The following is a 72,089-nucleotide window of genomic DNA, read 5'->3' on the forward strand; positions in this document are numbered from 1 at the left end:
TGTAGCTCCCCACAGGTGGAGCTGTGGTCCCAGGGCAGTGTAGGTGCAATGGATTAGTTGAGGCACGGGATGGGGTGGATGTTGATACCCAGATATAGCAGTGTTGAAGGTGTTAGCGGCGAATGACTGGAGGACACCAGGGCTTGCAGTTTCAAAGCTTTACTCACAGTTCATGGTACCCACTGGTGCCTGCCTCCATGCCGTGTCCTCCGGGGTAGAGACTCAAATCAACCTCCCGGGCAAGTCAGGGTTCTCCTCTCCAACACTCCGCCAACATGTGCCTCTCCTGAACGACTCCTCTATTGCGCCTATTAGTGTGAAGAGCTCCAGTACCTTGGTTCTCTGACGTTCCTCCTGTCAGATGTTCCTAACAAATCTACTTGTATGACAGACAGCTGTAGCCTGATCAGGGACCTCCTGGATCCCGGCTCTCTATCCGTGTTGCTGTTGTGTCCCAAGTCTTAGATGGGAGTAGTGCATTTACAGCCAACTACTCCACCGGTGTCTGCTGCAGAACCATAAGTGTCCATACAACCTCGGGGACCGGGCCCCGGCCTTGCGCTGAGAACCTATAGGCAGGGTTCCTCTTCCAACCCACAACTCATAGAATCATAGAGTTGGAAGGGACCTCCTGGGCCATCTGGTCCAACCCCCTGCTGAAAGCAGGATTCGCTAAATCATCCCAGTCAGATGTCTGTCCAGCCTCTGTTTGAAGACTTCCATTGAAGGAGAACTCCCCACTTCTCGTGGCAGCTTGTTCCACTCATTGATCACTCTGTCAAAAAGTTTTTTCTAATATCTAATCTGTGTCTCCTCCCATTTAGTTTCATCCCATTGCTTCTAGTCTTTTCCTTGTGCAAATGAGAATAAAGTTGATCCTTCTACAATGTGACAGCCGTTTAGATATTTGTAGACAGCTATTAAGTCTCCTCTCAGTCTTCTCTTTTGCAAACTAAACAATCCCAAATCCTGCAACCTTTCCTCATAAGACAGGGTTTGCAGACTGGTCACCATTCTAGTCGCTCTTTTCTGAACTTGCTCCAGTTTGTTGATGTCTTTTTTAATATGTGGTGCCCAAAACTCGACACAATATTCCAGATGAGGTCTGACCAAAGAGGAGTAGAGGGAAATAATGACTTCACGTGATCTAGACTGTATGCTTCTGTGAATACATCCTAGAATTGCATTTGCCTTTTTTGCTGCTGCATCACACTGTTGACTCATATTCAGTCTGTGATCTATTAGTATACCCAAGTCTTTTTCACATGTGCTGTTGCTTAGGCCTATTCCTCCCATTCTGTATATGCTTTTTTCATTTTTATTGCCCAGATGTAGTACTTTGCATTTTTCCCTGTTAAAAACCATTCTGTTAGTTGCTGCCCACTTCTCCAGTTTATTTATATCTTTTTGAATCCTCTCTCTCTCTTCTCTAGTATTAGCTATCCCTTCTGGCTTTGTGTCATCAGCAAATTTAAATCAGTTTACCCTCAATTCCTTCATCTAAATCGTTGATAAAGATGTTGAACAATACAGGGCCCAGGACAGAGCCCTGTGGTACCCCACTTGAGACATTCTTCCAACTGGATGTGCAGCCATTTATGACCACTCTTTGGGTCCGATCACTAAGCCAGTTATGAATCCACCTAACAGTTGCCTTGTCCATTCCATACTTAGTCATTTTTTCAATAAGGATTGTATGAGATATTTTGTCAAATGCTTTGCTGAAGTCAAGATATACTATATCTACAGCATTTCCTTGATCCACCCAGTGATTCCGTCATAGAAGGAAATTAAGGTAGTCTGACATGACTTATTAGTTACAAACCCATGCTGACTCCTCTGTTCTCCTACTCCTTTGTTCCACGCTGTTCCTTCTCTCTCTTATGGAAGCTTAGGTTGCAGGTCTACGTCTTTCTCCTTCTCTTCTCTTTCCCGTGCCAGCTGGCTCAGATCACTGAGGCAGCTGCAGCACTCTTTCCAAACTGAACTCAAACTGAACTTAACTGACTTCCTGACTGAACTCTCTGGGACTCACCCCAAACTAACCTATCATCCTAAACTTTCCCCTTCTTTTATACTAACTCCACCCACCTCCCAGCACATCTCGTGTTACGAAGCAGGGTTCCACGAAGGGTGCTCTGCTACCCCCAGTCTAGAGCTGCTAGGTGGCCCTACTGAACTATCCTGTGTGTGGGATGCAGGTGTTGGAGTGAGGAAAAGGAGTTCCCAACTTACCTAGGTGGTGGGGCACTACACATTAGGAGAAGGTGCAGTACCTCTGTGGCGACTGAGCTTCAGGGGCGCCACATATGCACATGGGAAGGAGAAACACATGCTACAATTACTTACTAAATGGGAAACTGCTGGGGAAATCAGACATGGAAAAAGACTTAGGCATCTTAGTCAATAAGAAGCTAAATTGGAGTGCCCAGTGTCAGGCAGCTGCCACCAAAGCAAATAGGGTCATGGGATGCATTAGAAGAGGTCTGGGGACACGAGATGAAAACATAATTCTCCCTCTGTACAAATCACTCGTCAGACCACACTTGGAGGATTGTGTGCAGTTTTGGACGCTGGTGCTCAAGAAAGACATTACTGAACTTGAAAGGGTTCAAAGGTGGGCTACTAAAATGATAAATGGAGTTGGTTCACTACAATACCCAGAAAGGTTATCAAAATTAGGTCTATTTACTCTAGAAAAGAGAAGACTTAGGGGAGACCTAATATATATGTACAAGTATATCAGAGGGCAATACAGAGATCTCTCCAATGAACTGTTTGTACCAAGGACTGTGACAAGAACAAGGGGGCATTCTCTTCGTTTGGCGGAAAGACAATTTCTGCACCAGCATAGAAGAGGGTTCTTCACGGTAAGAGCAGTGAGGCTCCGGAATTCTCTTCCTGAGGAAGTGGTGATGGCCAACTCACTGAATGAATGTAAGAAAGGAATGGAGGCTTTTCTTGTGAGTAACAGTATAGAAGGTTACGAATAACAGAATATTATAGGTAGATGGTTGACCCAGCTTAGGGGAAGGAATTTTTTTCCCTATGGAGAAAATTGGCTTCTACTCTGTGGGTTGCCTTCCCCAGGATCAACAATGCAGAACAGCTGCACTAAAAATAGGCTGAACTAGATGGACATAAGGTCTTCCTTCAGCCTTCAAAACTATGTTACTATGACTGCAACTGGTACTGGGGGACTACAACGGCCATTAGCTTTTGGAAACCATCCTTATCTACCAAGCGGAAAGGCAGCATTTCCATGGCCAACAGATCGGAGATGGTGGACTTCAACCTCTTAGGTTTGTCATGTGTAAGAGGAAAAAAATCTTTTACATGACCACAACAGCAGGAACGTGGGGTGGCTGCAGTGCTGAGAGAGCGCGGAATACGGTGAACTAAACAAACTTCTGGTTCGTGAGGGATGTTATGGTGGATTAATAAAGTTGTGGTGTGCTAGTTCTCTCAGATAGGTCAAAAACATCAGGTATGTCCGCTTCCATTACAGCTGACGAACTCTCACTCAGACTGATTGGCATGAGTAAAGAACCCAAGGTTCTGCGGTCGGAGACCTGCGTCATAATACAAGGCACGGTAACAGGAGGAGGACGAAATAGCAGATTTAATTATGGGATGTCTGATGGTTGTTGAGGTCTGCTGGTCAGCATTTTAGCACAGTGGGAGTCCCAGACTAACGCATGTTGATTGCGCATGTGAAGGTTCATGCATGTAGTAGTCAAATTATTGCACTTTTTCCCCCTACTCATTTTTTTTGCAAAGATGGCAGATTACGTGAGTTGGCACATCATGTGTGGTGTCAAGAAAGGCCCAGGCTAGGCAACCCTTGCATAATTACCAGTACAATCATGTTAATTGAGATCACAAAATAATGTTACTACTAAATCAGAATCAGTACAATTACATGTTTCCACATTTTTTAGGGAAAACAGAACCCAAACCAATATGCTATTAACCCAATTCTAGCAATCCACACTCACTGTCCCTGGCTTCACCTAATGCATTCAACCAGAAAGCAGGAAAGATTCTCATTTACACATAAACAAACACGACCTTTGGGGAACCACACATTTGTATTGCATGCTAACACTGTTCTCAGGTGTAGGTGAATAAAGCTATTCCAAGAACAAAAGACTGACATCAATAAACAAACATTCACTGAAATCATTTCTTTAACGTATACCTTCTTCAAAACCCAATATGCATGAGAGCTGCCAAAAAAAATGTGAAAAAAAAATCAAAAGTAAAATTCAAATAAAATATCCTCTAAATTTAGGTAGAAATATTCAGTAGTGTAAAAACAAACTATTCACTGTGCACTGTAAATCATATGTTAATTAAATGGCCAAGGTTTCTTCTTTCACTCCTGCAAACAGAAGGTTAATTACATATCCCACCCCCCAATCCAACATTTAGTGGACTGAAAAGAGAAAATAGTTCCTTTAAAATCCAAGAATACTAAACACAGCACAAACAAATTTGAAAGAATGAGCCTATAAAAAATAAAAATGAAATACCATGTGGATTTTTCTTTGGCTGTGAACCAAATTAACAAAGGATATCCATGACAAATACAGGGTATGCACAAACACATACAGTGACAAAAACAACATGTAGAACAAATAAGTCATCTATTTCTTTAGTCAACCCTGTTGTGAGTTCATTTTTCCCTTCACCAGTGAGGTCTGATGAACTCCCTCTTCTGGCGAAGGAAGGTAGTGAGGATGATTACCAAACAGCTGAGCAGGTAGATGATGACTGGGTCACAGGAACTGATGACTGGATATAAGGCAGCCGACGCCCTGCTGCCTTGCCGGTGATTTTCCTGCTAGATTCTTGGAGACCAGTCTGATTTCTGCTTCTCAAAGCTAAGTTTTGCTCTGCCTTTTGTACACTTTAGTTCTGGTTTTGTTTGCCTTGTTTTTTTGGAGTTCAGCCATCCCTGGCCGGGGGTGAGCTGAATTCCATTTTTGTCTCTGATCTGTTGATCTCTGGCTCTGTCTTCAGAATATATCTGAGTGCTGATATAGTCTTTTGAAGCCTAGCTACTTCAGGGCCTGTTTCTCCTATCAGTCTGTTGGTACATTTTTGGATAGGGTTTTTTGCGGATTGCAGACAGCAGCTTTTCTATCCTGTCCTATTTAGTTAGCTTGGGCCCCATCATTTGCTCAACCTATCTGTGTTAGTGTTTTTCATCTTGCTTCACAGTCATTATATGTTGGGGGCTGCCTATTGCTTTGGGGTCTGCTCTGGGGCAGTTTAGATTTCCCCTTTCTTTCTTTAGGCTAATTTAGTTCTCCGGCTATGATCGAGGGGTCTAGGGCACCGTAGGAACCCCCCACGGCTACTGCTAGTTGTTGTGGATAGGTTCAGGGGTCTGCAATCCGATAGCTGCCAACTTCTCTGGTTTTCTGGACTTAGCTATTATTTTTGTTTTTTCCTCCTTTGGTGACTCATCCATAACACAACCCCCAGTATATCATCAGTCATCTCACACTAGTCTTAAATTCATTGTCTGTCCTGTCACTCCCTCTTTTCCTTGTATGTTTCTCTCATGTGACTGCCACATACAGAATCATCTTACATCTGTTGTGGTCTTTCGCCTTTTAAAAAACAACAAGGTCTATTACAAACCCTTAAGTGAGAAATGCACATTTATGCATCACCAAGACCAAGCCCAATTCATCATATATCTCAGCCAGCGCATACGTCATAGTATGCACACAGGAATATTTCTCTTCTTAAAAACTCTAGAAACAAACATCATTAGACATCAAAAATGGCAAAACTGTTCAAACAACAATTCTCAGGGAATGTTCCACAACTTTTATCTAAAGTCTGCAATTAGATTAGTCCATGAGGGAATCAGGGCAGTGGGTGCAGTATGCCCTGGTACTGGAGGAGTGGAAGGGGTGGTTACAGTAGGGCCTTTGCATGCCTCCATCAGGTGTCCCACCTCTATCTATCCAACCCCCTATCTCGCTTGTCGCCACCTTCCTGGGCCTAGCGATTTGCGATTTACTTCTCAGATCTTGCCATCTCAACACTTCACTTGTAGAGATCCCATCTATCTCCTGGAATGGAACCCCACTAGCTATCAGGTCACAAAACAACTCCTTCCTGCTCGTTCTAATTTGGGTATTATCTTTTCTCCTTTCTTGATCTATCTTGAGCAGATAGCTGGGAGACTAGATTGCATGCTGTGTAGACAGTAGTGGAATTTCCCCTAAGGGCACTGAACATAGTGAATAATGGGGCTTTGTAAGCAGCTGGGGCACCTTTTATGAACTTATTCTTCATCATTACTGTCTAATATTGAAGCATCTGGTCCCTTCCAATCCTCAACAGCAGCAAAGTGATCACTCAAATCTGGCAAAGGATTGCGAGTTATACCACAGTATTATATACATTTTTATGACATAAGCTTCAGAATTACTTTGCACATTGTCATGCTGTTTCATTTGGTCTCTCAAGATTGATTGCAAGCTAATCCTTTGCTCTATAGCTACATGCAGCTCCAAACACAAGTTATCAATCTCCTCCTGCAAACTTTGAAGTGCCTGAATGCATACCCATCCAACAGCTGCAGCTGTTTTCTGCTCCTTTGCGTCATACCTTGAGATCAAATTTGGTAGCTACATCCTGGGGATTTGATAAGCACTGTCCCTCCATATACTTATTACACTCCTGTGCCATTGGATGCCATTTTCCTGATAACACCCATTCTGGCAAGGGTCTGACACTGCTGCTCTCAACTGCTTTTCTATTCTTAACAAACTTATCCAATTTTGCAAACATTTTTATTTAAAACAATCCCACTTCTGACACCACTTTGCTTTGTAACGGATTCAAAGGATTGTAATGAATAAGAAAATGCTCACACAAGAATTGAGTAAACTAAATTGGATTTACTTAATAAATTACAGTATAAGATTAAATAAACAGTATAAACAATAAATACATGTGAATTAAAAGCAAGCATTACATACATTACATTATTAAGGTAGAAATCCATCAAACTCTGTGTCTCTGTAGGTCACATCTCCAAGCTCTGTGTGTCCTGTATGTCCTTCACTCCCAAGAGTTTGGTCTTTTATATCCTAAAACATCCAATGTATCTCAGTTAAAAAGTTTGATCTTCATTGGAGTGCCAGGGAGAAACCTTCTTAAACTGGTCAATTACTAATAACAAATCGCTGGTCAGTTACATTCCTTTGTTAGGTGGGTCATCTGTTTGGACATTTAAACTTCAATGATCTGCGAACTCCATGGAAGTAATGATATAAAAATATGTATAACTGATTGATCAATAATTAGTATTATTAATTGGAGTGTTTAAACCATTAAAAATAGCTCTTACTACACCTTGCCCTGAGAGTAAACCTCTTCCTGCCCTGACAGCACAGTACAGTTTGTGTGAACCTCAGCTATCTAAGTCTCATTAAGATCACCCCCGGGGGTTAATGTCTGGTGATGAGGGTCAGGATGCTGCTCGGACTCTACTTCTTCCTGCCCCGAGACCAAGCTAAAAATATTTTTGGCATCAGTTTTCTCCTCTTGACTCTACGAATCTTTGGAGTAGAATTCTGATGCCCATGGCATAGAATGTGTGAACAGCTTCACAGACTCATCCATCTGTGGTTCCCTACAGTCAGTTGGATGGTTTGAGAGTTGTGACACAGGGGGAAGCAAGGGTAATTGGGGTCTCACCTCTGTGGACTGTACTGGATGTGATGTGGAGATGGAGGAAGAAGAGGAGAGGCCACTAGAAGCTGCGCTTGCCATCCATTCAAACATATGGTCTTTCTGGGCCCCATCAACAAGGCGTACTGCTGTGCATCTGCCAAAGAAAGGTAGTGGAGTAGCCCATTCTGTAACAGAAGTTGTCAGTTGTCTTTGCATAGGAAGTGATGTTGTTGATTCACTAATCGAGTGTCACGGTCACGTGTGTCTGGACGCAGCGAGTACCGCAAGGCGAACTCATGACACGCGTGACCTTGAATAAACCGCCTCCAGTAGGGCGAATTTAAATAAAATGTGCAGCTGGATACACCGCCTCCAACTGGCGAATTTAGGTAATACACGTTATATATACAGTAGTCTGGAAACCCCGCCTCCAGTAAGGCGAATTTAAATAATAAAGGTGAAACCTGGGTAACAATAACAATGGTGGGCCCTGCGATAGGGAATAGGGACGTGGAGACCTACTGGACTCCCCTGAGCCAGTGTCCCTGCACTCCTAACGTTCCCTATGCCGATTCCGCACCGGGCGACGCACGCGTACTCAAACCCTGACTTGCCCTGCACCTAAACCCTCACTAGGGAATTGGTCGGTGCGGAAACTAATCCCACCACTGCACTAAACATACATAAGGGAAAATGACAATACAGGGGGAACACCACTTAGCTTTGCTCAGTTGCATACGCTCCTAGCAACAGAGCCCACCACCTGCGTGCATCTTCTCCAACCGGATCCATCACCATAACCGGATCCATCACCCTAGTGCAGCCTTGGAGCAGAGTCCACCACCAGTTGCAGCTGCCCAGTAAACAGAGTCCCAAAGCTGAGTCCAGCTTCTGCCAAAAAATCCAGCATGCTCGAGTCCAACTTTTCTGCCAGGAAGTCAAGCATGCTTGAGTCCAGCTTTCAGCAACCAAGTCCAGCATGCTGAGTGCAACTCTCACCATAGTCGCCACTCCACCAAGCCATGCAAGCACTTCCTGCTGACACCATAAACTGTGACCACCACGCCATGCCAGCCCTTCTTGCAGACACCAACGTTGAACTCCACCAATCCATGCCAGCACTCCTTGCAGACTCCATAGCTGACTCAACCCCTCTGGCTGGGCTGCCCAGGACTCTCATTCAGCTCCTTCATCACCCAGGCTTGCTTCCCAAATGACGAAATTTCAATATCACCAACGATCATCAAACACACCTGAAACTCTTTTATAGAGCCTCCCACCTGATTTGTAATACGTGCACATTAAAACTAAAGTGTAATACCACTCACCACCACCGGGGCAACTTAGAACAAACGACACCACGTGTAATAATTCTAATGGCCACCGGGGGCAATCAAAACACTTTGGCACCAAGCCAAAGGAAAAAAAGTTCACTTTGTCCATTTACTTGTCAGACCCACCTTGGATCATGACATCGAGAAGATGGGCGGACTCCTGGATGTTCGGGTCCAGCCGAACAGTTACAAAAATGTTCGGGTATAGAATAATACCCAGACACGAACACGGACCCCATTCACTTGAATGGGGGTCCCGAACATCCAGTATTTGTCATGCTGTCATGTGCATAACAGTGTGGCAAACACCGCTTCTGATCGGCGGTGAAATCATCCCCGCCAGTTAGAGAGCCACAGTTCTCACGCTGTCAAACGACAGCGTGAGCACTCAGCTGTGATCGGAGGTATAACGTTTACCTCCAGTCACTACTGATCCCATCATCCGACACCTCCTGCCGCTAATAACAGTGAGAGCAGGAGCGGCACATGGGAGTATTAATCAGCAGCTCCAGTACTGTAAATAATTAATAAAAAATGGCGTGGGTTCTCCTGTATTTTTGATAACCAGCTGGCAAAACTCACAGCTGGAGACTGCAACCCTCAGTTGTCAGCTTCAACAAGGCTGGTTATCAAGAATAGAGGTGTCCCCATGCTGTTTTTTTTAATTATTTAAGTAAATAACTTTAAAACGTGCCGCGCCAATTCTTTGGAATGCACTTCCCAGGTCAATACGATTAGTCCCCAATCCCCACAATTTTAAGCGTGCCCTGAAAACGCATTTATTCAGACTGGCCTATCACCTCAACACATTAACCTAATCTATCCCTGTGTGGCACAGCCAAAAGTTTTACCATAACCAGGTTCCCGCATCATTCTCCCACATGCTTTATGCATCCATTAGCCCTCTGTGTCTGTACTGTTACACACTTAACATTATGGCTGGTCCATACAATCAGGGCAACTGTTACCACCCACCTTTCGTGTCTCCCTCTTTCCTCATAGACTGTAAGCTTGTGAGCAGGGCCCTCATTCCTCTTGGTATTTGCTATAATCTACTGTATGTGATTATTGTTATTTTGTAATGTCTATTGTCTGTACAAGTCCCCTCTGAAATGTAAAGTGCTGCAGAATATGTCGGCGCTATAAAAATAAAATTTATTATTATTATTATTATTATTAAAAAAATGGTGTGGGGTTCCCCCCTTTTTTGAAAACCAGCCTTGCTAAAAGCAGACAGCTGGGGACTGGCATTCTAAGGCTGGTAAGGGGCCATGGATATTGCCCCCCCAACCAAAAAATAGCAGCCCGCAGCTGCCCAGAAAAGGCACATCTATTACATGCGCTAATTCTGGCACTTTGCCTGGCTCTACCGACTTGCCCTGTAGTGGTGGCAAGTGGGGTTCATATTTTTGGGGTTGATGTCACCTTTGTATTGTCAGGTGACATCAAGCTCACTGCATAGTAATGGAGAGGCGTCTATAAGACACCCATCCATTACTAATCCTATAGTTGTATGGTAAATAAAGACACAGCCAGAATGAAGTCTTTTATTAGAAATAAAACAACACACTTTTACTTTTTTATTTAAAAATAACAAACACGGTTATACTCAAACACCTATTCCACCAAACCCCTTGTTCTTCTGTAATAATAAAATTAAAAAAAACAAGAAGATACCATACCTGTCTGTCCCGCGCTGTAATCCATGTCTAGAGGATGAACAGTTTTCAACCTGGACGGTGTCAAGATACGACCGTCCAGGCTGAGAACCAGTGGTGCCTGAGCGGCTTTGTGCGTAGCCTCAGTGACCGATGGTGACGTGATTGAGGTTACTGAGGTCACTGAGGGTATGTGCACACAGTGCGGATTCTCCCCCGGATTTTTCCGCACAACAACTGCAACTCTTGGCAGAAAACGAAGGTGCATTTTTGCCACAGATTTGATGCGGTTTTTCAGTGCAGTTTTGCCTGCGGATTTGTATGCGTTTTTGTACGCTAAATAAAGATACGTTATTCAACAAAAAAAAAAAGATTTGTGATGTCATTTCTGTCCAAAAATAGATATGTAGCAACTCGTTGTATAGCGGCTCATAAACAAAAAACTAATTTATTAAAAGATACTTTATTACCAATTTACTTAAAAAATCTTAGAAAAAACAGGCACCAAAATTGCTGATCACACTCTATCAGTATCCAGCCTACTCAAAAATATGATAATCCCAGCGCCAGGTAGGGGATAGAAGGTCTAATTATCCCTATAGCTCACCCCTGCCTGGCAGCAGAGGTTGGCACCCTCTTGGAACGCAAGTGGCGCCCCCGCTCCACGGCAGCTGTCCCTACTCACCCTGTTAAATCCTAAATGCAGGATGACCGATAAAAGGGACAAAAAATAGCCGGGTTGCCTTGATTCATAAATTCAAAAGGCACCCAGCACCACAAACCAGTATAGCCAATAAAAAAGGAGAGGGTTGTCGGGATCCCTCAGATTACTCTTTCATCTGAAGGACCGATGTTCTTAGGTGTGAAGCATCATATGTCTCTAATTAAATCAGCTCCGTCGAGAAGAACTACACAGACACCAGCTGTATAATACCACTCGGGATGCCTCTCAAGACGCCTCTGGCTTATCAGTTAGGCTTCCGTCTTTTATAGTAAAGAATTTAAACATTTTACAGACATGCGCAGTACAGATGATTTTACAACTTGTTTTCGACAAAGAAAGTCATTTAGGCGAAAAAGCAGAGGTATTTGACCTTGGTTCACAAGGGAGATGTCTGAGACATCTCCTCGAAGAACAGATAAGGTTTTAAACAAGAGAATGCAACATAGACAGAACTCAATTTAACTCCTTCAGTTCCTATCATTCCCCCCTTTGACATCTTCATTTTCCACAATCTGGAACACTGGATCCTGCAACAACAGCGGATAGTGGCTCGTTCACCAGGTACTATCCCAGGCCGACGGGTTGCCCAAGGGAGACAGGTCTTCTACCTTCTCCATCCCCCAGATACTGAAGCCACGTCCATCATTGCAAGAGTACGCTCCTTCATGCCAGAAATGAGATGTCAATCTAGGACTCAAAGGAATAATAGTTAAATTCTTGTTGTTTACAGTCAAACTTCCTTATCTATTTCTACATCTTTTCTTGCATACAGAGATACACCAAAAAACAAGTTTCAATAGCACATATATTACGAAGATACAGACAACAATACGTAATAGACTTAGTATAATCCCAGTTATCCAGCCTCCAATACCCTTAAACCAATTAGCTGGATTAAGAAAGGAGAATGTATCTGACCACCAACTATCCTTAGTACGATCATTGTCTTTATCGTACTGATCTCTAAGTCTTTGAACATCCTCTATTTTTGATCTTAACTTTAAACTACTGTTGGGATCTATATAATGACAGCAAGCGGGTCCGATGACTTGACACATACCTCCTTGCGCTGCAGTTAAATAATCTAATACTATGGTATGCTGATTAGTGGCTATGATGAGCTGATTTTGGACAGCAACGGTGGTGTTCAATATATCCAATATATCCCATATTTGGTCATCTAAGTAATCTGTAGCCCTGACTAATTAGTCCCACATTTGAGTAATCATAGGATAAATAAAAATAGAGCTGACAATTTTATTAGCCACACTCATCTGCACTATATGTGGTCTCCCAGAGAGGCGAGGTGTATTGTCAGCAGCTCTTTTGTACAACGTGTGTTTAGGTATGCTCTGAGTATTCAACTGGTCATTCGGAATAACAAAGGTAGCTGGAGTCAAACGACCCAGAGTACAAGCACCTTTTACCCCTACTGGCAACCATTTATATGCATTGTCTCCACATACCCAGTACATGTCACTAGGTAGGTCCCATAGGGCTGAATGTTGTAATACCAGTCTATGAACTAAATCTATGAACGCAGATACATTCTGAAGCATACACCAATTTGGAAGTTGTCCTAGAGGGCTACAATACCCTACATCGGGATTTCCACAGGTGGGAGTTCCTTTCTCATATCCAGATGACTCGTTGCAAGGTATATTACCTGAAATATTAAAACAAGTTTCATTATTGCCCTGGGGAAATAAATTGGAATACTCCCAGGACGTGTTATGCAACCTTCTTTCTAGCAGTATTGGTTTGAAGGCATCAGTAGAGTGGGAAGTTACATTAAAACTAACTTGTAGGCCATACATTGGAATTTGCCCCAGGTAGGTTAACCGAGTTCTATTCCTGGGTACCCAAGCCCCCCTTTATATGCCAGATATTGAAGGTATGTGTTACTTCCTGAAAGATTACCCTGCCACCAAGGGTATCCTACCCATCCCACAATAGGTATTCCAACAGTTGTGTTCCATAACTTCACATTATTTGTGGCATTATTAGCAAGTGTATCAGAACAACTGGTCCAGGCAAATAATTCCTCGGGTGGCACAGGAATAACAAGGAATGGAATACTAGTGGCTGATACTGGTGAATGTGTGCAGATCCAGCAAATGATTTGACCAATCATTCAGTAATTTTTCATGATGTTGTATAAACTTATTATTCAAGGACATTGGAGAATTTAGATTGTCCCACGCAGCTACCATTATTACAGAAAATGCAACAAAACCAAAACATTATGCACTCTTATGCTTTGTTAACTCCTGTGGCTAGTTTGCAATGCGATGCGTGGATCCGGGTTGGTCGTCCTTCCAACTTAACAGAAGTAGGCGTTGTTAGGAGTACTTGGTAAGGTCCTTGATATCGGGGTTCAAGGGTCTTTCTGGACTGTTTCTTGACATATACGTAATCACCAGGTTGTAGACAGTGATTCCTTCCACACTATCTGGATCTGGAATGGAAGAGAAAACTAGAGAATGCATTTGAGTTAAATGCTTTTGCAACTGGATTACATAACTTGTCAAATTATCCACATTGAGTGTTAAGACCTGTGGGTAGTACAACCCTGTGTTCGGTGGTCTTCCAAACAGTATCTCGAAGGGTGACAGTTTAGTTTTCCCCGTGGGTGTGTACCTTACTGAGAATAATGTTAATGGGAGACACTCTGGCCATGGTCTGTGGGTCTGTTCCATGGTTTTCTGTATTTTCAATTTCAGTGTCCCGTTCATTCTTTCTACCTTCCCTGAACTCTGTGGGTGGTAGGGTGTATGAAATGCCTGTTCTACACCTATCATTTGCATGACATTTTGCATTACCTCAGCAGTAAAGTGTGTACCTCTGTCTGATTCAATTGTTTCAGGGACACCGAATCGTGGTACTAGTTCCATCACCAGTTTCTTTGCAGTGGCTCGAGCTGTAGCCGTTTTCACCGGGTAGGCCTCTGGCCATCCAGAGAAGGGGATCTACACATACTAGGATATTTGCATACACTCCTACCTTGGTAGCTGTATGTCGTCAATCTGCTGTCTCTGAAACGGGTAGAGAGGCCTAGGTGTCGCTTTCTTAGGGACTTTTACTGTTTTACCTGGGTTGTGCTGTGCACAGATGAGGCATGATTGTACAAGTTTCGCGGCTGCGCAACTGAAGCCAGGAGCGATCCAGAAGGCATCTACCATGGCACACATGTGACTTTTTGAGGTGTGATTGGGGCCATGTGCTGCTTGCGCCATGATTGGGAACAGGGACTTTGGTGGGCACATTTTATCCTTATTCTCCCATACTCCATTTGAGTTCAGCTCAGCTCCCAGTCTCCCCCGGTGTACCTTCTCTGTTTGGGCAGCCTTTTGCTGGAGGGATTTCAGGACATCTAGACCCAATGTGGCTGGAATACGCTGACTCCCCGCCACCGTCCACTGCTCTCTCTAGGCCGCCTTGTTCTATTTTAGCAGCCTCGTTCGCCCTTCTATTGCCCTCTACCTCCACGGAGTCACCTTTGTGTGTGCTTTTACCTTGACAATGCCAACCTGGACTGGTAACATCAATGCCTCCATCAATTGTTTCACCAGCTCTGCATTTTTAATGGGCTTCGAATCTGTGAAAATATTAGCGACTTTACCTGCAGCGGCTCTACACGCCTCAGTGAGTGCCTTCAACTCTGCCTCCTGCGCCGACATGTGAGGAGAGAGTGGTTCCGCTCGGATTACCTCATGTGAGGATACTACTGCATATCCAGTGTAGAATCGTCCATCCTGGTGGTATCTGGGGCCATCTACAAAAAAGAAACTCAAAGTCTGCATTAGGAACAGGTTTTTCATGAATGTGTGCAAACCCAACTGTCTCCTGACTCATCAGTTCTATGCAGACATGTTCATGCGTCATGTCAAAGTATCCTTCCTCACTTGCCAATACGGTCACCAATTCCCCCTTTTCTGAATCCACAGGCAGGAGGGTGGCTGGATTCAGAACGTTACATCTTTTGAGGAGTGACATACTCAGGAATTAGTAGAGCACACTCAAGTCAGAGCTGTCTGGCCATAGACAGATGTTTTGGTTGAACTTGTAGGAGTATGGCATGGATGTCATGTGGGGAATAGATTGTCAAAAGAAATGTCAGTGTCATCTCACATGCCTTCCCTATTACGTCTCCACTTTTTTCCTTGTGCTCCAGCATACATGACAGGTCGTTTTATTGTCCTTGTTTGCTCAATTTCTTTAGCTACCTTAAGGAGGTCTTTCGGATCTACATGTCTCCATTCAGGTCTGGCTGTCTGTACTGCGTCTCGTAAGTCTTTGTTCATACCGTCAATGAATGCATTCACCAGTATTCTAACATCAAGTGGGTTTATGCAAATGTACCCCATGTCTGCCCATTTCAGCTGTAACCGTCCAAGGTATATCTCTACTCTCTCTCATCTTTGCTGTGTCACATTAGTCAGGAGTACAGACTGCTCTGATTGTTCCACTGCAGCCCATTGTCTTAGTGACTCACAGTACGTCTCCCCAGATCGTGCAGATTTATCATCCATGCCCCAAGCCTGATTCTTTGTCACATCTGTGTGTGTCTTAATTATATGATCTAGTGCGTCACCTGCCTTTAAACTCACCAACCTCTCTAGGTCTGCCCAGGTACACTTATATGTCTGCTGTACTTCCTTTATGTGTCTGTAAAACGGGAATGGTTGGTCTTCAGGGGCAGGCAGCTGCTTCAGCAAAGCTAGCTGGTCAGAGGGGCTCCAGGGATAATACACCTGCATCTTTCTTATTCTAGTCACACTTCTAGGTCCTGCTGGGGTTGGCCGTCTGATGTCTACTTCAGCTTACTCCTCAAGGGCCAATGTCCCTACTACCCACTATCCACACTATTATTATGTCAGCTTCTTATGATCTAGTCTGGATAGGATTTAGTGCAATTCTCTTAGGTCAGTAGCACAGGTCACACAAGTAGCTATTCAGTCTGGGTTTGTCTGAGTCTGACCACAGTGTTTACAAGTCCATCTGTTTTGTCTGGGTCTCTGGTTACACTTTGTCAATCAAACATTCATAATACACCTTCCACACTGCTGCACATTCTCAAGCATCATTTATTCACTTGCTCTTTTCTTCCCTTGTCTGTGCCTTTTTGTACATCCAAACATTCACACTCTGGTATTTTTGCCTTTTTCAATATTTGTCCCACTTGTTTTACTGCTTCCTTCCTTCTCTGTCTTTTGTAATTTGACACAATTTGCTATACAAATCAATCACACAACTAGAAGCAGGTTCAAACACATTAATGACCAAGCAATCACTTACAATTCCCTTCTAAATTAGGCACCATATCTTACTTTTAACTTCCAATCTTCAATTAAGTACTGTTGCTTTAAAATGCACAAATCTTTCAGCGCGTACCTTATGGATAGAATTACAGAGAATTTTGAGCACAGCTCACACTCAGCAGAGATAAGAGCGAAGGGAGAAGAAAAACTACGCAGCGCCATCCTTCACCCCTCCCGTCAGAATGCAGCGTCGTCCTTCACAGAATTCTGTAGTTCTTTAGACTTATCAAAATCAATTTCTACAAAGAAACTCAAAATCACGGGATTTCACTGTAAGAGCAGATAACTGTATAATGAGATTAACCATGCCTTGCCCTTTTTCTGGCCAAATGCATTCAGGAAACTTTACAATGTAATGCCACATATAACACGAACTATATCATTACTCAATTCATTCAGTCTCAGATGTAGATTTGAAATATCTATAACGCATCTGTCCGGGATTCCACCACAACTAGAAAGGTCACAAATCTCTTGACACAAAAATGATGTGTGATGATTCATTCATACGTGCTCATTCACTGATTTTTTTTTTTTTTTTTTTACTCAATTACTCATCTCTCATCTTATTCAGAGGTTCTCATAGACATATATACAAGGATTCACACAGCCTGCCTATCTTGCACTTTGGATTTGATTAATACTTTTTCCAGGTTCTTTGCTGCACTACTTCCATATCTATCCTCAATTATATCACATAACCGATTTCCTTCTTCAGGTATCTTTCCCTGACTGTTCCCCATCTTATCTTTTATTCTTATCCTGTCTCTCTTGTTGTCTTCCTGTTAGTCCCCTGCCTTAGGTGGTGTATTGGGTAAGCTCAAGACTAGGCTCTACTATACCTCGTTACCTTCTTCCTAAGGTGCTAACAGGCTAAATGGAGTGTCTGTTCCTCGGTGTACTACGTGTTTCGTGTACTTATATGCTATGTAGCATCCGAACAGAAATACTCCCACAACACACAGGATTGTAAACAAAGTATCCATCTATCGGGGTTTTTCAGTCATATCTTGTCACAGGCTCATTTCACAGTCCTGTGCTCATTCGGTCACACTCTTATCTGTCACAAGGTTTATTTGTAAAGGGTGTTGATTTAAGCTTAGGCGGTGACCTCCCCGAAAGGACGCTGTCACATGACCCAGTTAGGCAATATCACCACTCTTTGAACGAATACCTACTGTGCAGCTTATTTGTCTACTTTCCACAACCTTTCAAATCAAAGTAGCCATTCAACAACCTCCTCTATTCCTAGTGCGGAATCGTCTATTGTGAAAAACTTGTCCGTCCGGGCTGCGCAGTATGAACTGTTCACCCAGCCTTATATTCCATAATGTCAGACCTCTCCCATTTTGATTTGCATCAGCTCTTTTTCTAAAAATAGCTGTGCACACACAGAACCTACAGTAACCTCTCATTCGAGCAGAAATTACATATGCGTGTCACACCCGATTTCCTCAGAGTTCTTATATGGACCTGATTTTACGGCCCCCTCCTCTACTAGATTCCCCTTTATACGGACCTTAGTTATAATGATAGATTATGAAGAGCAGAGAAGAGAAAAATTGATCTCTTACCTGGCCAGGTGTTTAGGTCTGCTGTTCACAATTTCATCAGTAACTGGAGTGGTCTGTAGATCGGGTAGTCTTGGAGAGGTGCCTATATCAGGTCCCTGTTTCGGGCGCCAGGAAACTGTCGGGATCCCTCAGATTACTCTTTCATCTGAAGGACCGATGTTCTTAGGTGTGAAGCATCATATGTCTCTAATTAAATCAGCTCCCTCGAGAAGAACTACACAGACACCAGCTGTATAATACCACTCGGGATGCCTCTCAAGACGCCTCTGGCTTATCAGTTAGGCTTCCGTCTTTTATAGTAAAGAATTTAAACATTTTACAGACATGCGCAGTACAGATGATTTTACAACTTGTTTTCGACAAAGAAAGTCATTTAGGCGAAAAAGCAGAGGTATTTGACCTTGGTTCACAAGGGAGATGTCTGAGACATCTCCTCGAAGAACAGATAAGGTTTTAAACAAGAGAATGCAACATAGACAGAACTCAATTTAACTCCTTCAGTTCCTATCATTGTGCAACCAGTAGCCGAATAACAGTTACTTTATGGGATATAAGGAGGGAAATACTAAAAAGTCCCTATTTAGGAGTGTCCCTGCCTATCAGCGGAGCTTTTCACCCTAAATTGTACTGGTGCCCCCGCTTCCACGTAGGCTGTCCCTTACTAGCCCTTACAAAACCACCCTAATTCAAATATCACACTAAAGGGGGATAAAGGGCCCAGGAACAAAAATGATTCAAGATAAAGAATCACAAAAACCTCCACAAACCCAGAAAGCAATCAAATCACAACTAAAATCAGGGTTAAGGCAAATAATAATTAATAGGTGAGCCGGACATTTGTCAATGATCACTGACAGACAAATGCTATGATAATAGATGCAGACGTTAACAATTTCTAAGGTCTCCATTTGATTATTATCACATCCGCTCCCATAAAGATAAGCCGATATCAACACAGCTCTTATTGCTGGCATTCCTCATAGTGCACTATACCCCAAAAAACAACAAGATCAGCCTATATATAACAGATTCAAGAAAAGCTCATTGCTGATTAGATCTCATCTCGCCTCGACGCGTTTCCCTCCTGTGACAGGAGTTCCTCAGGAGGCCCATCCCTCAGAGCATCAGATGCAGCGCCTGATTGCAGGTGTCGTTAGGAGTGTAGTAACTAGCGGTCATTTACAGTTACCATCCTCAATACCATCCTCAGTTAGCATCCTCAATAGTCAGAACCTCCCACTCCCATCTTCAAGACTTTACACGCGCCGCGCCAATTCTTTGGAATGTACTTCCCAGGTCAATACGATTAGTCCCCAATCCCCAAAATTTTAAGCGTGCCCTGAAAACGCATTTATTCAGACTGGCCTATCGCCTCAACACATTAACCTAATCTATTCCTGTGTGGCAGAGCCAAAAGTTTTACCATAACCAGATTTCCCGCATCATGTTCCCACATGCTTTATGCATCCATTAGCCCTCTGTGTCCGTACTGTTACACACTTAACATTATGGCTGGTCCATACAATCAGGGCAACTGTTACCACCCACCTTTCGTGTCTCCCTCTTTCCTCATAGACTGTAAGCTTGCGAGCAGGGCCCTCACTCCTCTTGGTATCTGTTATGATCTATGTGATTATTGTTATGCTGTAATGTCTATTGTCTGTACAAATCCCCTCTGAAATGTAAAGTGCTGCGGAATATGTCGGCGCTATAAAAATAAAATTTATTATTATTATTAGTTACCCTGCAAACTTGGCCCAAACAGCAGGGTAAAGGGTAACATCATTATCACAAAATACATGTCTCCACAATCACTATTGCGCCTGCGCTATATTGTAGACCCTAGAGGTACCTCATCCAGGTTTTTCTGTTTTCTGTTGAACGTCACCATTAGCTATGGGAGCCGTCTCTACTGCGCCTGCGCCGGTTCTCAGGCGCTTCTTACATTTCCTGTTCATGTTAAACATCAATAATAGCTGGATGAGCCGTCTCTACTGCGCCTGCGTCGATTCTCGGGCGCTTCTTACATTTCCTGTTCATGTTAAATGTCACTAATAGCTGGAGGAGCCGTCTCTACTGCGCCTGCGCCGGTTCCCGGGCGCTCATTGCATAATAAAGTGCACATGTCCGAACTCGAGCAGATAACCCCCCATACCACGGATATACCGCTATAGAAAAAAAAAAAAAAGGTATTCAGCTCACCATTAGAAGAATTCCTCTGGCTTTGGGTGTGGACTCCAGGATGGCGCTCGGAAAAAGCAGCTGTGGTAATCAAACAAAAAAGTTCCAGCAACAAACATCCAAATCAGATTGTTGAATAGACGTTAAAACTTCATCTTTATTGCAATACCTTTAAAAACATGCTGTTAAAATTGAATCCAGGGGATTACGCGTTTTGAACAAAAATGTTCTTAGTCAGCCATTTTTCCCTGTTAAATACCATTCTGTTAGTTGCTGCCCACTTCTCCAGTTTATTTATATCTTCTTGAATCCTCTCTCTCTCTTCTCTAGTATCAGCTATCCCTCCTAGCTTTGTGTCATCAGCAAATTTAATCAGTTTACCCTCAATTCCTTCATCTAAATCGTTGATAAAGATGTTGAACAATACAGGGCCCAGGACAGAGCCCTGTGGTACCCCACTTGAGACATTCTTCCAACTGGATGTGCAGCCATTTACAACCACTCTTTGGGTCCGATCACTAAGCCAGTTATGAATCCACCTAACAGTTGCCTTGTCCATTCCATACTTAGTCATTTTTTCAATAAGGATTGTATGAGATACTTTGTCAAATGCTTTGCTGAAGTCAAGATATACTATACTATACTATACTATATCTACAGCATTTCCCTGATCCACCCAATCAGTGATTCCGTCATAGAAGGAAATTAAGTTAGTCTGACATGACTTATTAGTTACAAACCCATGCTGACTCTGTTTAATAACTTCATTCTTGTCTAGGTACTGACATACATGTTGTTTAACCCCTTTCCTACAATGGATGTATATTCCGTCCATGTGACCTGGGACCTAAGTCCCATGGACGGAATAGTACGTCATGCCCTTTAATGCGACATCGCGACTAAAGTCGCGGTGATCGCATTAAAATGCCGATGCCATCTTACCTCAGGATAGATGGCCTCAGCATCCCTGGCAGTCTCCGCCCTGGCCCGCCCCTCTGTGACCTGTGATTGGCTGTTCAATTCAGAACAGCCGATCACAGTGCTTCTCTTTGTTTCAGCCAATCAGATTGGCTGAAACAACAGGATCCTAGGCTAGGATTGAGTACCTAGCCTAGGCTAGGATTGAGAAAAGCCCCCAGATTGGCGTGATCGCCGATCTAATCGATCGCGCCAATCGCAGTGCACAGCAGTGCAATATCGCCGCTGTGCCCTGCCGGTCCCGGCCCGGATCGGTGCTGTAATAGCACCGATCCTAGGCCGGAGCCTAGGACAGGCCCAGCAGGGCCTGCAGGAAGTGGTTGGCGCGATCGATTAGATGACCTGGCCATGACCTGCCTAGGATCGGAGCTGTGAGCTCCGATCCTAGGCAGTTACCATGGTCACCAGACAGAGTAGGGATTGGTGGGATCGATGTAATCATTCAATCCGACAGATCACAGCAGCGATGTGACCGCTCTGTGACCTGCCCCTGACCTGTCTGACCTGTCTGCAGGGGTCCTCACTCTAGCTGAGGATTCCTGCAGAGAGGTCGGACGCAGCAAGAGCTCCTGTGTTGGGTATTGTGGTGCCACAGCTTGTAGCATCACAATCCCTGCAGAAGCAAGAAGAAAAAACTACAACTGTAAGTGCTAATTGATCCCTGATCCCCTGCCCAATCTACCTTCACCCGCCCAATCTATCTTCATCTATCTTTTCCAACACCTCCTTGCGCAGCCGCCGAGCGTTGATCGGTGATGCAGTTCACCGATCAACACTCATGCTCGCTTTTTTTTCCTTAGCCCCCTTTGCGCCACCTCCGCACACACATCCCACAGCCGCAAAACTTTGATAAGTGACGCACATCACTTATCAGAGCTTGTGCCTGCCGTTTTTCATTTTTTTCACCCCTTTTTGTGCCACCTAACTACAACCCTAACTGTTGATCCCTGCCCGATCTCTATTCATCCACCGCAATCCCCCCAGCCCCCTCTTTTTACCCCCCTTTGCGTCGTTTCCGTGTGCACATTTAGCAGCCACCGAATTTTGATAAGTGACGCAATTCACTTATCAAAGTTCGTGCCGGCTGTTTTCCATTTTTCTTTTTCACCTCTCCCCCCCTTTGAGCCATCCCTGTGCACACATCCAGCAGCCACTAAATTTTGACAAGTGACGCCGTTCACTTAACATATCTAGGACCCGCTGTTTTAGACTTTTTTTCACAGGTATTTTGCTCCCCATTTCCTTTTAGCTTTTTCTTACAGGATAGTGTGCACCAATCACTAGCCCCCCCCCACCACATACACAGTTATAAATAAAAGTACACCCAAGCACCATATTTACACAAAAAAATGTCCCGCCCATCACATTCCTCCCAACAGCTCTATTCAATGGAGGAGGCATATGCTTTACTTGCCTCCGACACCGATAGCGAGGATGACGATCCGACTTTTCTTTATTTTTCGGATTCTTCATCCTCTTCCCCCTCCTCATCTTCCTCCTCGGGTCCTGCGGAACTGTCACGCAGACGCTCCAGGACAGAAGATGAGGCAGCGCCCACCATGCCCGCAGCTGATTCAGCAGACCCTGTGTGGATCTCGCCCCCCGAAAATTACGAGCCACCGATTCCTGATTTTGTGGCAGAATCAGGAATCAAGTTTGACACCACCGGCCTCACAGAAATTTACTTTTTCAAAGTCTTTTTCTATGATTATTTTGTTAACCTCATGGTGGAGCAAACTAATTTGTACGCTCAGCAATTTTTGGAGCAAAACCCGCGTTCATCCTATACTAACTGGTCTCTTGTGGACGCAGTTGAAATGACGCAGAAGAAGCCTGAAATTCGGCAATATTGGAGTGTTGATATTTTATACAACACTCCAGTGTTCCGAATGGACATGGTCCGGACGCGTTTTGAGGCCATCCACAAGTTTCTGCATTATAACGATAATGCACAGTGTCCCCGACGAGATGACCCCAACTTTGACCGTCTGTTCAAAGTTCGGCCGTCATCGAACACTTCAACAAAAAGTTTGCTGAAGTGTACGTGCCCCAAAGGAACATCTGCTTGGATGAGTCCTTGGTCCATTTCAAGGGAAGGCTCGGATTCCGTCAATACCTGCCCAGTAAGAGTGCCAGGTACGGAATCAAACTCTATAAGCTGTGTGAGAGTACCTCAGGGTACATCCACAGGTTTAGAGTTTACGAAGGGAAGGACACCCGGATTGAACCCCCTGAGTGTCCTCCTGACCTGGGAGTGAGTGGGAAAATTGTGGGATTTGGTGCACCCACTGCTGGATAAAGGTTATCACCTCTACACTGATAACTTTTATACCAGTGATAAGTATAGCGTGGCACTACCGCAGGGTGCACAAGTAGGTTACCCAGACCCAAATGAATAACAAATAGTAACTTGGCACTCAACTTGAATGATCCTTTTTGAAAGAAAATTATATTATGTGCAGTCTCAGAAACGTTTCGGCCCACAACAGGCCTTCATCAGTCTGCCGACTGATGTCACAGTGTGGTGACTAAATGCAAGTCCAAAATTTCGTATATATTGATTCCTGCTATCAAGGTTGGTGCAGGTGTGCACTGTGCACTCACTTGATACTGTTTGCGTATGGGCTGGTAAACTAGCCAGACTCAATATATATTGATTTTGGTGCGGTATCTAACTCCTTGGATTCAAATTAGGATGATGCACATTGTGAGATGCTTGGCCATATAAGACAGTTTTTCATATCAAACGCCTAAGTGCTCTTGAACCATAGGTCCATCCAGGACTGTAGCTGAGAGGGAGCACAAGATAAGCGGTGTAATCAATGTAGTGGTATCCCCTAAAGCTTGTGGAGGTCGGTTGGGGTATGTAGATCAAAACGCGGTATCCACCGCTTGTATGACACACAAGCGGTGGATACCGCGTTTTGATCTACATACCCCAACCGACCTCCACAAGCTTTAGGGGATACCACTACATTGATTACACCGCTTATCTTGTGCTCCCTCTCAGCTACAGTCCTGGATGGACTCAAGAGCACTTAGTTTTTCATATCAAACGCCTGTCTTATATGGCCAAGCATCTCACAATGTGCATCATCCTAATTTGAATCCAAGGAGTTAGATACCGCACCAAAATCAATATATATTGAGTCTGGCTAGTTTACCAGCCCATACGCAAACAGTATCAAGTGAGTGCACAGTGCACACCTGCACCAACCTTGATAGCAGGAATCAATATATACGAAATTTTGGACTTGCATTTAGTCACCACACTGTGACATCAGTCGGCAGACTGATGAAGGCCTGTTGTGGGCCGAAACGTTTCTGAGACTGCACATAATAAAATTTTCTTTCAAAAAGGATCATTCAAGTTGAGTTCCAAGTTACTATTTGTTATTAACTTTTATACCAGTGTCCCACTCTACAAATCCCTCTCTGCGTGAGGTACCGCAGCTTGTGGTACTGTCCGCACAAATCAGAGAGGCCTCCCGAAGACGCTACTTGGGCAGATACTCCGAAAAGGTGAGAGCAGGGCCCAATGTAGGGACCACCTGCTGGTGGTCAAGTACAAGGACAAGAGGGATGTCTTTCTCTTGACCACCATACACGGTGATGGCAGCGCCCTCAGCACTGTACGGGGTACCTCTGCACAGGTCAGCAAACCTGAATGTGTGGTGGGGTACAATAAAAACATGGGGGGCGTTGATCGCTCCGATCAACTCCTCCAACTGTACAATGCTTTGAGAAAGGCCAAGGTGTGGTACAAAAAGCTGGCCATGCACATCGTCCAATTGGCAATGCTCAATGCATTCCTGCTGTCACAATGTGCACACCACACCAATACTTCATACCTTGAGTTCCAGGAGGTAGTGGTTAAGGCCCTGATGTTTGGCACTCTGGAAGGAGCGGGCCCCAGAACTTCCGGAACTGAAGGTGCTCGTATTGTACCAGGTCAGCATTTCCCGGGGGAGGTCCCGCAAACTACAAAAAGAGGTAAATCGCAAAAAAGGTGCAGAGTGTGTTACAAAAACGGAATACGCAAGGACACCATTTATCAATGCGACACCTGCCCCGAAAAACCTGGCCTGTGTATGAAGGATTGCTTCAAATTGTACCACACCTCAATGCACTACTAAATTACTTTACCGGAAACATTAGATTAGTTGGGGCACATCTAGATAAGTTCCTTGGGGGTCTAGTTTCCAAAACAATGTCACTTGTGGGTTTTGTTTTACTGTTTAGGCACATCAGGGGCTCTGCAAATGGAAAATGACGCCCGCAGACCATTCCATCAAAGTCTGCTTTCCAAAGCATCACTTCTTCCCTTCCGAGCCCTGATGTGTGCACATACAGTAGTTTTCTCCCACATATGAGGTACCAGCGTACTCAGGACAAATTGGACAACAACTTTTGGGGTCCAATTTCTCCTGTTACGCTTGGGAAAATTAAAAATTGGGGACTAAACGATCATTTTTGTGGGCACAAAATAGGATTTTTTAATTTTCATGCCTGGGCATTATAAACTTTAGTGAAACACTTGGGGGTTCAAAGTTCTCACCACATATCTAGATAAGTTCCTTAAGGGGTCTAGTTTCCAAAATGGGGTCACTTGTGGGGGGTTTCCACTGTTTGGCACATTGGGGGCTCGTCAAACGCAACATGGCGTCCAATCTCAATTCCAGTCAATTTTAGGTTGAAAAAGTCAAACGGCACTGCTTCCCTTCCGGGCCCTGCCGTGTGCCCAAACAGTGGTCCCCCACATATAGGGTATCAGCGTACTCAGGACAAATTGGACAACAACCTTTGGGGTCCAATTTCTCCTGCTATCTTTGGGAGAATAAAAAATTGGGGACTAAACGATCATGTTTGTGGAAAAAATATGATTTTTTATTTTCACGCTCGGGCGTTATAAACTCCTGTGAAGCCCTAGGGGGTTCAAGGTGCTCACCCCACATCTAGATAAGTTCCTTAGGGGGTCTAGTTTCCAAAATGGAGTCACTTGTGGGGGGTTTCCACTGTTTGGGCACATTGGGGGCTCATCAAACGCAACATGGTGTCCAATCTCAATTCCAGCCAATTTTAGGTTGAAAAAGTCACACGGCGCTGCTTCCTTTCCGAGCCCTACCGTGCGCCCAAACAGTGGTCCCCCCAACATATAGGGTATCAGCGTACTCAGGACAAATTGGACAACTTTTGGGGTCCAATTTCTCCTGCTACCCTTGGGAAAATTAAAAAATTGTTGCTGACAGATCATTTTTGTGACTAAAAAGTTAAATGTTAATATTCCTTCCATGTTGCTTCTGCTCCTGTGAAGCGCCTGAATGGTTAATAATCTTCTTGAATATACTTTTGAGTAGCTTGAGGGGTGCAGTTGTTAGAATGGTGTCACTTTTGGGTATTTTCTGCCATATAGAGCCCTCAAAGTGACTTCAAATGTGAGCTGGTCCCTAAAAAATGGTTTTGTAAATTTTGTTGTAAAAATGAGAAATCGCTGGTCAACTTTTAACCCTTATAACATCCTAACAAAAAAATTTTGCTTCCAAAATTGTGCTGATGTAAAGTAGACATGTAGGAAATGTTATTTATGAACTATTCTGTGTCACGTAACTCTCTGTTTTAAGGGCATAAAAATTAAAAGCTTGAAAATCGCAAAATTTTCGCCATATTTCCATTTCTTTCATAAATAAATGCACGTTATAGCGAAGAAATTTTATCACTAAAGTGAAGTACAATATGTCACGAGAAAATAATGTCAGAATCGCCTAGATCCGTTGAAGCGTTCCAGAGTTATTACCTCATAAAGGGACAGTGGTCAAATTGTAAAAATTGGCCCGGGAGTTAACGTGCAAACCACCCTTGGTAGTGAAGGGGTTAATAATTTGTTCAAAGATCTTTTCTGGTATAGAAGTCAGACTCACCGGCCTATAGTTGCCTGGGTCCACCTTCTTCCCCTTTTTGAAGATATGAACAACATTTGCTCTTCTCCAGTCTTCTGGGACTTCCCCTGTTCTCCAAGAATTTTCAATTATTATGGAGAGGGGTTCAAAAATTTCTTCTGCTATCTCCTTCAGTTCTCTGGGGTGTAATTCATCTGGACCTGGAGACTTAATTTAGGTTAGCTTAGTGTTTCCTCACTATCTTTCTGTTTATAGATATCCTGGATTCTACTATTCCCTTAATATGACAATGAAGAACAGTTGATGTTACATTTCCTTTCTGAGAGAAAACAGATGCAAAATAGGAATTTAAAAGTTCAAACTTCTCAACATCCTGTCTTACCATTTCATCCTGTAAAAATCCTATAGTATCTTTGACTTTTCTTTTACTTTTGAAATATCCCCAAAATCCTTTATTATTGCTTTTGATGTCTCTTGCAAGCCTCAATTCATTGTCAGCTTTAGATAATCTGATTTGTGCCCTGCAAGCTCTGCAGACAGCATTAAATTCTTCTTTAGATATGTCTCCCTCTTTCCATTTTATAAACATTTCCTTCTTCCTTTTAGCATGTGCTTAAGTTCTGTGTTCATCCATCCTGGCTTCCTTAATAGGGTCCCAGCCACTTTTACCTCCTCATCCATTTCCTCCCTGTTTATAAGGATTAGATCCAAGGTAGCAGTTCCCCTTGTTTTCTCCCCTACCTTTTGGAAGATAAAGTTGTTAGCAAGAGAGGATAAGAATTTCCTTGACCTGTTAGTTTTGCCTGAGAGAGATTCCCAACAAATGTCTGGATAGTTGAAATCTCCCATGACAACTATGTCATATTTTTGGGAGAACTTGGCCATTTGATGCATAAAGAGTTCATCCATATCTTCCGCTTGCACAGGCGGCCTGTAGTAAATGCCTACAATGGTGTCCTTTCCATTGTTCTGTCCTTGTATTCTTACCCAAACAGTTTCCACAGAACTCCCAGTCTCTGAAGCTTGGATCTCTGTGCAGATATACGCGTTTCTAACACACAATGCAACACTTCCTCCTCGTTCATCAAGTCTGTTTCTAGCAAATAAGTTGTATCCTTCTAGTCTTGTATTCCAATCATGTGTATCGTCCCACCAAGTCTCAGTGATTCAATGACATCCTTTTCCTGCGTTAGTAGTTCCAATTCTCCTTGTTTGTTGCCCATGCTTTGTGCATTAGTATAGAATCATTTTAGTTTGTGATTGGTTTCTCTTCCTCCAATATTTATATTATTTAGATTCTTTTGTCTTTGCTCTTCCTTTCCACTTCTAATAGGAGAGTTCTCAATAGCATTTGTCAGGTGTATGGCTTTTTCTGGCCTTTTGCTTCCCTTCCCACATTGTTCTAGTGTTTATCTCTCCTAATGAGTGTAGCAAGGCGACTTCCAAATACAGGTTTTTCAGTCTTCATAAGGTGCACCACATCTCTAGCAAGTAGTCCATCGTATAGGTAATTCACTCCGTGAATCAGAAATACAAATCCTTGCTGATGGCACCATCGATGTAGCCAGTTGTTCACCTGCAGAATCTTATTCCACCTCCTTGTTCCATGGCCATCCACTGGGAGGATGGAAGAGAAGACCACCTGCGCGCCCAGTTCTTTCACTTTCTTACCTAAGTTTTCAGAGTCTCTGCAGATGGTTTCCAGGTCGTTTCTTGCGGTGTCATTTGTCCCCACATGTAGTAGCAGGAATGGGTAGTCATCTGTAGGTCTGAAGAGTCCTGATATCCTGTCAGACACATCTTTAGTTTTTGCACCTGGAAGACAGCACATTTCTCTTGAGGTTATATCCGGTCTTTAGATAGCGGCCTCTGTTCCTCTCAGCAGGGAATCCCCCATGACCACCACTCTCCGTTTCTTCTTCACAACATTTTTCTTTCTCCATCCAGGAGGACTCTGAGGGCGTACAAGGTGGCTGTTTGTGGGCAAAGTCTTATCCTGATGTATTTCTTCATCGTTCTCCTGCGTAAGAGTTCCTTAGCAGTATGGGTGCTGACTGCCTCCCGATCCTCCTGCTTCTCTGGGTCACATGCTTCCATTCCTCTGTTTCTTCAGGTGCACTTCGAATTTCTTCTCTTTCTGTAACATGAAGAGATAATTCTGCTCTAAGAACGCTTCACCTTCCTTAATGATCTTCAATGTAGCTAACCTCTCTTCAAGATTTTGCAACTTTTCCTCCAGCAGGGACACAAGCTTGCATTTCTGGCAGGTGAAGTTTGGCTTTTCCACTGGTAAGTCCGTGAACATGTAGCAAGAAATGCAGCTCACTAATGGCTCCTGGCCTCTTCCATGTTGTTATTGTTAAAGAGATTGAAAAATGAGCCAAAATTCGCTCGCCTATCAGCGCGCGGTTTACCGATTTCTTTTCAGCTGCAACGGCCAAAATCCAGTGATTGTTGAGCTCGCGGAGACTCTTCACTTATCCCAGAAGGCACTGGGAATATGAAAATAATCTCCTCAGGACTCTTCCCCTGAAGTGTCATGTTGCGTTTGGAGAGCACCTGATGTGCCCAAACAGTGGAAACCCCCAATTCTAACTCCAACCCTAACCCCAACACACCCCTAACCCTAATCTCAGCCTAACCCTAGCCCTAACCCTAATGGGAAAATGGAAATAAATACTTTTTTTTATTTTATTATTTTTCCCTTACTAAGGGGGTGATAACGGGGGGTTTGATTTACTATATATGGCGGTTTTTATTTTTGGCGGCTGTCGCACGCTAAAAGACGCTTTTTATTGTAAAAATAGTTTTTGCATCACCACATATTGAGAGCTATAATTTTTCCATATTTTGACCCACAGAGTCATGTGAGGTCTTATTTTTTGCGGGACAAGTTGACGTTTTTATTGGAATCATTTTCAGGCACGTGACATTTTTTGATCGCTTTTTATTCTGATTTTTGGAACGCAGAATGAACAAAAACCAGCATTTCATGAATTCCTTTTGGGGGGGCGTTTACACCGTTCCGCCTGCGGCAAAATTGATAAAGCGCTTTTATTCTTCGGGTCAGTACGGTTACAGCGATACCTCTTCTTTTTTTTGTGTTTTGGCGCTTTTATGCAATGAGAACGATTTTATATAAAAAATAATTATTTTTGCATCTCTTTATTCTGCGAGCTATAACTTTTTATTTTTCCGCTGTGTGGCGCCTCGTTTTCAGCGGTACCATGGTTATTTATATTAGTCTTTTTGATTGCGCGTCATTGCATTTTTTGTTTGGCGGTATGATAAAGCATTGCTTTTGCTTTGATTTTTATTTTTTAAGGGGTTCAATAAAGGGGACAGTTTTATTAGGGAATATTTTTTTTTTAAATTTATTTAGCGATTTTTTATAAATTTTTACGTTTTTTTTTTTAACTTTATTATACTGTCCCAGGGTGGACATCACTGTCATGTGACAGATTGCTGATCTGTCACATCACAGATCGCTGTGACAGATCAGCGATCTGTCACAGCCAGTGCTGAAGGCTTCCAGCACTTTGCAGGCATGAGGAAGCCGTCTCCCTGCAGGCCCCCGGCGCCATTTTGGATCCGGGGACCTGCAGGGAAGGAGACCAGTTGAGAGTTCATTTTCCCCTTCGTCACTGAGGTCTGGTTAACTCCCTATTCTGGTAAAGGAAGGTAATGAGCCTGATTATCAGGCACCTGAACCTAATGAGGATGACTGGCTGAGTGGAGTCACTGACTGGATATAAGGCTGCCGACGCCCTTCTGCCCTGCGGGTGATTTCTCTGTGGACTTCTAGGACACCAGTCTGATTCCTGCTTCCCTAAAGCTAAGTTTTCTGCTTTGCCTGTTTGCATTTATGTTTTGTTTTTGTTTTCCTTGCTTTTCTGGATTCTGCCATTCCCTGCTGGGATGAGCTGAATCTCCTTTTGCCGGCTGCTCTGTCTTCAGAATATTCCTGAGTACTGACATAGCTTTTTGAAGCCTAGCGTCTTCAGGGCCTTTTTCACTGTCAGTCTGTTGGCTCTTATTTTCATAGGGTTTTTCACGGATTGCAGACAGCAGCCTTCCTGTCCTATCTAGGTAGTTTGGGCCCCGTCTTTGCTCAGTCTATCTTTCTGTCTGTGTTAGTGTTTTCATCTTGCTTCACCGTCATTATATGTTGGGGGCTGCCTATTGCTTTGGGGTCTGCTCTGGGGCAGTTTAGATTTCCCCTTTCTTTCTTTAGGCCTATTTAATTCTCCGGCTGTGATCGAGGGGTCTAGGGCATCGTAGGAACCCCCCACGGCTACTGTTAGTTGTTGTGATAGGATCAGGGGTCTGCAATCCGATAGCTAGCATTTCTGTTTTTGCCTCCTACGGTGACTCAATCATAACAGAGACCCCCGCAGCAGCGCTGCACATCACGCTGCTGTGGGGGGGGGTCGCAGGAAAGCATGGAGGGAGCCCCTTCCCTGCCGATGCTTCCCTAAACCTCCGGTACACTGCGATCGTCTTTGATAGCAGTGTGACAGGGGTTAACTCGTCGGGGGCGGTCCGTGACCACCCCTGACACAGTGGCGGTTGTCAGCTGTGATAATCAGCTGACACCCGGCCCCTATCAGCAGCGCTCACCACGTGAGCGCCGCTGATTGCTTTGACGTACTATCCCGTCCTTGGGCATAGGGACCCGGGTCCCATGGATGGGATAGTATGTCAGATGGCAGAAAGGGGTTAAGGGGTTCATTTCCCAAAATATGATACCGGATTATATCAAGTTACCACACCCATGACACCCTATTGACAATATGATGTAGCAAAAAATGATAGTCATTAGGGTCCAAACCGTAATTACACCCAAAAGAGATTATCACAGATCATCTCATAGATCTATGAAAGGTCAAAGGTTTCTCTGTGTTATAATAATAGAGGCAATAGGTTTTTAGATATATATCATAATGGGTAATCTTCAGATGAAACATCCATACGTTAGTCGATCATTCAGTCCCCTAGGAGCCATGGATTCCATTTTAAAGATCCATCGTGTCTCTTTTTGTAAGATTAACCTATCCCAGTCGCCCTGTCTCCCACTTTGCTTAACCACCTCCAGAACGCAAAAAGAAAGAACATCTCCATTTCCCCCCATTTCTTATATATCCTAAATGCTCACTTATTCTCCTCCTCCTGAACTCCCTTTTGGTTTTACCAATATAGTTTTTTGGACAGGAGCAGGTTGCCATATATACAACTCTAGCAGTTTTGCAATTTGCAAAATCCCTAGCAAGATACTTTTTTCCATTAGATGCACTTGTAAAACTTTTTCCTGACACCACATATCTACAAAATGAGCAATTCCCACATTTGAAGGTACCACGGATCTTTAGAATCATAGAATCGTAGAGTTGGAAGGGACCTCCTGGGCCATCTGGTCCAACCCCCTGCTCAAAGCAGGATTCGCTAAATCATCCCAGACAGATGTCTGTCCAGCCTCTGTTTGAAAACTTCCATTGAAGGAGAACTCACCACTTCTCGTGGCAGCCAGTTCCACTCATTGATCACTCTGTCAAAAAGTTTTTTCTAATATCTAATCTGTGTCTCCTCCCATTCAGTTTCATCCCATTGCTTCTAGTCTTTCCTTGTGCAAATGAGAATAAAGTTGATCCTTCTACAATGTGACAGCCCTTGAGATATTTGTAGACAGCTATTAAGTCTCCTCTCAGTCTTCTCTTTTGCAAACTAAACATTCCTAAATCCTGCAACCTTTCCTCATAAGACAGGGTTTGCAGACCGGTCACCATTCTGGTCGCTCTTTTCTGAACTTGCTCCAGTTTGTTGATGTCTTTTTTAAAATGTGGTGCCCAAAACTGGACACAATATTCCAGATGAGGTCTGACCAAAGAGGAGTAGAGGGAAATAATGACTTCACGTGATCTAGACTGTATGCTTCTGTTAATACATCCTAGAATTGCATTTGCCATTTTTGCTGCTGCATCACACTGTTGACTCATATTCAGTCTGTGATCTATTAGTATACCCAAGTCTTTTTCAGTCATCTTTCTATCTAACCACGTACCCTCGTGTTTAGCTCTCTTGTAGTGGCTATGTACAAGTCTGTCTCTAATGGAACGGCCTTTGCGAAACGTGATCTCAGGTCTTCTAGAGACCATACTTGCGCATAAAGGACTGTTGCCTGCTAAAACTGGGGGATGCTGACTCACTGGTGCCCGCAGCAGGCACAGAATCCCCATGTCCTCTCCCTGCAGAATCCCCACGTCCTCTCCCTACAGAATCCCCACGTCCTCTCCCTACTGAAACTCCACGCCCACGGCCACGTGCCTTACTCCCTGCCTTCTTCATCTTGGTAAACTGATAAAGATAGGCAGAAAAGTTCAAAGTGGGGGGCTTAGTGTGCTTATTCCTGAACAGCTGGTAACAGGTATAAGAAACACTAATTTTATGAAGTGTGTGTGTGGACTACACTTTAATAGGAGCTAATGTGGCCTACACAACTGTTAAATCGAGTGTTGGGTGAACTTTATTTTGTTTTTGTTTTTTTAAAAAAAAGCTAAAAGGATGTGACCAAAGATTTGAAAGCGATAGTATCACAAACTTTTTGGAGCTATTACAATGCAGGAAGGTAACCTACAATGCAAAAGATGAGGCTCTAAAAAATAGGGTAATACTAATCTGGCTGCAGCTGAAGGGCACAAGCCTGAAAAAAGGCTCCTCCATCTACTCCTATATAGTGTTTGCAACCAACCAATGTAGATGGATACGGATGGATGCACACTAATAGGAGAAAAAAAAAGGAGCTGCAATAAAAGAAAAATGTGTGAGGCAGTGACGCACGCTGAGCGGTCTACAACCAGACGTAGCTGCAGGACACACTACTCAGCATGAGCTGCACTCACACAGAGACCTCTCAGACAGCCGTGAACAGTGCAGATAACTGGGCACTAGCACTGAAAGGCTGCAGAGAGGGTCCGCTGTCTACTCCTATAGTGTTTGCAACCACCGTATATATTTATACGGATGGATGCACACTAATAGGAGAAAAAAAAATGATATGCAATAAAAGAAAAATATGTGTGAGGTAGTGACGCACGCTGAGCGGCCTACAACAAGACGTAGCTGCAGGACACACTACTCAGGGTGAGCTGCACTCACACACAGAGACCTCTCAGACAGCCGTGAACAGTGCAGAGATCTGGGCACTAGCACTGAAAGGCTGCAGAGAGGCTCCGCTATCTACTCCTATAGTGTTTGCAACCAATGTATATGGATACGGATGGATGCACAGTGCACACTAATAGGAGAATGAAAAGTGAGCAACAAAAAAAGAAAAATATGTATGAGGCAGTGACACACGCTGAGCGGCCTACAACCAGATGTGGCTGCAGGATACACTACTCAGCGTGAGCTGCACTCACACAGACCTTGCAGACAGCTGTGAACACTGCTGCAAGGCAAAAGAAAGCTACAGTGTTGGATTATGCAGCCTGGGTAAAGCACACTATGATTGTGAAAATCGCTATCTCTAACTGTCCCTCACAGTCTTGAACAGCAGCCTGTCCCTAACTGAATTCACAGCAGAGTGAACCCGAAATGGCGGCCGCGGCGGCTTTTATAGTGCATCATGACATCATTTCAGCAGCCAATCACAGCCATGCCATTAGTTAACATGCCTACATGCCTAACAGGATGTGCCCGCACTTCTGAGGATTGACATTGGCTGAATCAAATCAAACTGGCTCATAGCATTATGGGAACTTCCGATTCCGGTATTCGATATGCTAAAAGTATCGGAACTCAGTATCGGAATTCTGATACAGTGAATATCGGCTGATACCCGATACTTGCAATATCGGAATGCTCAACACTACCCATGACCTCTGAGGGAGACCCAGCTTTCTCACACTGGGCCCTACATTATGCTGCAAAATTTGTTGGTAGTCTTCTGACTTCATAATGCCATGCACACGGTCAAGCAGTTCAGTGCCAGAGGCAGCAAAGCAACCCCAAAACATCAGGGAACCTCCGCCATGTTTGACTGTAGGGACCGTGTTCTTTTCTATGAATGCCTCTTTTTTTCTCCTGTAAACTCTATGTTGATGCCTTTGCCCAAAAAGCTCTACTTTTGTCTCATCTGACCAGAGAACATTCTTCCAAAACGTTTTAGGCTTTTTCAGGTAAGTTTTGGCAAACTCCAGCCTGGCTTTTTTATGTCTCGGGGTAAGAAGTGGGGTCTTCCTGGGTCTCCTACCATACAGTCCCTTTTCATTCAGACGCCGATGGATAGTACAGGTTGACAATGTTGTACCCTCGGACTGCAGGGCAGCTTGAACTTGTTTGGATGTTAGTCGAGGTTCTTTATTCAACATCCGCACAATCTTGCGTTGAAATCTCTTGTCAATTTTTCTTTTCCGTCCACATCTAGGGAGGTTAGCCACAGTGCCATGGGCTTTACACTTCTTGATGACACTGCGCACGGTAGACACAGGAACATTCAGGTCTTTGGAGATGGACTTGTAGCCTTGAGATTGCTCATGCTTCCTCACAATTTGGTTTCTCAAGTCCTCAGACAGTTCTTTGGTCTTCTTTCTTTTCTCAATGCTCAATGTGGTACACACAAGGACACAGGACAGAGGTGGAGTCAACTTTAATCCATGTCAACTGGCTGCAAGTGTGATTTAGTTATTGCCAACACCTGTTAGGTGCCACAGGTAAGTTACAGGTGCTGTTAATTACACAAATTAGAGAAGCATCACATGATTTTTAGAACAGTGCCAATACTTTTGTCCACCCTCTTTTTTATGTTTGGTGTGGAATTATATCCAATTTGGCTTTAGGACAATTCTTTTTGTGTTTTTTCATTTAAGACAAATTAAATGAAGATAATAATAACAAAGAATTTGTGCTTGCAATAGAGATGAGCGACTTTGCCTTTTTTCGGGTGAGTCGGGTTTCATGAAACCCGACTTTCTCAAAAGTCGGGTCGAACGAAATCGGCCGATTATCGTGAAAAGTCGAAGGTCGACTGAAAAACGAAACCCAATGCAAGTCAATGGGGAGGCAAAGTCGGCAGGGAGTGGAGGACATTAAACACACCTACAGTGCCCATTTGAATGGCAAAAACATCAATTTTTATTACTGAAGCTTGTCAACCTTAATTTACTTCATAATAATAGTTACGCACTGAAAACTGGGGGTTATTTGGCTAAAGTTGTGGGGGGGTAGGGCTGGCTCCAGGTTTTCATGTGCCCTGGGCCAAAGAGCGCCCCTTTAACACATACCACAACTCATGATGCTCCGATACGGCAGAGAAATAGCAGTATAGTACAATGAAAAATACTTCACTTTTTACATCTCATGACTGATATCCATTTTAAATTCTCCAATAGCTCCAAAAACGGACAGTATATAACTCCATACAGTATTATGGGCACCGCATAGTGCGCTATACAGAGTAATGAGGCCCATATATTTCTCCATACAGAATCATTGGTCCCATATACTGTTTAAAACAGTATATGATGAGCTCCACATAATGCTACAGTATATGTTGGTCCCCATGGATGAAGCTCCACTGTCTTATGGGCCCAAATAATGCTCCATATATAATTGGCCCCATTTCTAATGCTCTAGTGTATAATGGGCCCTGTAAATGCTGCTCCAGTGTCTGATGTCCACCTTTGGAATGCTCCAGTCTATGGTGGGTCCCATATATCATTCTCCAGAGTATAGTGCTCCCCAAAAATTGCTGTCCCAACATTGAAAACAATTAAATAAGTCTCCTCGCTATGGAATCCCTGTACTAGTCTGGACTCCTCATCGTCCCCATCTTCCATCTCACTGCACTTGGCTGTTTAGGCAGAGGGCGTACAAACGTGATATCATGGCGCTCTCTGATCAGAATATCACTGTCAGGACACGCGGAAGACGTCATGGCGGTGGAGCAGGGAGAGGTAAGTATTTCAGCTTTGCAAGTGCTGTGATCTCGAGCAAGCAGGGGGGGCCCACTCGTTGGCGACGGCACTGGCACAGGGCCCCTCATAGTACGGTGGTGTGTGGCGGTGTGTCTGACGGGCCCTCCCTCCCACCGGCAGAGACACTTTTGCGTACTATGAGGGGCCCTGTGCCAGAGCCGTCACCCATGAGTATGCCCCCCCACCTTCTCAAGGAACCTGCACTTTCATCTGCACCTTCCTCTTTGTTACCGTGTAAAGTGGTATAGTATGCGGGAAGGGGAACCTGAGTTTGCTCAGGGTCATATTCTGGCTGTGTAGAGTGTGAGGGGAATGTAGTGGTCTGGGTCAATGTACCAGCAGAATCATCTAGCAGTGGCTGGGCATCAGTGCACTTGTGGCGTCCCCAGGAGTACAGTCGCCACAGTGGCATTACCTTCCTCCTAGGGAGTGTGATGTCATGCTTGGGAGCAACGAAGGATCTCTCTAGCAGTTAAACCAACACACAACACATTTCCCACTCCAGGCCAGCAGGGAGACCTCTGAACCTGACTGCTGAGGAGCTGCTCTCTGTGGTCGGGAGGAGGTAAGTTAGGGCACTCCGTGCAGGGAAGGGGAAGTGTGTGGACGTGAGAAGGGGAGCTGGACGATGAGTAGAGTTAAGGCTCTCTCCTAGCTGGAGCGCATGGTCCGGATTCCGGTCTCCGAGCTTGTAGGGACACTGACGTTCCTGCAGCAGAAACCGGAGGAAGTAGCAGCTGTAAATGCTCTGTACCCAACTAGGGCTCGGAGGCCCCAGCATCGACGTGTGGGAGCCAGAAGGAAAAGGCTACGGCTGCCTGTCATACGAGAAAGTTCCAAAAGACAGTCAACAGGGGGAACTTCATTGAACTCAGCACTGCGAGTACCTCAGATAAGCGCTAGAACGGAGGCCACACTACCTATCTGCAGAGAGAGAATTCTAAATTGGCTTATAGGCTGACCAACTCCTTCTCCATCTGTACTCTGGGTCCTGGATGGCACTTACCAAGTACAGGTAAAGGAACTGCACGACTGTGTCTGTCATCTTTCTCCTGCATCTGGCACATGGCTTTGCTACATCCTGCACTGCACACCATCTACCAACTCTTTCATCTGCCCTACGACTACGGCCCTACCTGGGCAGGGCTTCTACATCTTAGCTGCACCACAACATCTGTCCCAGAGAAGCGACACTGCAGCGCTGGTCAATCTAATCAGAAACCACAGGTGGCGTCACGTATCATTCACCTATAAATGTAATTCACCCCTTTGCATGGACGCCCAGGGCCACGGAACGGGTCACCACCACCGTGACATCCCTGAGAGACACCGGCCCGGTACCGATTAACCCCACTGCCCTGGCTGGCCACCCGCACTCCATGTCAGATTCATCTTGGACTAGGGAATTCACCATTTGACTTGATAACCCATTCATGGTATGACAGAAAGAGCTACATGGACTAATGTGAAGTGTGGCCTGCTGCATCATTCACTTTTGGTGGGGGTGAAGGACACATGGAAAGGGGTTCTTCCCGACCAGGAGCCAGCACTTGACGACTCAGTGCTTGCATTTTTTGAATCTTCAGAAGAGGAGGGCATATTTGCTGTAGTCTGTTTAGGCAATGTAAGCCAAAACCAGTTCCTCATGCTCCGCCTTTAAAAGCGGTTAACCTACTCCCAGAAAAGGTAGCCTTCCAGGCGTTCCAGAGCCAGGCCATGACGCAGGCTCAACACCTCCTGCCTTAGCTGCTATTGTGCTTTTGCCACTACCAGCAGATGCACCACCACCATCAGCACCAGCTGGCCCCCCCACGCCCATGGCCTCTTACACCAAACTTCAAAATTTTGCAGAAAATAGACCCAAAATAACATCAGATAAATGGCACTGTATCAGCAACGTACAGCTCTATTCAGTCAAAGGATAATTGTCAATCTCCCTATATATTCCATCAGTCACACAGAGACGCTCACAGGCTCAGTATGGATTAAACAAGAATGTAAAAAGGAGACAAAGTGTACGGCATCAGATAGCATGTATATATATAGTATAGTTTAAACATCTCCGTAGATATTTGAGGAGGCACACACAGACACTCTCAGGGTCAGTATTGTATTACAACACAATCTAAAAAGCCGTAAAACGGTAATGGATCTCAAGAGTACAGCTGTACACAGTGTTGGTGTCATTGTTGTCAATCTCAGTATTTATTTCCACAGTCAGAAAATAACTCACTTGGTCAGTTTGGATTAGACCAGAATATAACAAGCAGTAAATGGGTAATGTATCACAAGCGTAGAGCTGTATACAGTGTTGGGGTAATTTTTAAATGTACATCTAAATTGCAGGAGTAACCCATAGACACTCACACGCTCAGGATGGATCACACCACAATATAACAAGAAGATCCGCAAGAAATAATCACACATGTGGGACAATGATACAGGTGTCAATGATACACTTAGAGTGTTGGTTGGAGGCGGACTTCCTGGCAGAAAGGGTACAGTATCACCAGATACCAGGTATATATAGCATATTTTAAACATTAACAATGTACGTCTATATATCAGTAGTGTTGAGCCACCCAGCTAGTATTTTGGTTCGTCGCACAGGAGGCAAGTTCGTCGAATGTTCGTCGAACCCCATTGAAAACAATGGGAGGCAAACACAAACACATACAAACACATAGAAAACAATTACAAAACACTTTTAAAAGGTGTCCCAAAGCAGACAAAATGCTCAGAAGACAAAAATAACATATGGAAAAGGCCAACTACACTTAGAAAAGAGGTGAGGGAGTAAAAGGAGGAGGTGGAGGAGACACAGATATAGGCTTGTCATGCCCTTATAAAGTCAAGAAAGGCTGGAATAAAAAGGTAAAATACAAACCCCCAAAAAAATTCTGAAATCGAACACGACCACATACTGTCGACTTCACTCCAATAAATTATGCCAACTGCTGATGGGGCGGCGTTAATCCCACGAACCTCCAAACAGCGTCCATGAAGGCAAAGTGTTTGGTTTCCATGGGCTGTATGAATGCAAAGCTGAACCTTAAAGGAATGTCCAAAAGGGCACCACCAGGAGTGGCGCCTGTGGCTTAATTGGATTCCACCCGGGAAACCACAACCATACAAGCTACAGAAAAGATGGACAGATTGCAAGCTTTGTCGATTCTGTGTGTGGTGTGGTATGTCCGCTTGTAGTTGTGCTAGCGATTTCTCAGCTTTATTCCGTTAACGACCGAGACTCCGGCATGCCCCCGCTGTACGCGTCAAGCTTACTGGAGGGATACGCGAGGCTCTGGCATGCGAGATCGAGCAATAACAGGTCTATTATGCCCTTACATGTCCGGGGCTACATGCACGCTACACTGAAAGGACCAGCTTTTGTCGCTTACAGGTGCTGATAACCCGCTGAACACTGTTAGTGATGGGAATCGGGGATTCCAATTATTCCCTGCGAACGATGATTTCCCAGTAAGTGCAGGTCAACCACAATTACGGAATTAGGCCAAACCGGCATTCCTGAAAAAATTACGTGTCCAAACCACAGGTGCTGTAGCTTGCTTAACAGCTTGGCAGCCGTTCTCAGGCCTAGTATGGATTCCACAACATTTTAGAAAGTTGATAAAGGGTAACGTATCACCGGATTACAGGTATGTATAGCATAGTTTACACATTAAAAACCTATGTCTATAGATCAGGAGGCAGGCTCAGACGGTCTCAGGCCCAGTATGGATTTGACCAGATAGTACAAAGTTGAGAAAGGGTACATTATCACTGGATAGCAGGTATATATAGCATAGTTTACACATTTAAAATCTCAGTGTTCTCAGTATGGAATAGACAACAATCTAAAAAGTAGAAAAAAGGAAATGTATTTGAAGCGTACACCAGTATACACTTTTGGTGGTATTTTTAAATATTCATATATATTTCTGTCTCAGTAAGACAGTCCAGCCTCTCCGCAATAGGAAATGAGATGCATACAATTACTGACAAAGTCTAGTGATTGCAGAAATCTAGGAATTAAGAATCACGGGAAAAACTTCCATCACCCTAAGGCGATACTGACCCTCAATTAATTTGCGTGTGGAGACAGTGAAAACATTTCTTTTTGAAGAAAGTGTTGCTGTATTGCAGTACCGTTGATCCCATCAGCGTTACTCATCTCCATCAAATTTTTATCACAGGGAGAGATGTAAACATAGTGCTCACTGCTTATCATGATCTGTCACGTAACTTTGGAGTGCAAAAGACAGAAGGCACAGGCCGTAGGCGATTCTATGGGATTGGCATGAGAGGGCACATTTAAAAATGTGCGCCGGAATGTCACACGTCTGTGGGTAGGAAAACTGTGAAAGCTGATGATAAACCACCATTGCATGTCACTGTAAGTCGATGTCCATAAGAAATGGAAGCCATTGATCATCTGAAGCTAGAGCCTGGCCAGCGGGACAGGGCATAGCTACGTCTTAACCATCATCTATCAGTTCAACAAATTTGTAGTGGCAGTCCCAGTGAAGGATTTGACAGCCCAGACTACACAGCGGAGGAGCAGGGAGAGGTAAACATTGCAAATGCTGGGGCCCTGCCCAAGCAAGAGGGGCACACTCGTGGGCGTCGGTACTGGCACTGGGCCACTCATAGTACGGCGGTGTGTCTGATGGTGGGTGTGCACCCCCATCATCAGAGACACTTGATTGCACCATGAGGGACCCTGTGCCAGTGCCCGCGCCCAAGAGTCGGCTTACCCACCTGTCCAGGGCAACAGCACTCGCAGGGTTGCGTGCTCTAGGTGATGACCCCGGCCATGGGGGGGAGGCAGCCCAGTTAGGGAGGTTTACAAAATGGCATATGTTGATGTGGGACATTCAGCTGCTGCTAAAGGCGAAATTGGTCAAGTCCGAGGAAGAGGAGGACCAAAGCGAGCCATTTTTCTGGCAACCTATGTGTCATCAGGGTAAGGTGGGACAAAATCCTTTGAAACCCATGCATGGTTCATTTTAATGAAGGTTAGATCATCCACATTTTCGGTCGACAGACGGGTCCTTTTTTCTGTCCAGATTGATCCAGCTGCACTGAAGACTCTTTCCGATAGCACACTTCCAGCTGGGCAAGCGAGCTCCTGTAAGGCATATTCTGCCAATTCTGGCCAGGTGTCCAGTTTAGCGGCCCAATAGTCAAATGGGAATGACCTGTGAGGGAGAACATCGATATGGGACGAGAAGTAATTTTTAACTATAGTTGACAACTGCTGTCTCCTGTCACTTTCAATCGATGCAATATTACCAGTCATGTGAGAGGGACTTGAAAAATCAGTCCACAACATGGTCATGAAACCCCTGTCTCCACCGCCACTTCTGATGTGTGCACCACGAACACCTCTTCCAAGCTGCCCCCGGCCCCTACGGCTCGTGTGAGAACCATCACCGCTGCTGTGTGCTGAGAATGCCCCAAACAACCGGTTTACCAGAGTTGCTTGTTTGTTAGCCAATATTAGGTCAAGTTTCTCCTGTGGCATTAGGTTTTGGAATTTGCCTTTATAGCGTGGATCCAGGATGCTGGTCAACCAGCAGTCATCATCGTTCATCATTTTGGCAATGCGGGGGTCCCTTTTTAGGATCTGCAAGGCATAATCTGACATGTGGGCCAATGTTCCCGGTGTCAATGATGCACTGCGAGTGCTGGGTGGAGGAGCAATTTCTGGCAAATCCACATCCCTCCAGTCACGCACAAACCCTGTACCAGACCTTTCCACGCCAACATTTTCTCTTGCCCCACGAAAAGCATCCTCCTCCCCTAAATAATCATCCCCATCATCATCCTCCTCCTCTTCTTTCTCCTCCTCGTCCATGAGACTTCCCTGACCAGACAACGGCTGACTGTCATCAAGGCTTCCCTCCTCCTCTTCCTCCTCGGCTGCAGACGCCTGCTCCTTAATGTGCGTCAAAGTTTGCATGAGCAGACGCATAAGTGGGATGCTCATGCTTATGATGGCATTGTCTGCGCTTACCAGCCGTGTGCATTCCTCAAAACACTGAAGGACTTTACAGAGGTCTTTCAGCTTCGACCACTGCACACCTGTCAACTCCATGTCTGCCCTCAAAGTGCCTGCCTGTGTATCCTCCCACAAATGCATTATGGCCTGCCTCTGTTCGCACAGCCGCTCAACCATGTGCAGGGTGAAGTTCCACCTTGTTGCAACGTCGATAATTAGATGGTGCTTGGGGAGGTGGAGCAATCGCTGCAGCTTCTGCATACGACTGGAGTGTACCGGCGGATGTGCGAGCACAGTCTTCGAACCTTATGGAGCAGGCCTGTTAACTCCGGATAATTATTGCCGAAGCACTGCACCACCAGGTTCAAGGTGTGAGCCAGGCAAGGTATGTATGAGTTTTGAAAGGGCTATGACTGCCACAAAATTCCGGTCGTTATCACTAACTACCTTGCCTGCCTCAAGATGTAGACTGCCCAGCCATGACTCAGTTTGTCGCTGAAAGTAGTCGGCCAGTACCTCCGCGGTGTGTCTGTCGCCCAAACACATAATCTTCAACACAGCCTGCTGACGCTTTCCACCAGCTGATCGATAGGGGGACACCTCATGTGCAACACTGGCAGCTGTGGATGGAGTGCTCGTGCGACTGCGCTCTGTGGACGAGCTTTCTCTTCTGGAGGAGGGACGAACGCCTACAGCCAACTGTTTCCTATACCGTGTTCTAGGCAGCACTGTCCCACCACTGCTGTCCCCTGTGGACCCTGCATCCACCACATTAACCCAGTGCGCAGTGATGGACACGTAACGGCCCTGGCCATGCCTACTGGACCATGCATCAGTTGTGAGGTGCACCTTTCCACTCACTGATTGCTTGAGTGCATGGACAATGCGGTCCTTCACATGAAGGTGGAGGGCTGGGATGGCTTTGCGAGAAAAGAAGTGGCGACTGGGTAGGTCATAGCGTGGTACTGCGTAGGCCATGAGTTCGCGGAAAGCTGCGCTTTCCAACAACCGATAGGGCATCATCTCAAACGAGATTAGTTTGGCAATGTGGGCGTTCAAACCCAGTGTACGCGGATGAGAGGATGAGTACTTTCTTGTCCTACTCATAGTCTCTGGTAGAGTGAGCTGGACTTGAGAGCTGCATATGGTGGAACTAGCGGTGGACATGGCGGACTGAGAGAGGGTTGATGATGGTGATGAGTTGGTGTTCTTTCTAATGGCCTAGATTCAGTCTTTCGTTGATATAACATTGTGATTCCCTGACTGCTTTGGCCTTGCGATGACACCTCAACATTTGCTGCTGGTGGTGTGCTAACCAGTGGGCTTACAGTGGGGGAAACAATGTAGAGTTGCTGACTACCTTCTTTGGGAGCAGGTGCACATGTGGTACGTGAGGTTTGGTAGTCCGTCCACGCTTGCAAGTGCATCGTGGTTAAATGTCTAAGCATGCAACTGGTATTCAAATTTCTCAGATTTTTCCCTCGGCTAAAGGTCTTTGCACACTTCTTACAGATAAACTTTGCCTGATCATTAGGATTTTGTTCAAAAAAGTGCCACACTGCACTCTTCCTACTATGGAAGACATCTTGAGGCCTTGCATGCTGTGCTATTTTGACCGTCGGGCCAAGCTGTCCTGCAACTTTTTTGGTTTTTGTAACCCGTTTTTGGAGTGCTCCGGGCCTGCCAGATAACAGCTGTTGCGATGTCGATGCCTGCTGCGGATGCTCCTCCTCCTCTTCTGAGCTATTGGCAGTGGCACCCTCTACCCCAATGGATGCCAATCTGGGTCAACAACTGGGTCATCCATCACCTCCTCTTCAATGTCATGTGCACCTTCCTCTGTGTCACCGTGTATGATGGTATAGTATGCGGGAGGGGGCACCTGAGTTTCATCAGGGTCAGCTTCTGGCTCAGTACACTGCGAGGACAATGTCGTGCTCTGAGTGAATGTACCAGCAGATAAATCTAGCAGTGGCTGTGCATAAGTGCACTCCATGTCAGATTCATCTTGGCCTGGGTAATTCACGAGTTGACTTGATAACCCAGGCATGGTATGTGAAAACAGCTCCATGGAGTAATCTGTAGTGTGGCCTACTGCATCCTTCAATTTTGGTTGGGGTGAAGGACACAAGGAAAGGTGTGGTTCATGAACATGAGCCTCCAATGACGGCTCAGTGCTTTTTTTTAAAAAAAACTTCAGAAGAGGAGGCGATAGAGCTGGAGGCTGAGTTAGCAATGTAAGCCAAAACTTGTTCCTGAAGCTCCGGCTTTAAAAGTGGTTTACTTACTCCCAGAAAAGGGAGCCTTCGAGGCCTTGTGGAGCCAGACGATGACGCAGGCTCAACACCTCCTGCATTTGGTGCTATTTTGCTTTTGCCACTACCAGCAGATCCACCACCAACACCATCATTACCAGCTGCCAACCCCCGCCCACTTCCACGTACTCTTCCACCACACTTCCTCATTTTTGGGGAAAGTGTATCCAAAATACCACCAACTATATGGTACTGTAAAACAAGGTACAAGGTGAATATAGTAGTGGGGTGTATTTGATTCGCTCTACAGACTTCAGGACACAGTTGGATTCTGTCAGGCCCTGTGTATATTACACCTCAAAGTAACAGGCTGATTCTGGATGGTGTAAAAGAGGTGTATAGAGGACTGGGGAGAAATGGAATCTCTCTACAGACTTGGGGACACAGTTGGATTCTGTCAGGCCCTGTGTAATTTACACCTCAAAGTAACAGGCTGATTCTGGATGGTGTAAAAAAGGTGTATAGAGGACTGGGGAGAATTGGAATCTCTACAGACTTCAGGACACAGTTGTATTCTGTCAGGCCCTGTTTATATTACACCACAATGTAACAGGCAGAAATTGCCTAGTATATGACAAACTACAAGGTGTATATAGAATTGGGCAGAATTGGAATCTCCCTAGAGTGTAGGTCTGTAAGAACGGACAATCTCCTCGGCTTTTCCTTACAGAGTCACACACAGCTTCAATTTGGCCGTGATAACAGCCGGTACACGGTACTGTGTGAGGAGCACGTACACGTATGCCGCTGTACAGTGTGTGTATGTAAAATTGTCAAGCTCCGTGTTTTTGTATACGGACTGACACGCTGTCTCTCTCTCTAGTTTTGAATGTAATCAAACAGCAGATATACGAAACTGTTTGAAAAACGGACAAAACTCTAAGGTGTAGGTCTGTAAGAACGGACAAACTCCTTGGCTTTTCCTTACAGAGACACACAGATAGCTTCAATTTGGCCGTGATAACAGCCGGTACATGGTACTGTGTGAGGAGCGTACACCGGTGTATGGTGTGTGAAAAAATGAACGCTCAGTACCTCACCAGGACAAAACAATAAAATTTGGATTGCTTTTAAAAAAGCAGTTTGAACACCAGTGTGCACACAGCAATGCAGGTAGCCTTAAAAGGCAGCCTAATCACCACCAGCGCTGCTGCACAAAAGCAAAAATCTTCACCTTTCACTGCACACTAACTACAGTGAAAAACGCTATCAACAGAAGCTTTTTTTCCTTTTGGCCTTCCTAACGCTCTCCCTACAGAATCATCATCAGCAGCAGCTCTCCCTATTCTGAGATCAGCATAAGTAACATGGCGCTCGGCGTCCCCGCCCTTTTATACCCCCTGTGATGCCACACAAAGCAAGCCAATCACTTGCATGCCCTTCTCAAAGATGGTGGTGACCGCTGCCTATGTCATCACGTTGCCCACAGCGTCCATTCTTCCTGATTGGCTGAAAAAGGGCGCTAAAGCATCTTTTGAAACGCGACTTTGGCGTGATGGTCGCCGACCTCGTGGCTGACCTCAGGCTAAGATCGGGTTTCGTTTCATGAAACCCGACTTTGGCGAAAGTCGGCGACTTTTGAATTTTTTCGACCCGTTTTGCTCAACTCTAGTTTGCAATCATATTCAGGAAGAAACTGAGTATTATCTGACAAAATTGCAGGGGTGTCAATACTTTTGGCCACAACTGTATAAAAGCTGAGCAGTACAACATACACATCAGTAAAAGAGAAAGCTGTCTAAAACAACTAATGGCTGCAAGCTTTACACTGACTGAACAGAGGATGCATATCACTAATATGCAGTGAAATAGCATTACAGAAGCTGAACATGCATTGCAAACATCATGGAGGGCTGCATTATGGCTGCTAACACAGAGACAGAACTCATAATTGCATTAACCTTACCAGAAGCCACTTGTTATAAGCAATGGTTTTGCAGAGAGCTGAGCAGATGTGAGCTACTCAGAAGACCGGCTGAAAATGGTTACATATTGTTGACCAGGGAAGGAAGAAGGGCAATTCAGAACAGTTAACCATTTACGAAAACAGAAGATTCCAAACACATGAATAAGAAAGAGAAGGGCAACTTAGGACACCTACTGGCGATAGCTGGAACAGCACTTAAAAATATCTTGCTGCACAGAATGGGCAGTACACTCCTCGCTTGGCATTATCAGATGCCACAATTTGGCTCTTTTGGTAGAGGGTGGTATACGCATGCTTGTAGTGGTGCCAACCTTTATAAGGTCTCTGCTTGCAGATGATGATGACTTGTAGGACTGGGCCACATAACGCAGATGGGCTATGGCTCAAACAAGTGACTTCCAGGTTGAGAATCTGCTGAACCAATGAGATTCCAGGTGATGGCTTGAAATCCCTGTATGCAGAGCAGACACTAGAGGACGGAGCTCTTAGTCGGCATCTCGATCCACTAGTTCGAACATATCAGGCCTGTCGATGTGGGGCATCGAACGGTACAAGGAAGCAGGGCCTCTGAACCATGTAGTGTCCTTAAGATGACTTGGAGAAACAGATCTAGTCGCAGGGTCCGCAGGATTGAGGTGAGTAGGCACATAATGCCACTGATTAGGGCAGGTGGATCTTCTTATCCTCAGTACCCAGTTGCTGACGTAGACATAAAAGCGTTGAGTTTCATTGCAGATGTATCCTAGTACCACCTTGCTATCGGTGTAGAACTCTGCGTCTTTGATCTTCAGACTCATAGCATCCAAGATAAGCTCGGCCAACTCGACTGCGAGGACAGCAGCACAGAGTTCCAATCTGGGTATCGTGTGTTCACAGAGTGGTGCCAGTTTAGTCTCGCTCATCACAAACCCAATGTTGCTCTGTTCATCCATGTCTACAGTTTTGATGTATGCTACTGCTGCGATCGCTTTGACTGATGCGTCACAGAAGATACAAAGTCTTCGCGTCTTCACTTCTGTAGATGGCACAGGAGCATACGGTTGTTTCACACGAAGGTCAGTCAAGGCCTCGAGAGAACTCCTCCACTCTTCCCACAGGTCTGCCTTTTCTGTTGGAAGTGGATCATCCCAAACAGACGCGTCTTGGGTGAAGTCTCTTAACTATCCAAGGGAAAATGATGCTAATAGAGCTACGAATCCCAGGGGGTTGTATAGACACAAAAGAGAGGACTCCTCTGCATGTGAAGGGTTTCTCCTCTTTGCTCATCTGGAAGGTGAGGGCATGCGTTTTCAGATCTCAAAGTAATCCAAGGCTCCGCTAGAATAGGAAGGGAGTCAATGCTTAGGTCCTTTAGATGGCTGGAATAGTCTTGAGAGGGAAAGGCTTCCATCAACTCTCGGCTGTTGGAGGAAATCTTTGGTAACCTTAGGTTAGACTGAGCAAGCATTTCTTGAGCCCTTTTTAGTAGACTGATTGCAGCCTCATTTGTCGGTGTAGACTTCAAACAATCATCTAGGTAGAAGTGCTTTTCTACAAAAGATCTGACATCAGACCCATACTTTTCTTCGCCCACTTTGGTGGAATTTTGGAGGCCATAGATAGTGACTGCTGGAGAAGGGCTGTTCCCGAAGATGTGTACCCTCATCCAGTATTCTGTGATGTCTGTCCGGATTGTTGTCATGGTACAAAAAGAACCTCAAGTAGTTTGTGTTTCTCTTTGACCAGAAAACAGTGGAACATCTGCTGTATGTCAGCCATAGATGCCACCGTATCTCTGCAGAAAGAAAGTAGTACTTCCAGAAGTCTGTTGTTGAGGTCTGGACCCGACAGTAGGACATCATTCAGTGAAACATCTTCGCATTTGGCGCTTGAGTTGAATACCACTCGTATCTGACCTGGCTTCTTGGGAAGGTATACTCCGAAGATGGGCAGGTACCAACACTCCTCTGAGGGCCGAAGTACAGGTTCAACGAAAGAATTGACATGCTGCGGAAAATGAACCCGCAGCTAATCTGCGCTGATTTTTCTGCAGCATGTGCACAGCATTGTTCAAGTTCCATTGTTTTAATGGTACTATACAATGCAGCAGAATCTGCTGCAGACCCGCAGGGCCAAATCCGCTGTGGATCCGCAGAAGAATCCGCAATGTGTGCACATACCCTGAGGCTGAACTGCGGTGACCTCGGTGAGGCTAGCAACACCTGAAGGACAAACGTGTAAGACCACCTGCTTCTGAACACTCTTTCCGGGACAAGATCTCCATGTTGGAGGAAATGTCTGGGGGGTGAACCTCTACTTCAGTGTTAGGGTATGTGCACACGTTGGGGATCATCAGTAGTCCCATCATCCGGCTAATGTGTTCAATGTAAAAAAAAAGCAAAAAAACATACAACATACAGAACATACAGTCATGGCCAAAAGTATTGACACCACTGCAATTCTGTCAGATAATACTCAGTTTCTTCCTGAAAATGATTGCAAACACAAATTCTTTGGTATTATTATCTTCATTTAATTTGTCTTAAATGAAAAAACACAAAAAGAATTGTCCTAAAGCCAAATTGGATATAATTCCACACCAAACATAAAAAAGAGGGTGGACAAAAGTATTGGCACTGTGGGAAAAATCATGTGATGCTTCTCTAATTTGTGTAATTAACAGCACCTATAACTTACCTGTGGCACCTAACAGGTGTTGGCAATAACTAAATCACACTTGCAGCCAGTTAACATGGATTAAAGTTGACTCCACCTCTGTCCTGTGTCCTTGTGTGTACCACATTGAGCATGGAGAAAAGAAAGAAGACCAAAGAACTGTCTGAGGACTTGAGAAACCAAATTGTGAGGAAGCATGAGCAATCTCAAGGCTACAAGTCCATCTCCAAAGACCTGAATGTTCCTGTGTCTACCGTGCGCAGTGTCATCAAGAAGTTTAAAGCCCATGGCACTGTGGCTAACCTCCCTAGATGTGGACGGAAAAGAAAAATTGACAAGAGATTTCAACGCAAGATTGTGCGGATGTTGGATAAAGAACCTCCACTAACATCCAAACAAGTTCAAGCTGCCCTGCAGTCCGAGGGTACAACGGTGTCAACCCGTACTATCCGTCGGCATCTGAATGAAAAGGGACTGGAGTTTGCCAAAACTTACCTGAAAAAGCCTAAAACATTTTGGAAGAATGTTCTCTGGTCAGATGAGACAAAAGTAGAGCTTTTAGGGCAAAAGCATCAACATAGAGTTTACAGGAGAAAAAAGAGGCATTCAAAGAAAAGTACACGGTTCCTACAGTCAAACATGGCGGAGGTTCCCTGATGTTTTGGGGTTGCTTTGCTTCCTCTGGCACTGGACTGCTTGACCGTGTGCATGGCATTATGAAGTCAGAAGACTACCAACAGATTTTGCAGCAGAATTTAGAGCCCAGTGTGAGAAAGCTGGGTCTACCTTAGAGGTCATGGGGGAAAAAGTTTTTTGTCAGCTCACCAAACCGTAGCAAATGCGAAGTCTGGAGGAATGCAATCAATCCTGGGCGGTGCAGGGAACTTGGATTCCGGAAAATCTTGTAGGCACAATACTTGGGAGATGTTCCAGCAACTTCGACCAAAGGATGGTTAAAATCAAAAGACTTTATTCCAAAAAAATGATTAAAAACAGAATAGATGCATAAAAAACATATGGTTCACCAATGTGACAGACGCTTACGCGTTTCGGACTAGAGGGTCCTTACTCATAGCGTCATGGGTCTTCCAGCAGGACAATAACCCAAAACACACTTCAAAAAGCACTAGAAAATGGTTTGAGAGAAAGCACTGGAGACTTCTAAGGTGGCCAGCAATGAGACCAGACCTGAATCCCATAGAACACCTGTGGAGAGATCTAAAAATGGCAGTTTGGAGAAGGCACCCTTCTAATATCAGGGACCTGGAGCAGTTTGCCAAAGAAGAATGGTCTAAAATTCCAGCAGAGCATTGTAAGAAACTCATTGATGGTTACCGGAAGCGGTTGGTCGCAGTTATTGTGGCTAAAGGTTGTGCAACCAAGTATTAGGCTGAGGGTGCCAATACTTTTGTCCGGCCCATTTTTGGAGTTTTGTGTGAAATGATCAATGTTTTGCTTCATTCTCTTTTGTGTTTTTTCATTTAAGACAAATTAAATGAAGATAATAACAAAGAATTTGTGTTTGCAATCATTTTCAGGAAGAAACTGAGTATTATCTGACAGAATTGCAGGGGTGTCAATACTTTTGGCCATGACTGTATATCTATAGATATAGCTATGGAAATATCTATAGATAGATATAGGATAGATAGATCTATCTATATATCTATATCTATCCCATATTTATCTATCTATATCTACCCATCTATCTACCCCATATTTATCTATTATCTATTAATCTATTATCTGTCTATCTGTATGTAATGGAGTGTGGGTTGGACAAATGTAAAAGAGGAGACTGGACAGAAATGACATCACAAATCTTTTTTTTATTAAATAACATATCTTTATTTAGCTTACAAAACCGCATACAAATCCACAGGCAAAACCGCACTGAAAAACCGCATCAAATCCGCGCGCATCAAAAACGCATCTGCGTTTTCTGCCAAGAGCTGCTGTTTTTGTGCGGAAAAATCCGCGGGAGAATACGCACTGTGTGCACATAGCCTTAGACGAACCCAGGCAGTTGGGAGGTACATTCACATCGCATGTTTCCCCCAACATTTGCAAGAAAAAGGGTGTATTTTTGTGGGAAAAAGGGACATTTTATTGGGGCATGTCCTGCAATCCCAAAGCAAAAAGAGATTTGATTAACCCTTTTGAGCCTTGAGTTTGATAATCAAGGGGTGTGTTCATTTTCAACCTGCAATTCTCGTTTTGTCCTGACAGCAGAGGTGATGCTATGGAGCAGGTCTTAAAAAATTTCTGTGTTTGTCAGTATGGAGTCAGTATGGTGGATGCTGAGTTTGCTCGAACTCATGGTTTTGTCTTTAACTTGGCTAAACCTATTCCTATTTGCTCCATTGACTCAGCACCAGTTGCACAGAGAGCACTGACACAAATTGTTCATAACATAAGACTGAAGGTGGGGTTAGGGTTATGAAATAATTATAGAATCATAGAATGGTAGAGTTGGAAGGGACCTCCTGGGCCATCTGGTCCAACCCCCTGCTCAAAGCAGGATTCGCTAAATCATCCCAGTTAGATGTCTGTCCAGCCTCTGTTTGAAGACTTCCATTGGAGGAGAACTCACCACCTCTCGTGGCAGCCTGTTCCACTCATGGATCACCCTATTAAGTTTTTTTTCTAATATCTAATCTGTGTCTCCTCCCATTCAGTGTCCTCCCATTGCTTTTAGTCTTTCCTTGTGCAAATGAGAATAAAGTTGATCCTTCTACAATGTGACAGCCCTTTAGATATTTGTAGACAGCTATTAAGTCTCCTCTCAGTCTTCTCTTTTGCAAACTAAACATTCCCAAATCCTGCAACCTTTCCTCATAAGACAGGGTTTGCAGACCGGTCACCATTCTGGTCGCTCTTTTCTGAACTTGCTCCAGTTTGTTGATGTCTTTTTTAAAATGTGGTGCCCAAAACTGGACACAATATTCCAGATGAGGTCTGACCAAAGAGGAGTAGAGGGAAATAATGACTTCACGTGATCTAGACTGTATGCTTCTGTTAATACATCCTAGAATTGCATTTGCCTTTTTTGCTGCTGCATCACACTGTTGACTCATATTCAGTCTGTGATCTATTAGTTTACCCAAGTCTTTTTCATATGTGCTGTTGCTTAGCCCTATTCCTCCCATTCTGTATATGCTTTTTTCATTTTTATTGCCCAGATGTAATACTTTGCATTTTTCCCTGTTAATAACCATTCTGTTAGTTGCTGCCCACTTCTCCAGTTTATTTATATCTTTTGAATCCTCTCTCTCTTCTCTAGTATTAGCTATCCCTCCTAGCTTTGTGTCATCAGCAAATTTAATCAGTTTACCCTCAATTCCTTCATCTAAATCGTTGATAAAGATGTTGAACAATACAGGGCCCAGGACAGAGCCCTGTGGTACCCCACTTGAGACATTCTTCCAACTGGATGTGCAGCCATTTACGACCAATCTTTGGGTCCGATCACTAAGCCAGTTATGAATCCACCTAACAGTTGCCTTGTCCATTCCATACCTAGTCATTTTTTCAATAAGGATGGTGTGAGATACTTTGTCAAATGCTTTGCTGAAGTCAAGATATACTATATCTACAGCATTTCCCTGATCCACCCAATCAGTGATTCTGGCATAGACAGAAATTAAGTTAGTCTGACATGACTTATTAGTTACAAACCCATGCTGACTCTGTTTAATCACTTCATTCTTATCCAGGTACTTACTTACATGTTGTTTTATTATTTGTTCAAAGATCTTTCCTGGTATAGAAGTCAGACTCACCGGCCTATAGTTGCCTGGGTCCACCTTCTTCCCCTTTTTGAAGATAGGAACATTTGATCTTCTCCAGTCTTCTGGGACTTCTGTTATCCAAGAATTTTCAAAGATTATGGAGAGAGGTTCAAAAATTTCTACTGCTATCTCCTTCAGTACTCTGGGGTGTAATTCATCTGGACCTGGAGACTTGAATTCATATAGGTTAGCTAAGTGTTTCCTCACTATCTTTCTGTTTATAGATATCCTGGATTATTCTATTCCCTTAATACAGGGTTTCCCAACTCCAGTCCTCAAGGCACACCAACAGATCATGTTTTCAGGATTTCCTTAGTATTGCTCAGGTGATAATTGCTTCACCTGTGCAATACAAAGGAAATCCTGAAAACATGATCTGTTGGTGTGCCTTGAGGACTGGAGTTGGGAAACCCTGCCTTAATAGGACAGTGAATTACAGTTGATGTTACATTTCCTTTCTGAGAGAAAACAGATGCAATAGGAGATTAAAAGTTCGGCCATCTCAACATCCTGTCTTACCATTTCACCATTTTCATCCTGTAAAAATCCTATAGCATCTTTGACTTTTATTTTACTTTTGACATATCTCCATTATTGCTTTTGACATCTCTTGCAAGCCTCAATTCATTGTCAGCTTTAGATAATCTGATTTGTGCCCTGCAGGTTCTGCAGACAGCATTATATTCTTCTTTAGATATGCCTCCCTCTTTCCATTTTATAAACATTTTTTTCTTCCTTTTTAGCATGTGCTTAAGTTCTGTGTTCATCCATCCTGGTTTCCTTAAATGCTTCCTATTCTTCCCTCTTTTCGGAATTGTTAACAATTGTGCTTTGAGAATTTAATTTTTCAAGATTTCCCATCCTTCCTGGACATTTTTGTCCTTAAGGATATCCATCCATTGGATCCCTCCAATTCTTACTGAATCCCTTAAAATCTGCCTTTCTGAAATCTAACCTTGACGTCTGAGTCTTCACAGGTCTTCCGCCTCTAGTTATCCAAAATTCTAAAATAGCATGGTCGCTACCTCCTAGGGTCCCAGCCACTTTTACCTCCTCAACCATTTCCTCCCTGTTTATAAGGATTAGATCCAAGGTAGCAGTTCCCCTTGTTTTCTCCCCTACCTTTTGGAAGATAAAGTTGTCAGCAAGAGAGGATAAGAATTTCCTTGACCTGTTAGTTTTGCCTGAGATTCCCAACAAATGTCAGGATAGTTGAAATCTCCCATGACAACTGTGTCATATTTTTTGGAGAACTTGGCCATTTGATGCATCAAGAGTTCATCCATATCTTCAGCTTGCACAGGCGGCCTGTAGTAAATGCCTACAATGGTGTCCTTTCCATTGTTCTGTCCTTGTATTCTTACCCAAACAGTTCCCACAGAACTTCCAGTCTCTGAAGTTTCAATCTCTGTGCAGATACACGCGTTTCTAACATACAATGTGAATGCAAGACCTGCCAAAAATTAGAAGGCACGTGTAGTAAGGCCTCTTAAAAATGTTTTCCCATTATAAAAGGAGCGGTTCTCCACACTGGCTACCTATTCGCTACAGGGTCCAGTATAAACTCATCTCTCTCACCCACAAAGCTCTCCACTGTTCTGCACCGCCTTATATCTCCTCTCTCATCTCTATCGCCCTACACGTGCCCTCCGTTCTACAAATGACCTAAGACTAACATCCCCCGTAATCCGAACCTCGCACCTCCGCCTCCAAGACTTCTCTCGTGCTGCTCCAGCTCTCTGGAATGCACTTCCCCAGGCGATCAGACTGATACCTAGCCCTGACCTATTCAAGCGCGCTTTGAAAACCCATCTCTTCAAACAAGCCTACCACATCAACTACCCAGCAAGCTAACTTTGCCCTGTTCCCTCCTTCCAAATATTATTCTGAATCTGCACCCTACTATTCATCTGTCTCCACACCCTTCATGCACATGATAACTGCACTTGATACTTGTCTATTGCACTTAAACACACGGGCTGATGACCGGATCATGCAGCTTTATATGAAAATCCCTATTATAATTGCCAGACCTGAATTAACAAGCATTTTTCACCTACTGTGTCCCCCCATTTCCTTGTAGATTGTAAGCTTGCGAGCAGGGACCTCACTCCTAATGTCACTGTTTGAATTGTCTTAACTTGTATTGAATTTATTGTCTGTACATGTCCCCGCTTAATTGTAAAGTGCTGCGGAATATGTTGGCGCTATATAAATAAAAATTATTATTATTATTATTATTATTATTTGGAATGCCCATACACTAAGTGTATGGGCTGACAAACTTTTCCCCCTGTGGGGTACATATTTTTAAAAAAATTGACGGGCATCTTAAAGACCCTTTCAACAAACTAGAGTGGCTGTACTAGCACTGAACACTATCACACTCATGTTCTAGTGCTGGTGGATGATGAGGATAACACCAAATAGCCAAAATCATGAAGTGTATACCCATGTGTGGGTGTGAAGAGGTGCATAGGAATATACCTCCCAAAAAAAGACACTGCATTGGAGGTTAGGTTTCACTGTTATCATTCAGTGATGTAGAGAAGTCTTGCCCAATCCAGCCCTTGATCATTTTGATGAGTCAGCCTGTCTGCATTTTCAGTTGACAGGCGAATGTGCTTATCAGTTATAATTCCACCAGCGGCACTAAAAATCCGCTCTGACAAAACGCTAGCAGCAGGGCAGGCCAGGACCTCCAAGGCGTAAAGAGCCAGTTCATGCCACGTGTCCAGCTTGGATACCCAATAATTAAAAGGCACAGAGGAATCACGGATGACGTTGGTATGTTCAGCAAGGTACTCCCTCACCGTCTTCCAAAACATTCCATTCCTTGTGACATTACCCTGCATCTCTGGGCCAGGCCATGGGAGGGTCTGAGAAAACTCTCCCAGAACTTGGCTAGTGTTCCCCTGCCTATGCTGGATTGGAGTTGTCTCTCTCGCCTGTACTCCTTGGTTGTCCAACGGACTGTGACATCTGCTGCCAGCGTTTTCGGATGCAAATTTTTTAAAGAATTCTGCAACAAAAGGGCCCTCTGGTACTGCACCATTTCAATATACCTGTCTGCCTCTGGAGAAGAGATTGAAAGTTCTCCTTGTAGCGTGGGTCTAGGAGTGTCACCAACCAGTAATGAGTGTCACCGTAAATTCTCATAATGCGAGGGTCACGGGAAAGGCAGTGCAACATAAAGTCAGCCATGTGAGCCAGACTTGTAACAGGCAAGCCTTCCGTGTCCACACCAACAGGACATATGACCATGGTGTCTTCCTCCTCCCTGTCCTCAGGCCATCCATGCTGAACAGATGGTGTGACAGTTGTGCTTGTAGTACCGTAAATAGCGCATGAAAGTACCTCCTGTTCTTCCTCCTCCTCCTCCTCATCTTCCTCATTGTCAACCAATTCACATTGGGATAACATGAGGCTGGGCTGTGTGTAATTATTCTGTATGCTTCCTTGCTCCATGTCCTCATGCTCCGCCTGCAATACATCCTCTTTCATTGTGAGCAGAGAGCTTTTCAGAATGCAGAGAAGCGGGATGGTGACGCTAATTATGGCGTCATCGACGCTCACCATCTTGGTGGATTCTTCAGTTTTGGAGGATGGTACATATATCTGACATCCATGTCCACAACTGAGGTCTTATGTGCGGCATCTGACCTGAATAACGAAAGCCTTGTTGATGCTGGTTGTCAACAACTGCCTTCTGCTCACAAATCCTTTCCAATAAAAGCAGTGTAGAGTTCTAACGCGTGGGGACTGGTGTGTACCAGTCGGTGAGCCGGAAGCTGCAAATGCTGCTGAGGCACGGCAAGGGAGGCGGAAGCTGGAGCTGACTTTTGAAAATGGGCACACAGGCGGCGTACTTTCACAAGCAGATCCGGCAGCTCTGGATAGCTTTTGAGAAAACGTTGAACGAGGTTAAGCACATGGCCCAGGCATGGTACGTGTGTGAGCTCACCTCGCCTCAGAGCCGCGTCCAGGTCGCGGCCATTGTCACACATGACCAGGCCTGGCTGTAGGTCCAGCGGTGTCCGCCACACATCTGCCTGCTCTTTCAGAGCTGTCCACAACTCTTCAGCATTGTGCGGTTTGTCACCTAAGCATATTAGTCCAGTACAGCTTGTTTACTCTTGGCTGAGGCAGTGCTGCAATGCTTCCAGCTTGTGACTGATGTGCTCATTTCAGAGATGGAGGCTGAAGAGGAGGAGGTGCAGGAGCTGTAGACTGTGGGGGCAACCCTGATTGATGTAGGAAGGACGTGGTACATTCCAAGGTCCGTCTGGGTCCTGGCTTCCACTATGTTAACCCAGTGTGCCGTTAGCGAGATGTAGCGTCCCTGCCCACAAGAACTTGTCCACGTGTCCATGGTTAGGTGGACTTTCCCAGTAACAGCATTAGAACCAAAATCATCCACAAGGAAAGACAAAGTTGGTGAACAATAACATATATATCCTTTATTTATGTAAATTAAAAAATATATATAAAAGATAAACATGGCAATGGGAAAAATGCCAAATACACAATGTCTGTATGATACCGGTCCAATAGTACAAAAAATCCTGTACGAATTATTATGATATCACAATCAAATAGGTAGGCAAAAAAAGGTGAAAAATATATATTTTACATACAAGATTGGTAAAGCCATTAAAACACTGATCCCAATCAATACATGTCCAAAAAAAGGAAGGGGGGTCCCCACAGATATAATCTCATAAAAATATATACGTAAACATCAACATATATAGCAACAAAACCTACCTTTTTCCAAAGATGTGCAAAAGTATATACTAATCATATATATTTTTTTCAAAATTTAACCATAAAAACATCATATAAAGTGCACATAATTATGAAGACAATAATAAAAGAAAAGTGCCTCAGTGCATAAAAATAAAGACTATATATGTCTCAAAGGGTGATACAAAAAAAAATCATAATATTAATACATGGCCACCCAATTAAATTAGGGCAGCAAAGTGAATAAGTGCACAAAGGACATGAGATATACCACATCTAGGTATCCAGAGCGGATAATTAATGAGGGAACATTTAATAGACAGGCTACCATATGAATAAAAAAATAGACTATACCTTTAAGAGCCACCGGTATCATGTACAGAACGCGCCCCGACGCACATTTCGGAATGCAAGTTCCTTCGTCGACGATGGCTGAGACTCGTTTTTCTTCTTTCAGGTTACATCGGGGGCTTAACTATAGCATTATAGAATGCTGTAGATAAGCCCCTGATGGCGGTGCCTGCAGCTGATAGTCGAAAAAAATAGTTCACAGATTCCCTTTAAGTTCGGGACTATAGTGACATCATGGAATGCAAAGTCCCTGATCGTCTCGAGGATCATCCTGGCCACAGGATAGTCTTTAGTGCCCTCATGGAGGCAGATGACCTCGATCTAACTTTTGGTATTATCTATCTAGTGGGCACAGCCCTTACTAGGGTCACCAAGCTCCTAGAGTTGACCAGACCTAACATATCCTCCTCGTTCATCTCCAGGGCACACCCACGTAAACTCTTGCCGAGTGGGTAGTTCATATAGCAGACGGGACACATATAGTACACTTGCCCCTAGCAACAGTTTGTCAGTGCCACCCCTTTAACTTCAGGATGCTTCGCCCCCTTTTAGGTAACTACCATTCCCCAGGACTCCTCCCTCTTTTGGGCAACTGCATCCTTTTTGGATACCACCCCTTTAGGGACTCCACCCCTTTTTGGGCAACCGCCCTCTTTTGGGCCACCATCCCTGTTTGGGTCACCACCCCTTTTTGGGACACCACCCCTCTCCAGGGAACAACCCGTGGACTCCCCCACGGTACTCTCAGGCCACAGTTCGCACATTACATAAATATGTCTCTGGGCTTGCACTGACCCTTTAAGAGTTCGTATGACCTGGCCAACTAATGTCCTTATGACACATCACCAGCTCCTGCTCGCACTGTCACAGCACCTGCTGCAGCCACAAACCGCTGGCACCTCCGGCTGCCGATCACAGCCGCTGCAACTGCAGCTCCTGCAGAACCTCTTGCTGCAACTGCAGCTCCTCTCCACAAGGGTCTGCACCGCAGACTTCGTGGACTCTCCAATCCACAGTAAATCCTCGTTCGTTACCCCATCGAGTTACCGCCAGAAGCTTGCAATCTTCGTGGGCCCGCTGACAGGGCTGTGGAGTCAGAGCCCATTTTGGTGGGGTCGGAGTCAGGAAAATTGAGGAGTCGGAGGTTTGGCTTACCGACTCCACAGCCCTGCCTGCCGATCCACAGCAAGCTGACTTGAACATTTTTTTGTGCACCTGCTGATCCACAGCAACCTCTACACGTGCTTCCTGGACTGTTGCCCGCAGTCTAGCACCACATGTAAGGCTGGTTTCACACTAGCGTTTTTTAACGCAGCGCATCGTGCGCGTACATGCGCACTGATCCCCTATCTTTAACATGGGGGTGCATGGTCTAGCGTCGCGTTCATATGCGTTTTCGTGCGCATGTGTTTTTTTGTGGTGTGCGCCCAGGCGCGCCGGACGCAAGCTGTTGCATTTTTGGTCCGTCCGACCTGTCTCAAAAAAACGCATGCGCACGTAATGCGACAAAATAACACATTACAGCCTATGGGAACACAGACGTGTGCATGGACATGCGCACGTCAGCGTTTAAAATCGCATGCGTTTTAAGAGTCAATATGGCTAGAAACTGGTTAAAATGCATGCGCATAAAATAAGCAAACACATGCAAAACGCTTGATGCGTTTTTTGTATGCGTTTGGACTGTGCACACAGCGCAGCGCAAAAAATCGCTAGTGTGAAAGTAGCCTTAGACAGCGCTTACTGCATGTGTCGGGGGACACTCACTTGGCAATGAAATGAAGGCACACAGGCACATTTTTCTCACAAAAAACAGTCTATTTGGTTTATTTAGACATCATAAACCACTTGAGGCCATGATATATATCACAGGCTTAACACTTCATAGCACTTCTTAGTACATGACTTTAATACGCAGTCTCTAAAAACGCCGGACGTCACTTCTTCCAGTTACCGTGGGTGACCACACAGTTCATTATCATCCATGGAATATAACAAGAACCACCAGTCTGTTTTAATGGCAGTTACTTGACTGCCCATAACCCCCTTATATGGTCACCTAAAACCTGCAAGATTTCTGGCTCTCACAGACCTGTAACTTCTTCTGTAAGAGGCTCCTCTGTCCTCCCCTCATTACCTGTAGTAATGGCGCCTGTTTATAATATACACCTGTCCACAACCTCAGACAGTCACACTCCAAACTCCACTATGGTGAAGACCAAAGAGCTGTCGGAGGACACCAGAAACAGCACCGGGCTGGGAAGACTGAATCTGCAATAGGCAAGCTGCTTGGTGTGATGAAATCAACTGTGGGAGCAATAATAAGAAAATGGAAGACATACAAGACCACTGATAATCTCCCTCCATCTGGGGCTCCACGCAAGATCTCACCCCGTGGGGTCAGAATGATCACAAGAACGGTGAGCAAAAATCCCAGAACCACGCGGGGGGACCTAGTGAATGGGCTGCATAGAGCTGGGACCACCATAGCACAGGCTACCATCAGTAACACACTACGCCACCATGGACTCAGATCCTGCAGTGCCAGTCATGTCCTCTTGCTTAAAGGGAATCTGTCACCCTATTTTTCCTCCATGAGCTGCGGCCACCGCCATCAGGGGCTTATCTCCAGCATTCTGTAATGCATTCTGTAATGCTGTAGATAAGCCCCCGATGTAACCTGAAAGAGAAGAAAAACGAGATATATTATACTCACGCGGGGGGGGCGGTGTTGCAGTCCGGCGCCTCCCATCTTCAACGGTGACGTCCTCTTCTTTGCTGCCTGCAGTGTGCAGGCGCACACTATACTGCAGAGCGCAGGCGCCGGACCTCTCCCGGCACCTGCGCACTGCAGGACTCTGCTCGGCCCTCAACAGGGCAGAGCAGTGCGCCTGCGCAGGAGCCGCGACAGGAAGGAAAGAAGAGGACGTCACCATTAGAAGGGAGGCGCCGGACCGAACCATGACACCCATCGGACCAAAACCGGACCGCCCCTGGGTGAGTATAATCTAACTCCCTTTAAGCTAGTACTCCCTTTAAGATTCCCTTTAAGCTAGTACATGGCCGGGCCGTCTGAAGTTTGCTAAAGAGCATTTGGATTATCCAGAGGAGTATTGGGAGAATGTCATATCGTCTAATGAAACCAAAGTAAAACAGTTTGGTAGGAACAAAACTTCAAGGCAACTGAATAAAGAAAAAGGAATAAGCCAGCTCACCAGTAACCACCGCAGACCCTCGCAACTCTGTAGAGACAGACGTCAGGAACCACCATGAGAAAGAAAACTTTTCAGTTCCAGCTGCGTTAAAAACTTGTCTTCTTTATTATGTTAAAATAGACATGTATCAGAATGCTCTCCAAGTATAACCAGATGGCACATTACACCAAACCAAAGCAGCCATTGGCGGACAGGTGCCTCGACTAAGTGCTGGAGGCTCATATCTTCACATGTGGTGGTCCTGTCCGCCTCTTCTGCAATTCTGGCACACTGTGGAAAATTTTATACGAAGTGTATTAAACAAAAATCTTAAATTGACACCCGAAATAGTATTCCTAAACTTCCCGATGTGGCATAGACAAACACGTCTCGGGATTGGTGCAACACATGCTGACTGCGGTGAAATTACTAATTCCTACTCATTGGAAACCAACTAATATCCCCTCCACCTCCCAAATACTGTATGTTATACCATGTAGACTTGTGGCTCTAGTAAACTGCTCCCAATCAACATTTGAAGAAATTTGGCGTCCATGGATCCGTTTTAGATCTACCTACAAATTCCAACAAGACTAATGTAGCACTTGTAATCGAATACAGAACCTATACATCTCGTGTCCACCTGCCCCCCCTCCTCCTACTCATTACCCGCTTTCTCCACTTAATTCCCACCCTGCCTTCTCTTTTCTTTTGTACCCGGCATCTTAATACAGCTTATCAAAGGATGTCGGTTAAAACGTAGCAACTTTATGGCTATACCTATCTATGGAGCTATTATCTAATGATTCTCGAGTTTAACCCTTTTCTGACATGAGACATACTATCCCGTCCACGGTACCCGGGCCCCTAAGACCGGGATAGTACGTCTCAGCGATCAGCGGCGCTCCCGGGGGGACGCCGCTGATCACGGCCGGGTGTCAGCTGATTATCACAGCTGACACCCGGCACTATGCGTCAGGGGCGGTCACGGACGTCCCCCGGCACATTAACCCCTGGCACACTGCGATCAAACATGATCGCAGTGTACCGGGGGATTAGGGAAGCATCGGCAGGGAGGGGGCCCAAGATGGCTTCGGGGGCCTGCAGGGAGGCGGCTTACTCAGTGCCTGCAGAGAGCAGGCACGAGGAAGCCTGCAGCAGTGCCTGTCAGATCGCTGATCTGACAGAGTGCTGTCCACACTGTCAGATCAGCGATCCGACACATTACAGTGATGTCCCCCCTGGGACAATAAAATGAAGTAAAAAAAAGGGTAAAAATAATTTATAAAAAAAAAAAAAAAAAAAAAAAAAATGCTAAATAAACTAAAAAAAAAAAAAAAAAATCCCCTAATAAATTCATTTTTCGGAAATTAAAACAAAAAAAACAATAGACGTACACATATTTAATATCGCCGTGTCCCTAACGACCCGCCCTATAACACTGTCCCATTAGTTAACCCCTTTAGTGAACCCCTTAAAAAATTAAAAAACAAAAGCAAAAAACAATGTGTTATCATCATACCGCCGAACAAAAAGTGCAATAACGCGCGATCAAAAAGACGCATATAAATATCCATGGTACCGCTGAAAACGTCATCTTGCCCCGCAAAAAACGAGCCACCAAACAGCGTCATCCGCAAAAAAATAAAAAAAAGTTATAGCTCACAGAATAAAGCGATACAAAAATAATTATTTTTTATATAAAATTGTTTTCATTGCATAAAACCGACAAAAACATAAAAAAACGACATAAAAGAGGTATCGCTGTAACCGTACTGACCCGAAGAATAAAACCGCTTTATCAATTTTACCGCACGTGGAACGGTGTAAACGCACCCCCCAAAAGAAATTCATGAAACGCTGGTTTTTGTTCATTCTGCGTCCCAAAAATCGGAATAAAAAGCGATCAAAAAATGTCACGTGCCCAAAAATGGTACCAATGAAAACGTCAACTCGTCCCGCAAAAAATAAGACCTCACATGACTCGGTGGGTCAAAATACGGAAAAATTATAGCTCACAATATGTGGTGATGCAAAAACTATTTTTACAATAAAAAGCGTCTTTTAGCGTGTGACAGCCGCCAAACATAAAAACCGCCATAAATAGTAAATCAAACCCCCCGTTATCACCCCCTTAGTTAGGGAAAAATAATAAAACTAAAAGAAAATGTATTTATTTCCATTTTCTCATTAGGGGTGTGTTGGGGTTCAGGCTGGAGTTAGAATTGGGGGGTTTCCACTGTTTTGGTACATCAGGAGTTTTCCAATCGCGACATGGCGTCTGATCTCAATTCCAGCCAAAAACGTAAAATGGCGCTGCTTCCCTTCCGCGCTCTGCCATGCGCCCAAATAGTCGTTTACACCCACATATGGGGTATCAGCGTACTCAGGACAAATTGCACAATAACTTTTATGGTCCTGTTACCCTTGGAAAAATAAAAATTGGGGGTGAAAAGATAATTTTTGTGGAAAAAAATATGATTTTTTAATTGTACGGCTGTACGTTATAAACTTCTGTGAAGCCCTTGGGGGTTCAAAGTTCTCACCACATATCTAGATAAGTTCCTTGGGGTCTAGTTTCCAAAATGGTGTCACTTGTGGGGGTTTCCACTGTTTAGGTACATCAGGAGTTTTCCAAACGTGACATGGCGTCCGATCTGAATTCCAGCCAATTTTGCACTGAAAAAGTCCTTCCCTTCTGAGGTCTGCCATGCGCCCAAACAGTCGTTCCCCCCCACATATCAGGTATCAGCGTACTCAGGACAAACTGCACAATAACTTTTGCAGTCCAATTTCTCCTGATACCCTTGGGAAACTAAAAAAATTGGACCTGAAGTAATTTTTTTGTGAAAAAAGTTAAATGTTCATTTTTTTAGACATTCAAAAAAATTCCTGTGACGCACCTGAAGGGTTAATAAACTTCTTGAATGTGGTTTTGAGCACCTTAAGGGGTGCAGTTTTTAGAATGGTGTCACTTTTGGGTATTTTCTATCATATAGACCCCTCAAAGTGACTTCAAATGTGATGTGGTCCCTAAAAATAAAATGGTGTAAAAATGAGAAATCGCTGGTCAACTTTTAACCCTTATAACTTCCTAACAAGAAATATTTTGGTTCCCAAATTGTGCTGATGTAAAGTAAACATGTGGGAAATGTTATTTATTAGGTTTTTTGTGTGCCGTATCTCTGTGATTTAAGGGCATAAAAATTCAAAGTTGGAAAATTTTCAAAATTTTCGCCAAATTTCCATTTTTCTCACAAATAAACACAAATTATATGAATGAAATGTTCCCACTAACATGAAGGACAATATGTCACGAGAAAACTGTCAGAATCACCGGGATCCATGGAAGCTCCAGAGTTATCACCTCATAAAGGGACTGTGGTCAGAATTGTAAGAATTGGCCGGGGCATTAACGTGCAGACCACCCTTGGGGCTTGAGGGGTTAAAGTACTGCTTTGTCACGGATCACTCCTCAGTGTAACATGTACATATCCAAAGCTTATTCTCTACTACCTGAGAAATGAGGATTGTACGTTTGATGTCGATTAATGCTACAATCTACTTGTGTACATGTTTTGTTTCTGTCTATATTTTCAACAAAAATCCATTGAAAAGAAAAGTTCTCCAAAAATGCCTCGACCTCGGACAGAGGCTACGCGTCTCCATCAGAAGGATCTTTGCCCAAGCCATATTCCTCTATATAGTGGGAGTTCTCCAATGGTAAGACATTTCAGGGTCACGACATTAGAAAAGGTCCTTGACAATTAAAAACAGCAAACACAATATGTAAATCACAAAAAACATTACTATTAACAGTAAAACAAAAAAAGTGGTTGGTACCGTGTTAGCCAGTAGAAAAAAATACATAAAGTGCTCTCAGTGAGAGAAACAAAATAGGAATCTTGTGGGTACGAGACCTTTTAATGGCTAACAAATAATAGTGAATGTTGTTACAAAGCAAGGTTTCGGGACTGCTTATGTCCCTTCATCAGGCTGATATCTGATATTATTTGTTAGCCATTAAAAGGTCTCGTACCCACAAGATTCCCATTTTGTTTCTCTCACTGAGAGCACTTTATATATTAACAGTAATGAACATTAGATCATTACTTTTATTTAAGCTACCAGGGAATCTGGTATTGAGATGGTATATCCATAAAGCTTCTGGGGTGAGACGCCGCTGTCTGCATGTTCCATTCCTTGCCCGTGACGGTGTGTCGTGCTCCTGGCACGATGTACTGTGAAACGTTTAGCGGCTGCTGACCCATCTGGGTCCTTTGTGCCAGGAACGTCCCTCTAATGCGCGCTCTCCGTTTTCTCCACGTGCGCCCGACGTCTGAGAGTCTGCAGGCGTCACAGTTGTTCTAACACTAGATCTGTACAATTACAATTGGTTCATCTTCGGAGTCTGAAATTCGCTGGACTCCAAAGATGAACCAATTGTAATTATACAGATCTAGTGTTAGAATAACTGTGACGCCTGCAGACTCTCAGACGTCGGGCGCACGTGGAGAAAACGGAGAGCGCGCATTAGAGGGACGTTCCTGGCACAAAGGACCCAGATGTGTCAGCAGCCGCTAAACGTTTCACAGTACATCGTGCCAGGAGCACGACACACCGTCACGGGCAAGGAATGGAACATGCGGGGAGGAGATGCCAGACGGCGGCGTCTCACCCCAGAAGCTTTATGGATATACCATCTCAATACCAGATTCCCTGGTAGCTTAAATAAAAGTAATGATCTAATGTTCATTACTGTTAATAGTAATGTTTTTTGTGCTTTACATATTGTGTTTGCTGTTTTTAATTGTCAAGGACCTTTTCTAATGTCATGTGACCCTGAAATGTCTTACCATTGGAGAACTCCCGCTTTATAGAGGAATATGTATAGATACTAGTGTGGCTTGGACAAAGATCATTCTGATCGAGATGCGAAGCCTCTGACCGTGGTCTAGGCATTTTTGGGGAACTTTTCAATATGTCTATTTTAACATGATCTAATAAAGAAGACAAATTTTTAACGCAGCTGGAACGGAAAAGTTTCTTTCTTATAGAAACAAAACTTGTCGTGTTTGGAGGAGACATAATGCTGAGTTGCATCCAAAGAACACCATACCTACTGTGAAGCATAGGAGTGGCAACATCATGCTTTGGAGCTGTTTCTCTTCAAAGGGACCAGGATGACTGATCCATGTACATGAAACAATGAATGGGCCATGTATAGTGAGATTTTGAGGGCAAACCTCCTTCCATCAGCAAGGGCATTGAAGGTAAAACGTGGATGGGTCTTTCAGCATGATAATAATCCAAAGCACACCGCCCAGAGCAACGAAGGAGTGGCTTTGTAAGAAGCATATAAAGGTCTAGGAGTGGCCTAGCCAGTCTCCAGATCTCAAACCCATGGAAAACCTTTGGAGGGAATTGAAAGTCCGCGTTGCCCAGCGACAGGCCCAAAACATCACTGCCCTAGAGGAGATCTGCATGGAGGAATGGGCCAACATACCAACAACAGTGTGTGGCAACCTTGTGAAGACTTACAGAAAACATCTGACCTCTGTCATTGCCAACAAAGGATATATCACAAAGTATTGAGATGAACTTTTGTTAATGACCAAATACTTATTTTCCACATTAATCTGGAAAATAAATCTTCCCAAATCAGACAAGGTGATTTTCTGGATTTGTTTTCTTATTGTGACTCTCATAGTTGTGTTCTACCTATGATGTCAGTTACAGGCCGCTCTCATCTTTATAAGGGGAGAACTTGCAGAATTGGGGGCGACTAAGGCTAGTTTCACATTATCGTTTGTGTGCAGCGTATCATCTGCATGTACAAATGCAAGCAAAAACACATGCAAATGCATGTTTACGCGTTTTTTATCCGCATCATCTTACGCATGAAGCCAAAAAAAAAAAGCTGCGTTTGCATGCATTTGTGTGCGTTTTTGCATACGTTTGCGTTGTTTATGTGCATCGTCAGGAATTTCCAATTCTTCACAGTAGTTTTTCCTTGACATCAGACACCCAGTAGTCGTGTCTCATGGGAGACAACCGCAGCACCAGGAGACAACCGCAGCACCAGGAGACAACCAGGAGACAACCGCAGCACCAAGAGACAACCGCAGCACCATGAGACAACCAGGAGACAACTGCAGCACCAAGAGACAACCGCAGCACCAGGAGACAACCGCAGCACCAGGAGACAACCGCAGCACCAAGAGACAACCAGGAGACAACCGCAGCACCAAGAGACAACCGCAGCACCAAGAGACAACCAGGAGACAACCGCAGCACCAAGAGACAACCAGGAGACAACCGCAGCACCAAGAGACAACCAGGAGACAACTGCAGAACCAAGAGACAACCGCAGCACCAGGAGACAACCAGGAGACAACAGCAGAACCAAGAGACAACCGCAGCACCAGGAGACAACCAGGAGACAACCGCAGCACCAAGAGACAACCAGGAGACAACCGCAGCACCAAGAGACAACCAGGAGACAACTGCAGAACCAAGAGACAACCGCAGCACCAGGAGACAACCAGGAGACAACTGCAGAACCAAGAGACAACCGCAGCACCAGGAGACAACCAGGAGACAACCGCAGCACCAAGAGACAACCGCAGCACCAGGAGACAACCAGGAGACAACCGCAGCACCAGGAGACAACCGCAGCACCAGGAGACAACCAGGAGACAACCGCAGCACCAGGAGACAACCGCAGCACCAGGAGACAACCGCAGCACCAGGAGACAACCGCAGCACCAGGAGACAACCGCAGCACCAGGAGACAACCGCAGCACCAGGAGACAACCGCAGCACCAGGAGACAACCGCAGCACCAGGAGACAACCAGGAAACAACCGCAGAACCAAGAGACAACCGCAGCACCAGGAGACAACCAGGAGAGAACCGCAGCACCAGGAGACAACCAGGAGAGAACTGCAGCACCAGGACACAACCAGGAGAGAACCACAGCACCAGGAGAGAACCGCAGCACCAGGACACAACCAGGAGACAACCGCAGCACCAGGAGACAACCGCAGCACCAGGAGACAACCAGGAGACAACCGCAGCACTAGGAGACTACCAGGAGACAGCCGCAGCACCAGGAGACAGCCAGGAGAGAACCGCTGCACCAGGAGACATCAGCAGCACCAAGAGACAACCAGGAGACAACCGCAGCACCAGGAGACAACCGCAGCACCAGGAGACAACCGCAGCACCAGGAGACAACCGCAGCACCAGGAGACAACCGCAGCACCAAGAGACAACCGCAGCACCAAGAGACAACCGCAGCACCAAGAGACAACCGCAGCACCAAGAGACAACCGCAGCACCAAGAGACAACCGCAGCACCAAGAGACAACCGCAGCACCAAGAGACAACCAGGAGAGAACCGCAGCACCAAGAGACAACCACAACCACAGCACCAGGAGACAACCAGGAGACAACCGCAGCACCAAGAGACAACAGCAGCACCCGGAGACAACCAGGAGACAACCGCAGCACCAGGAGACAACCAAGAGAGAACCGCAGCACCAGGAGACAACCGCAGCACCAGGAGACAACCGCAGCACCAGGAGACAACCAGGAGACAACCGCAGCACCAGGAGACAACCGCAGCACCAGGAGACAACCGCAGCACCAGGAGACAACCGCAGCACCAGGAGACAACCGCAGCACCAGGAGACAACCAAGAGAGAACCGCAGCACCAGGAGACAACCGCAGCACCAGGAGACAACCAGGAGACAACCGCAGCACCAGGAGACAACCAGGAGAGAACCGCAGCACCAGGAGACAACCAGGAGAAAACCGCAGCACCAGGAGACAACCAGGAGAGAACCGCAGCACCAAGAGACAACCAGGAGAGAACCGCAGCACCAAGAGACAACCAGGAGAGAACCGCAGCACCAAGAGACAACCAGGAGAGAACTGCTGCACCAGGAGACTACCGCAGCACCAGGAGACTACCGCAGCACCAGGAGACTACCGCAGCACCAGGAGACAACCAGGAGACAACCGCTGCACCAGGAGACAACCAGGAAAGAACTGCAGCACCAGGACACAACCAGGAGAGAACCACAGCACCAGACCAGTCTACAAGGAACAGAAAAAGCATTGAGACACTTTCTTAGGTTTTATACTTACATAGCCAGTCTTGTGCTATTGTCCACAGTCCAGAGAGTTATGGCCTTGCAGTGTCCACACTTCCTTTTATACAGCTGGCAATTAGCAGGTGGTGAAATCACTTCCTGGACCATTAGAAGTACGCATGCGTTACCATAGACAGTAACGCGCTGTTTCGATGCACTCATCTGCATGCGCATGACTGCGCATATTTGACAGATTTTCACCACTTAAAACAAAGAAATGCAACATGTGTTTGCAGGATCCCGCCGCACACCAAGAAACAACGCATGCATACGCAGAAGCATGCGAACTGATGCAAACGCCTGCCCCTGCGTACACCATGTTAATGACAGGTACACAGGACGCATGCGGATCAAACACTGCGCAGATTCGCAAATGTGAAACCAGCCTAAATAATTTTTTCCCCATTGTATATGTGTGTGTATATATATATATACACACACATACATACACACACACAGCCTTGTGAAAGTATTCGGCCCCTTGGAACTTTTTAGCCTTTTCCCACATATCATGCTTCAAACATAAAGATACCAAATGTAAATTTTTGGTGAAGAATCAACAAGTGGGACACAATTGTGAAATTGACCTAAATTTATTGGTTATTTTAAATTTTTGTGGAAAATCAAAACCTGAAAAGTGGGGCGTGCAATATTATTCAGCCCCTTTACTTTCAGTGCAGCAAACTCACTCCAGAAGTTCATTGTGGATCCCTGAATGAGTCAATGTTGTTCTAAATGACTAATGATGATAAATATAATCCACCTGTGCGTAATCAAGTCTCCGTATAAATGCCCCTGCTCTGTGATCGTCTCAGGGTTCTGCTTGAAGCACAGAGAGCATCATGAAGACCAAGGAACACAACAGGCAGGTCCGTGATACTGTTGTGGAGAAGTTTAAAGCTGGATTTGGATACAAAATGATTTCCAAAACTTTAAACATCCCAAGGAGCACTGTGCAAGCGATCATATTGAAATGGAAGGAGTATCATACACTGCCAATCTACCAAGACCCGGCCGTCCCTCTAAGCTTTCATCTCAAACAAGGAGAAGACTGATCATAGATGCAGCCAAGAGGCCCATGATCACTCTGGATGAACTGCAGAGATCTACAGCTGAGGTGGGACAGTCTGTCCATAGGGCAACAATCAGTCGTACGCTGCACAAATCTGGCCTTTATGGAAGAGTGGCAAGAAGAAAGCCATTTCTCAAAAATATCCATAAAAAGTGTCATTTAAAGTTTGCAACAAGCCACCTGGGAGACACACAAAACATGTGGAAGAAAGTGCTCTGGTCAGATGAAACCAAAATCGAACTTTTAGGCAGCAATGCCAAACGATATGTTTGGCGTAAAGGCAACACAGCTCATCACCCTGAACACACCATCCCCACTGTCAAACATGGTGGTGGCAGCATCATGGTTTGGGCCTGCTTTTCTTCAGCAGGGGCAGGGAAGATGGTTAAAATTGATGGAAAGATGGATGGAGCCAAATACAGGACCATTCTTGAAGATCTGTTGGAGTCTGCAAAAGACCCGAGACTGGGACGGAGATTTGTCTTCCATCAATGATCCCAAAACAAAGCAAAATCTACAATGGATTGGTTCACAAA

The sequence above is a fragment of the Dendrobates tinctorius genome, unplaced genomic scaffold, assembly GCF_039654945.1.
Source record: "Dendrobates tinctorius isolate UK_male_01 unplaced genomic scaffold, ASM3965494v1 ptg000235l, whole genome shotgun sequence".
Classification (NCBI taxonomy): domain Eukaryota; kingdom Metazoa; phylum Chordata; class Amphibia; order Anura; family Dendrobatidae; genus Dendrobates; species Dendrobates tinctorius.